The sequence below is a fragment of the Notechis scutatus genome, chromosome 5 (assembly GCF_049901735.1).
Source record: "Notechis scutatus isolate UNSWTSFEM ecotype Mainland chromosome 5, rNotScu1.2, whole genome shotgun sequence".
NCBI lineage: Eukaryota > Metazoa > Chordata > Lepidosauria > Squamata > Elapidae > Notechis > Notechis scutatus.
Genome location: NC_142013.1, coordinates 60,103,930 through 60,176,018, shown reverse-complemented (window position 1 = coordinate 60,176,018; position 72,089 = coordinate 60,103,930). Strand labels below are relative to the sequence as shown.

The following is a 72,089-nucleotide window of genomic DNA, read 5'->3' as shown; positions in this document are numbered from 1 at the left end:
GGTATGGGCCGTAGACTTTGGGTACAGCATTAATTTAGATCAATGGCAAACAATATGGGATAGAAATAAAAAGATCACCATGGCCACTGCATATAAGGAAAATCTGCTCAAAATGTTCTATTGATGGCATCTTCCACCAGCTAGACTGGCCAAGATGTACAAAAGCCAGTCCCCAATTGTTGGAAATGTTCAATAGAATGGGAAACAAGTAAAGGAGACTTGTATTACCATGCATGGTGCTGCTTCAAAAAAGCTCAGGGGTATTGGCTTAGGGCGGGGAAGTGGCTGGAGGAAATTTTGGGTTTTAAAGTAGATCACCTATCAGAATGTTTTCTATTTGGAATTTTGTCAAAAAAGATAAGAAAGATGAGTTTTATTTGACATACACATTTTACGGCAGTGTCAGCTGGTGCTCCATTCAAAATCCAAGAAAGAAATACTTAGACTCCATTAATTAGAGAAAAGATATCTTTTACTGGAAATCAAGTGGTAGCATCAAAGGAATTCTGAATCTGAGAAAATAAATCACAAATACAAAGTGATGGCAATGTTCCCACCCACAATCTGTCCATCCAATAAAAAGTTGTGTGCAACATCATGTGGGCATCTCCAGGTGGTGATGAGGCCTCTGTCTGTTGACCTTGACATATTTTAATAAAGAGCTGCACTTGCGCATAGCATAGGAAAGAAACATAAGCAAGAAACATAAGCAAGAAACTTCCCCTCCAACTTATACAGTTCTTTTTTGTAAAACCTCCAGCTTGCTTCCCATAATTATGTCCCCCTTCCTCCCCCCTATTACTTATAACAGCCAAAAGATGCAAAGCAAAGGAAGGAAATCTTGAAGGCTGACAAGCCGCAAGGATAGTATTTGCCCAGAACTGAAAAGAGACAGTTATACCAAGCGAAGAAGTAATAAACAAAATCTTGTTATGCGCCGAAATGGACAAGTTAACTCTAGAAATGAAAAACAAAGATGAATTGACATATTACACAATTTGGGATAAATTCTATCATTGGTGGGAGCAGAGAGGAAGGTCTTAAAGAGCTGTTGAAGGGGTAAATGATTGGATAAGATGAAAAGAAGACAAATGATATTAGAAATGTAATATATGAATGAACAAATGTATATATGTATATAGTTGAATAATGTTTATAGGAAAATATATATATATGTGCGATATTGACCCAAAATCACATCAAACCAACTTCACCATGTGCAATATTTTTAATCGTTTTGTTTAATAAAAAATTATATTAAAAAAAAGAAGAAGAAAAGGAAAACACTACCAAATACATTATTTGAGATGATACAAGAACTAAACCTGAAAGATACATGGAAAGACTTAAATCCAAAAAAGAACCAATACACCTTCTATTCAAGTCCACATAATACCTGATAGGACCTGATGGTAAAGACTGCAACGATGACACCATTAAAGCCAACATCTTTAACACATTCTTCGGCTCAGTATTTGTAAACAGCAATGGATCATGCCCAGTATTTCCTAGCCGTACCACAGATAACCACAATGATCTAATACATATCGATTTTACAGAAGACAATGTTGAAAAAGCACTACGCAATCTAAAACCATCTCTATCTATTGGACCGGATGGAATATGTGCCTACTTCTTAAAAAAGCTATCCACTGCCATAGCCAAACCTCTAAGCATAATCTTTGAAAAATCTTTCAGGACCAGTTCCTTGCCTAACCTATGGTCACAAGCCACAGTCATCCCCATCTTCAAAAAGGGAGACCCAAGCCTAGTTGAAAATTACAGACCAATCTCCTTATGCTGCGTCACCTGTAAAGTCATGGAATCAATTATTAACCAATCCATCATTCTCCACTTAGAGACAAACAACCTACTCTCCAATAAACAATTTGGTTTCAGAAAAAAACTATCCTGTAATCTGCAACTCTTACACTGCAAAAACATATGGACGACACAACTCGACCAGGGCAAAGCAATAGACGCAATCTACATAGAGTTCTGTAAAGCCTTTGATTCAGTGGTACACGACAAACTACTCCTAAAAATAAAATCCTATGGTATCTCTGGACAACTGCATAACTGGATAGAAGCATTCCTGTCAAACAGACAACAAATGGTCAAAATTGGGAGCGTCCTATCAAATTCTGTACCTGTCAATAGTGGTGTCCCCCAAGGCAGTGTTCTAGGACCAACTCTCTTCATACTCTACATAAATGACCTCTGTGATCATATTAAGAGCAATTGCATTCTTTTCGCTGATGATGTAAAGCTGTTCAATACCACAGACAATACTTCTACCCTACAAAAAGATCTTGACTATCTATCAGAATGGTCAAACAAATGGCAACTTCAAATCTCAACAAATAAATGCTCTGTCTTACATATTGGCAAAAAAAATCAGAAAATAAAATACAAGCTGAATAGTCAAGATCTCGTTGATGATCCAAGCTCTGTAAAGGACCTTGGAATACTCACCTCTAATGATCTAAGTGCTAGAGCCCACTGCAACTACATAGCCAAAAAGGCATTAAGAGTTGTTAACCTAATCCTACGTAGCTTTTTCTCTGGTAATATCACACTACTAACCAGAGCATACAAAACATTTGCTAGACCAATACTCGAATACAGTTCATCAGTCTGGAACCCACATTACGTATCTGATATTAGCACAATTGAGAAAGTCCAGAAATATTTCACAAGAAGAGTTCTCCACTCCTCTACTTGTTGTAGAATACCTTATGCCACCAGACTTGAAATTCTAGAACTAGAAAACCTTGAATTACGCCGTCTTCGGTCTGATTTAAGCATGGTATATAAAATCATACATTGCAATGTCCTACCTGTCAATGAATACTTTAGCTTCAACCATAACAACACAAGAGCACACAATAGATACAAACTCAAAGTTAACCGCACCAAACTTGATTGCAGGAAATACGACTTCAGCAATAGAGTGGTCAATGTCTGGAATACTCTACCCGACTCTGTAGTTTCTTCCCCAAACACTTTAACCTTAGACTGTCTACTATTGACCTCACCCCTTTCCTAAGAGGTCTGTAGGGGGTGTGCATAAGTGCACCAACGTGCCTACCGTCCCTGCCCTATTGTTTCTCTTATTCTTGTTTTATTTTTCTTATATGTACCCATTTCATGTATTCACAACTATGTATACACTTATACTTATTATCTTGTAAACAATTGGCAAATCAAATAAATAAATAAATAAAAATAAATAAATAAATAAATAATTCATAGTCGAGGATAGATATGATATGGATGAACCAGGAAATGGGAAGAGATAAAGAAGAGATAGAAATCATGACAAATACCTGGGCAGACCATAATCCTCTGAAAGTAAGATGGAAAGGACAGAAAAAAGAAGGAGATGGATGTTGCACCAAAAGATTTTGAAAGAAAAAGACTGTCCAAATGATGGGGAAAGAACTGGAATTATTCCTTAAAGAAAATAAGAAAGAACAAACATCGCTGCAAAATTTGTGGGATACCACCAAAGCATATGTGTGAGGATTAACAATAGCGCATGTAGCTTGAAGAAATAAAGAAAAGAGGAAACAACAAACTTCACTTCAGGAAGAATTTAAAAGATTGGAATTAAAACTACAAAAAGAACCTCAGAATGATAAAATCAAAGGAGAAAGAGCTTTAGTTAAACACAAAATAAATCTAATGACACAAGAAGAAAGGGCACAAAATCTTAAAATGGTGAAACAAAATTTGTTTGAACACGCAAATAAACCAGGGAGATGGCTGTCATATAAATTAGAGAAAGAGAAAAATTAATACAACAACTGTTAGATGAGAATGGAAATCTACATATCGGATGGAAGAGAAAAAGAATATCACACAAAAATTCTTCAAGGGCTATATAGTCAAGGAGATATATTGGAAGAGAGTATAAAATAGTATTTAAGGGAAAAGGACCTCCCTACAATATCAGAAGGTAAAAGGGAAATGTTGAATGATAAAATAACTCTGTTGGAATTAAAAGAGGCAGTCGGAAAACAAAAATAATAATAAAATACCGGGACCCGATAGACTCCCGGGGGAACTATACAAAACTATACAAGAACCACTTGAGATGCTAATGTTGGATTTATATAATGAAGCACTGGCAGATGCTAAATTACTGAAATCTTGGTTCAAGGCATATACTGTATTACACTAATATTAAAGGAGGGCACAGACCACCAACAGATTAAAAATTATAGGCCTATTTCATTTTTAAATGCCGACTATAAAATATTTGCTACCGTAATTGCAGAAAGAATTTAAAAAGTATTAAATGAAATTATATATTCAGAACAAAATGAATTCTTACCAGTGGTGGGATTCAATTTTTTTTATTACTGGTTCTGTGGGCATGTCCAGAAGTATTTCACGAGAAGAGTACTATACTCCTCTGCTTGCAATAGAATACCCTATATCACCAGGCTTGAGATTTTGGGCTTGGACAATCTTGAACTACGGTGCCTACAGTTAGACTTAAGTGTAGCACACAAAATTATCTGCTACAATGTCGTACCAGTCAATGACTACTTCAGCTTCAATACAAGAGCACACAACAATACAAGAGCACACAACAGATACAAACTCAATGTAAACCGCTTCAAACTTGATTGTAGAAAGTACAACTTCAGTAACAGAGTGGTCAATGCCTGGAATGCACTACCTGACTCTGTTGTTACAGCCTCTAACCCCCACTCCTTTAACCTCAAACTAACCACTATTGACCTCATCCCATTCCTAAGAGGTCTGTAAGGGGCATGCATAAGTGTACCATCATGCCTACCGTCCCTGTCCTATTGTCCCCATTTATTCGTACCCATTTCCTGTATTCTTACTCATGTTTATACTTATATTTATTATCTTGACAAATCAAATAAATAAATAAATAAATAAATAAATAAATAAATAAATGGTTAGAAAATAGAAGTAAAGTTTAAATATAAAGGTAAATTAAGAGGCATATTAAACTTAATGGCAATGTATTAAAGGAAGAAAAAGGAATGTAATTGATATGTATATATGACTATTACTGATGTTGGAGTGCTGCAATGATATAAAATGATATAAAAGTGATATAAAATGATAAAATATGTTTAATAAAAATATTTTTTTAGAAAAAGAAAATTTGAATTCCAAACCACGGTCACATAATTTGTATCTCATATACTCCTGGGTGAACCTGATTTGAGACTGCTTTGGAATTTGCACTTCTGTCAAATCCTCAGATTGCAGCCTTGCTAAATATACTGAAATTGTCTGTTGGTCTCTTGGTGCAGAACAGATTGTGTGCTCCCTCTCCTCCAAACTATCAGTCCCTTTTGGAAGTATGGTGTTTTCCCCCCTTTGTCATCATCATCATCATTTTAGCCATAGTCTGTCCACAGCAGGATGAAGGCCTCTTCCGCATGTTTCCAATCTATAAGGTCCTAAGATTTCTTTTGCCAATTGAGCCCACAATACTTACTGATGTCGTGGATCCATCTTGTTTTAGGTCTCTTTTATGTTTGCGTTTTATAAAGTAGGATCCATTCAATGACTCCTTGGTCCACCTGCCATCAGTTACTCTTGCTATGTGACCAAGCCTTTTCCATTTACATTATTTTATTCTTCTGATGATAGCATATACTTTCATTTATTCTCTAATCCATGTTTAGTCTTTTTATTTTGTCTTGTAATACTTATTTTATTTATTTATTTATTTATTTGATTTGTCAATTGTTTCCAAGATAATAAGTATAAGTGTATACATAGTTGTGAATACATGAAATGGGTATATATAAGAAAAAAATAAAAGAATAGAGAAACAATAGGACAGGGACGGTAGGCACGTTGGTGCGCTTATGCACGCCCCCTACAGACCTCTTAGGAAAGGGGTGAGGTCAATGGTAGACAGTCTAAGGTTAAAGTTTTTGGGGTTTGGGGAAGAGACTACAGAGTCGGGTAGAGTATTCCAGACATTGACCATTCTACAACGAGTAGAAGAGTGGAGAACTCTTCTTGTGAAATATTTCTGGACTTTCTCAATTGTGCTAATATCAGATACGTAATGAGGGTTCCAGACTGATGAACTGTATTCGAGTATTGGTCTAGCAAATGTTTTGTATGCTCTGGTTAGTAGTGTGATATTACCAGAGAAAAAGCTATGTAGGATTAGGTTAACAACTCTTAATGCCTTTTTGGCTATGTAGTTGCAGTGGGCTCTAGCACTCAGATCATTAGAGGTGAGTATTCCAAGGTCCTTTACAGAGCTTGGGTCATCAACAAGGTCTTGACTATTCAGCTTGTATTTTATTTTCTGATTTTTTTTGCCAATATGTAAGACAGAGCATTTATTTGTTGAGATTTGAAGTTGCCATTTGTTTGACCATTCGGATACATAGTCAAGATCTTTTTGTAGGGTAGCAGTATTGTCTGTGGTATTGAACAGCTTTACATCATCAGCAAAGAGAACGCAATTGCTCTTAATAAGATCACAGAGGTCGTTTATGTAGAGTATGAAGAGAGTTGGTCCTAGAACACTGCCCTGAGGGACACCACTATTGACAGGTACTGGATTTGATAGGACGCTCCCGATTTTGACCATTTGTTGTCTGTTTGACAGGAATGCTTCTATCCAGTTATTCAGTTGTCCAGATATACCATAGGATTTTATTTTTAGGAGTAGTTTGTCGTGTACCACTGAATCAAAGGCTTTACAGAAGTCTATGTAGATTGCGTCTATTGCTTTGCCCTGGTCGAGTTGTGTCATCCATATGTTTTTGCAGTGTAAGAGTTGCAGATTGCATGTCTTTTTCCATGGCTGCTTGTGCCACTTGTAGCTTATGTATCGATTGTCAGGTTTGCATCTATGTTTCACCAGAATATGTTAAAGCAGGTAAATTTTTCTCTTCAGGCATAGGGGAAAGTTGTTCTTGAAAATTATGTGTAGTTTGCCAAATGCCTGCCAATCACATTTAACACACTGTTCAATTTCTTTTCCCCCTCATATATGTTTTTTTTGAAAATCACTAATCATGTAGATATTTAGCTTTTCTAAGGAACAGATAAAAAGACGAGTCTGGCAAATTGGGAGTCAGAAAGACTTGGCATGAAGTGAATACCCAGAATCCTTTTATTTGATAGTTTGCTAAAGAGCTCATCTATGAATTCTACTTTTTTGAGTAATTATTGCTCAATTTTAAACCTGCTTTAATGCAGTACTTGAAGTTATAATAGTGATTTGGGCTGCAAGAAATATAATTATTTAACCAGATAACTATTTGGATCCTTTTCAGTCTAGTCTCAGACTAGATTCCTACCATTTACAAACCCAAATATACAGTATAAAAACCCAAATGTGTTATATTAGTGATAAGTGACTCAATTATACATGCAAATATATTGTCACATATAAGAAACGTGCATGATAGTTGCTACATTACCCAGTAGCATAATTGAAACTTCCTTTCTACTCGGGTGAATGGCTCCACTTTACAGAGAAATGCAAAAAATATTTAAATTTGGAGCTATTCATTTTAAATATAAATCATGAACTTCAAAAGGAAAGCTTCAAGTAATCCAAAAACAATGATATTGTTCAAGTGACAGATTGTGAAATTATTCAGATACGTAAGAGTGTGGTAACCAACAGACAGCTTAGTTTGGTACATTTAGATATATAGAAACAGTATTGAATGGACAGATTGATATGAATTGACAATAACCTTTATGCACAGTAATTTCAGAATAAATGAAATGTAAATGCAAGAATGCATGACTCATGTCACAAACCAGTTTACCAGGCTTAGTTAATAATAAATTCACTTTTAACCTATTAATATTTCTAGTCTTACTTCCTGAAAATCTAAAGAATTCTGTTCTGATCACAGTTGATGTGATTGTGAATAAACACTCTTCTGGTAACAATAGTACTAATAATAGTAGGCTTTGACTTGGACCCTTCCAGATAACCCACACCCACACCCACATGCACACATTTGCCATTTTGTGTTTGGCCTTATTATTGCTTCTTTTAAAACCATTGAAATGAATGAATGAATGCATGCATACCCGGGAATAAACCTGGAGTAGAAAACTAAGACTGAAGTAGAAAGAGAACATCAGTGTATATATAAATATGGCTTAGGAATGGATAGATTTTTATAGGGGTTCTGAGATGCTCCTAGGGGGTTGTGCAATGTAGTGTGCCTTGTGTCTTTTGCTATTTTAATGGCAGTGGGTTAAGTTTTGTCTGTAGGGGGCGTGCAGGTCTGTAGGGGGCGTGCATAAGCGCACCAACGTGCCTACCATCCCTGTCCTATTGTTTCTCTTATTCTTCTTTTATTTTTCTTATATGTACCCATTTCATGTATTCACAACTATGTATACACTTATACTTATTATCTTGTAAAAAATTGGCAAATCAAATAAATAAAATAAATAAAAATAAATAAACCTTTCCCAACCTTTCTGAATGGATACAAAATCTGCATTCCTAAAGACCAGTATCTCCTGCTTGAAGCTGTTTTACTATGCAAGAAGATTGGGGATGCTTTCTGCCTTTAAGAACATGTTTCTCCTTTGGAGAAATATTCTATCCAGCCTTTTTTAATATTAAGAATAAAAAATATTTAATCTGGGAGGAGCGGTGTTCCTACACTTATTAACTATTTTTCAGCTATTAGGAACCTTTGGATTAACGAGTCTGAAAATGCCATGTATGTTTTCTTCAATCTGGCTGGCTGGACTGGTTGGCTCTCCTTCTTGAATGCAATTTCTGGAGCTCTGGGGACCACATTTGAGAAGGAGAGCTGCCAATCTGCCCCTTGCCCTTCCTATATGGTGGCACTTGCTTAACTACAACCTGTGTAAATTAGGTTTAATAGAAAAGAAAGCAACCAACATATAGCAAAATATAGTACATGACTACAACCAAAAATCTAAAGCCTTTTCACTGCCAAAGAATAAGATCAGAGTTCTAGTCCCAAAAGAAAAGCAGTACTCTAGTAGCTGTCTAATAGTCTAGCAGAAAGGAGGCCATCTATGGTGGGGTTGGTAACCTTTTGGACCTCAGGGACCACCAAACTCATAATTTTAAATCCCGCAGACCAGAGACCCTGGGAAAATCCCCAAAAAAGTCTGCAGGAAAATTTTCCTATCGATCTATCATTCTTTATTTGGGATCACAGGATACTGTCTCCAGCTCTGTTCTCAGGGGGGAGAAAGAGAGAGACTTTTGGCTTCATGCAAGGAAAGCAGCAAAGGCAGCAGAAGTCTTTCCTTCTCTCCCCCAAACTCCACCAGAAATGAGTCTTTGCCAGAAATGAGTCTTTGCTGGCGCAGCCTCTTGGATCAGGGTGCCTTACAGGGTCCCAAAGATTCATTTCTAGTGGAGTTTGGAGGAGAGAAAGAAAGGCTTTTGATGCTTTCCTTGCGTGCAACCAAAAGAAGCAGAAAGAAGCAGAAAGAAGCAGCCCGGTGGCCAGGTCAGGTGCGTGGGGCAAGTTCCCCCCACCACCCTTTCCCCCTCCCCTCACTACCTCATGTTGTTCGCAATGCAAGCGATGCAAGCCTTGTGTTCCCAAGGGCCATGTGGGTGGCACAGCCTTGTGTTCCTGCGCAGCCTAAATTAATTGCTTTGGGGGGGGGTGCTTTGGTGGCTCTGTGGACCACCAAAATTTTCTCATGGACCACCAGTGGTCCCCGGCCCACTGGTTGACGACCACTGATCTATGGCACTTGTCAATAATTCCATTTAAATGTTTGAAGGCATAAAAGATCAGGGGTCTTCAAACTTGACAGCTTTAAGACTTGTGGACTTCAACTCCCAGAATTCCTCCTCCAGTCATGTTAGCTCAGGAATTCTGGGAGTTGAAGTCCACAAGTCTTAAACTTGCCAAGTTTGAAGACCCTTGAATAAATGGTGTACTGTCCCCAAATCACTTTTTGGAAATCAGCAGTCTATTGAGGAATCTTAATCTGGAGAGTTCCAAATTTCAGATCTCAGATGTTTTAATTTGTTTTTAATTTGCCAAAAGAGCACAGTTATGAGATTTGCCAAAAAAGCACAGTTATTCAATAGATCAGATGCCCCTTAGTATTAATACTATTTAGCAAGCCCTTACACCAATCCAGTACCCAGAGAAAGGTTTAAGACTTCCAACTTTTCACCCCATGGTCTCAGCTATGCAGTTATAGATGATACTCGCATTTCTGGATTCTGCTTACTCACCTATCCCTTCTTACTATTATATAGCAAGACAAAAATCAAGCATTTGTCTAATTGTCACTACTGTAACAGTATCCAATACAACTCATACTATTGTCATGACTAATGAACTGCAGTCAATCATATATTGAGCATTACAATTGCTGATTAGGATGACAATTGCTGGTGAGAACTTTTGTTTATATAATGGATAATATAATTTTATTGGCTGTGGTGATTGATGTCCCAACAGTGATTAGCTGGCATTATGAACCTCAATGCAAATTTTCTGTTAAAAATATGCACTTGTATAATCCTTCATTAGAACTGATTTTGTTTTCAATAATTGCAGCCAACTGTTCTCCATTGAAGCTTTTAAGTGATTCTTTCAGCAAGCAATATGAAGTCTTTTGAATAATTTTTGCATTATTAGAATGCTGTGAGAACACCACAAAAGAGCTTCAGTACTGGTGAATGATGTATTTGTGTAATTATATGAGGTGCTGCTGTATCCAGCTCTTAGGGGAAAAAAACCAGTAAAATGGTGTGACACTGAGAGATCAGCCTGAAATCGTCAAACAAGCACTGTTCTGATGCCACCCACCACCAGTCACGTGACTTTGCATCAGAGGTGGTATTCAGCAGGTTCTGACCAGTTCTGGAGAACCGGTAGCAGAAATTTTGAGTAGTTCAGAGAACTGGCAAATACCACCTCTGACTGGAGATTTTACAGTATCCTTCCCCTGCCACGCCACGCCACGCCCACCAAGCCACGCCCACAGAACCAGTAGTAAAAAAACTTGAATCCCACCACTGCTTATTGGTTGCCAAAACATGATAGCTTTTGCAGGGCAGTGGAGTTTTTAATTAGGGAGGGCAGGGAATGGGAAAAAAATACTAATTTAACATTGGTACAATTGAGGACAAATCATTGATGGATTGGGAAAGATGAAGACACCTTCAAGCAAAAAAGAGAGATGCTGCTGTGGCCATAATTGTAAAATTGTTAGGGGCAAGTATTGAAAGATACAGAGTGCTTACTGATCTTTGAGTTTTGGAAATTGAATTCCAGTGCAACAGGTTCAGATAAACAGATCACATTCCCTGTGTTGCGCTTCTGCAAGATTAAACTGATTGAGAAATGTGATATAACGTAATGTTTTCCTATGCCTGTGATGGCGAACCTATGGCACCTGTGCCACAGGTGGCATGCAGAGCCATTTGTGCAGGCATGCAAGCCTCAGCCAAACTTACCTGAACTGCTCATGTATGCACCTCCCAGCTGATTTTTGGCCTGTTTGAGGCCGTTTTTGCCCTTCCGGAGGCTCGAGGGAAGCCTCTGCAGCCTCAGGAGGCTGAAAAATGGACCTTCCAGAAATACCGGGAAGTGCTGAAGGACCTGTTTTCAGCCACCCGAGGCTCCAGAGGCTTCCCTTGAGCCTCTGGGAGGGTGAAAATGGCCTCCCCCAGGCTCCAGAGACCCTCTGGAGGCTGAAAATGGGCACTTCTGGTATTTCCGGAAGGCCCGCTTTTCAGCCTCCTGAGGCTGCAGAGGCTTCCCAGGAGGGCAAAAATGGCTTCAAACGGGCAGAAAATCAGCTGGGAGGCACACGCAGGGCATGTACAGGGGGTGGGGCGCATTGCATTGTGGATGCTGGCATGCAAACGCTTTCGGCACACCACAACAAAAAGTTTCACCATCACTGTCCTATGCCAATGTTGCTCAACATTGTCAGCTTTAAAATGCTGGCTGGGGAATTCTGAGAGTTGAAATCCACACATCTTAAAGATGCCAAGATTTAGAAACGCTGCTATGCTATGTTTGCCACTATTCCAATTTAATAGCTCTTTCTTTTATTGATGTGTACCAGTGATGATGGCCATGCTATTCCCAGAATCAAAGGTAGCATATTTCAAATACCCATTGCCAGAACTGACATGGTAAGTCTGAGATGGTCACATGATATTTTGCTTAGCACAGATTTGCAATCCCAATTGTGATAGTTAAGTGAGGAGTATCTTTAATAGTGAGGAAGGAAGCAAGCACACAGAGGATATCAGTAGGAGAACACTTACAACAGACTGATTTCTTTGTCCATGATCTCTCCTACCCCTCCTCCTTATTTCCGCAATGGGAAAAAAAAACCTGCAACCAACCATCCTGATAGACAAACTTGCACTCTCAAGCAAGCAGACTTCAGGAGTCTATTCTGAGCAGGAAAAGTGATGGAGGCAAAAAAAAAAAAAATATCCAGACAGTTTTTGATTTGGCATATGTTGATTCACTAATTTCCCAATCCCTCACATGTGACAACAGGAAATCAAAACATGTTGACAGCATATGGACTTTTGAAAAGATCCAACTGCCTTTTATGAACTTTCTGTCTGGATTTTTTGCTTCATTCCAGAGAATGTACATTATGAGCTGTTTCATATGAAAGATGTTAGTTTTTACTCCAACATCTCATAATAAAGGACACAGAGAAGAAAAAACAGAGTGACTAAAATCAGTGAGACACCACTGCAGGTCTGTTTTACACTCCATATTGTTTCTGTGTGGAAAGTTCAGGCATCAAGATGGGATGGGGATAGAGATCAGATCCTCCATATATAGTAGATTGCAAAGAAATTAACTGCAGTAATGAGCTGCAGTTTCTGCTATGCACTGTACATCCTAACACTGGGTCAAATGTAAATCCATTGCATAACCTATGTGCTCATAGTGATGTAGAAAGTTAGTAGTCACCCCCTCCTAGAAAAATGAAATATTCTTGGAAATATGAAAAAGGCAGAATATTATATTTTCCCTAAAGGAGAAACGTGTTTCCTAAAGACATAAACTCAGAGCTTCAACTCCCTGCCCCCCGCTGCAGATATTTTGGTGCCAACCTATCTACAAGACAAGACAAAAGGCTGGGCCAGCTTATTTACAAAACAAAAGACCTTCACCCTCAGGACATGATAGGATTAGCCTTCACTCAAGATCCAAACAGGACAAAGCCATTAAGCCATAATAGGAATTGCCCAATACCCTTTCAGAACACATCCCTCTTCATTACATCATCACCAGGGGTGGGATCCGACAGGGTTAACTATCGGTTCGGTGATTTACGATGTGCTTCCCTGCACACTGTGTGCATGTGTAAATCTTCATCAGCTTGCTGCCTGGACAGCTGAGCAGCGCTGCGTGCAGGGAAGCAGCATTTGAAAAAGTACTTTTTTCCTGCTTTTTCAACGGCGGCTGTGCCTCGCATGGCAGCTGAGGTTGAAAAAGCAGGAAATAAAGGTCAGGTAAGAACCAGGCGGGCCAAAACAGCAGCAGACATAGAACCGGTTCTATGTCTGCTGCTCTTCAGAGCTACTGGTTCTACAGAGCCGGACAGAACTGGTAGAATCCCACCCCTGATCATCACCCAGCAAGATTCAACCAATTCTGGAACTCAAGACAACTTACAAAGTTACCCCTGCATGGCCCCATGGGAGTCTGACAACCAATCAGAATACATGCCCTTCCCACAGGAACAGGAAGTGTTAAGTTTGGAGAATAAGGAGACCAGACATCTGACCAGTGACTTCAACTCTTTAATAATAACAGGAATCAGAATGGAACAGAGCAAAGCTATGGGCAGCAGTAGCCCTTTTATAGGGTTAGCTGCTACCTTATTAACCAATGAGCTTGCAATAGGTTCAAACTATTAACCAATAAGAAGTATTCCCAAAGTGGCCAATCAGGGTCTAGTTCTGGCCCAATCCCAAGTTGTTGTACAAGGACCAATCAAGTCTGCAGGTTTTCAACCCCTGATTTGCATTTAGAATATTAACTTTTATTGATTCACAACAGGAAGCAAGTTCAAAGTCCAAGAGAGGGTATAAATCTCTCTCTCTCACCCATGTGCTTGATTGCCTAGGATCTCAAACCATGTGGTCCTGTCCACCATTAAACCATCTTTACAAACAGCTTCCATGTTTCCAGTGTCTTTCTCCCCACTTGGAATTGAACCCAGACGGACATTTTTCCAACAATGATTTGTCTATTGAATCACTGAAATTCAGAGCAAAATAATATTTAGGAATTTTGTGTGTGCATTTAAATTTAAATACTACCTGGGGAGATAAGAATAGTGGTAGAAAAAGTTGTGGACTTCTGAAAGCTTTCCTACACTTTTTTTTCTTTTTTCTTTTACTACCTGACCCATCAGCATATGGCTCTTGATTGGGAAAGAAGGTTGTTCCTCTTCCTGCATTAAAACTACACAACAGTTTTTGCAAGCTTTATTTTACTGCAAGGAATTTCCTCCTTCGGTTGGTTGGTTTAGTAAGGAGCAGTCCATTGGCTCTCTTGCCTCTCCTTCATTGACATTCTTATTACTCTCTATATGCAGAAAAATGATTATTTTTATTTATCTATCATCTATCTATGTCAAATTTAGGTATTGCCATCTCACTCATAGAGTGCCACAGAGTGATTATATATGTCGAAGGGTGCCCTTAAATCATGGAGGCCTTTCCCATGATTTAGAAGTTGAAGAAACAGAATTCTAAATCACAATGTAGCCTTTAATGGTTGAAGACATTTTTCCACTACAGCAACATTTTACATGCTGATTAGAATTATAATTATAACATTGGGGATAAATTTAGTGTACTCTTCCTTGCTATTCCTCTTCTCTGCAAAACATGCATGCAGTTATAATGAGAAATCTGAGTTCTAGTTAAACATAACTGAAGAAATAAAATGGCAAAGCAGAATTTAGGTTTCATGGAGGAAACAGTACAGTCCATGTTCCAATACATATGCAAGGTGCATAGCAACTATTTACTATATATCAATGGGAGAGTTGTTATCATTGGTGGTATTTTAATCATTTTGTAAGCACTTAAGATATTAGGAATGTGGAATAAGCTCAACAAATCTGATTATTAATAATTTCCAAAGATATACTTAACAAAGTCTTCATTTTTTTTCCTTCTTACAATAGTTAGTATTCCTGTTAGAAGAATGTTGCTTCTTCATAACAAGAGGAAAATATTTCCATAGTGAAAGACTCACACAAAATAATTCCAATTGGCACTGTACTAGAGTGATTCACTTTAAAAATACAGAATCACTGAAAATAGATTTTAGCAGGTGGCAAAGAAGTTGTCTCTAACACTGCTTACACACCTTGTTCATACTCACTGTAAATCACTGTTAACTTAAATTAGAAAGGCAAAAAAATCTTGACAAACATATTAATTGCATAGAGGGAAGAAAAAAGTTTCTCTACTTCTCTCTCCCCCCGAGTCTCTGGAAAAAATCTCTATACTTTTACATTTCCATAATTCTATGGTTTCTACCATGTGACTCCTTAGAGTTCCAAAATAATTTCTACATAATTTTTCTATATACTTTTTTATAATAATTATCAAACTATTATTTTATAATTTCTATATTCTCTTGCTCCCCTTTTTATTAAAAACAAGTTTAACTTTTGCATGCTTGGTCAAATTACGAAAAAAGAGAATAGACTATTTTCCTTAGTCACATACTTTACAATCTACAAGCCCAGGGCTGAAATTGCAGAATGTATTTATCATAATCATCATTTTCCTTTGATGAATCCCAAGTACAGGTAATAAGTACAAGTAATGTAAGTTGCCCCAAGTTGAGGCAACTTACAACCACAACTGAGCCCAAAATGTCTATTCCTTAACCAATTGTTAAGTGCATTTTGCCTATTTTATGACCTTTATTGCCACAGTTGTTAAAAGCATCACAATTTTTAAGTTAACAAGGTGATTGTTAAATGAATCATGCTTCAAGTCACCCTAATCAGTTCACTGAATAATTAAGTCCAAACACATAATATGTAATTTTAGTGCAGGGTTGTACATGTTCATACTAGTTAAAGGCAAACCAAAGTTTATGGGACCATTCCCCATAGTAAAGATCATCAACCCAGTCACGGTGCAATTGAAGTTGCCCCAATTGCTAGGGAAAATACACCCAATATTCCATAATAGCCTCTTAAAACCCATGGTCAGATCGACCTTGAGGCCCCTACCTTGTAAGCCCCCAGACCACATGGTCATAGGAGACCAAACCCATTATCAGGTGCAGTGAATCCTTGATTCAAAGTGGCACAGGAGACAACTCCAATATTTAATCAGAGGCATCTTGGGTAAAGAGTAAGAACATCCAAGCTGATTGCCTTGTAGCAAGATTCCATGGAGAAAATCCATTCAAGCCTGAGGTGTTTTTCTTTGCAACCCTAAGTTCTATACCTGCACTCAATTTGTTTTTATTTTTGTGTTGTACAGGTCACTTTCAAGAGGAGAGCCAAATGTCAACTCATAAAACATTTCTATGCCTGCTTTTACAGGAATTTCTGCCGCGCAAATCTCTAATTGGAGAACGTGATTCTCCAATTAGCTCTTGGCTATGAACATGTTTCATTGGAGAATATGAATTATAATAACCCAGAGGGGTGGGGAAAAAACCAGGGTCAAGGGTGACAGTGAATTACATGTCTCAGAATTGGCTTCATACAGTTCATGCTGACATGTTCGCTCCTAATAAATCCTTTGAAGTTTTTGAAGCTTGACTCGAGGCTCATGATTTAATTAGGGCAACTGCCAGAATCCTGACAATTGGAAGGTCTCAACTGTACTTGCTTTGGTTGAGTTTGTCAGTTGGAACATTGACATTAAACCAGCTCTACAAAAGTTAAGAATACAAAAGATTCCTGGGCTCCCACAGCCTATTCAGTTACTGTACCTCTGAAAGAGCTGTGAAGACCCAGGGGAAGATGTCCAGGGTAGAACGTAAAAAGGAGTAGGCAGCCAAGTATGAGACGGGCTTCATGAAAGAGACCTCAGCATCTGCTACCCAGACTTTGAAAGGACAAATGGAGAAGATCAAGCAACCAGCAGCGTGGGAGGAGGCCATGGTGGCTGGGGGCCCCATCAAGGTGGGTGAGGAATTGTGGAAGGGGGAGATGCCAAAGGTGTCTGAAGCTGAGTTGGCTTTCTTCCTGAACCAGGTGTGAGTCCACCTGGATAGATATAGACTGGCTTATTTCAATGATGTGGCTTGCGTGAACACCATCAGGGCAGCCTGAAGGGAGAAGCACCGGAATGGGTGATGAAACTCCATGACAAAGGGACTCCTGAGTTGGGGGACTCCCACACCTTCTTGGGGGAGCTCAGAGCCCAGTTCGTAGATACCATGCAAATTCTGTTGAGTGGAATCTGAGATCCATGCCATCAAGCAAGGGAGCAGACCGGTGAATTCTGGAGACTGATGGGGTGGCTGAGACACTGGCCGGAGCAGCTCTTGGTCTATTACTTCCAAGATGGCCTGAACCAAGAGCTGTACTACATGTGCTTATCTTGCAAAATACCAAAGCAAATCCATGACTGGTACAACTGGTGATGAATGTGGAGCTGGACCTAGTGGAATACAAGTGGCACAGAGAAATCGAGATCCCGAGGCACAAACCCGGTTCATGCTTCTGATGTGGCAAAGAGGGCCACAAAACTGCAGTCTGCCCAGCAGTGGTGCCCATGTCAACTCTGACGACTCCAAGCCCTTCGAAGCCAAGGAAGCTGCCCAAGAAAGAGAGGGAGAAGTGGCATGCTAGGTGGTAGAGATCTCCCCCCAAGTCAGCGAAGGGGAGGGAACTCTGACCATGGAAGACCCTCCACCCCAATTGACCTTCTATGACAGTGACAACAAGAGGGAAATGACCTGATGGTAAGTGGAACCATAACCTCCCCTTTGGACCAAGTGGACATCATAGTATCACATTTGGGGGTGAAGGGCTCTAATAGACTCAGGGTGTACCTGATACTTAGTCAATCTGCAGACAGTATGGAAGCTGGGATTGTGAGTGAGGAAGCTGCAACAACCCATGAAATTCAAGCAGGTTGATGTTCCATAGTAAGGGGGCTACCCGCTGTGCACTTGAAATTAAGAGAGAAACCATGCAGTTTGTGATGACCCCAAAAATGGCAGAAACTATGATACTGGGGTTATCCTGGCTGACAAGTGGAGCTCCGTCGTGCACTGGGGGAAGGGCAAGAGGCATGTAGTGAAGGGGGGATCCACCCCCCCAGAGGAGGAAGCAGAGTGAGCAGTGGGATTCAATTTTTTTACTACTGGTTTTGTGGGCGTGGCTTGGTGGGCATGGCTTGGTGGAATTGGCTAGGTGGTCATGTGACTGGATGGGTGTGGCTAGGTGATCATGTGAGTGGGTGAGCATATGAGCAGGTGGGCACATTGTGGCCAACTCCACATTACTCACATCGAGGGACGCCTTGCCTCACCCCACTTGCCTGGCTTACCAAGCTCTTCTGGTCTTTGCCTATTAATTTGTCTATGACTACAGTGTCTAATGCCTGCCTGTCCTTCTAGATCTGGAACTTCCACAGATCCTTAGCTCTATTATTCTCCACGATCTTCTGTGGAAACTCCTTTTTTCTGGAATTATGCAGCTGCCTTTCTTCCCCAGAGAAGGCCATATTTTGTTTAAATAATTGCAGACAAATGCATCCCTGTCCACTATAACAAAGCACAGTTCTACCCTTATACTTTTCCTACTTTTTCAAGACAGGGGGAATAAAACACTGGCTGCAGATAGCTCTCTTTTTCACATTGCAGGAAAGTTCAGAAATGGCTCAGTGAGTTAACAACTAACTGGCTGGTTTTGGACCAGTCATTCCCTCTCTCAGCCCAGCCTACCTCACAGGACTGGGGAAAATAGGAAGAGGAGGAGGGATATTTGGAATGTTTGCTGTTTTGAGTTACTTATAAAAATAATGATGGAAATAAATAAAGAAATACATGATTTTTCTGGAGGATGGTGTTTTGTTTTGTGGCAAGTCAGCCATTTTTTAAAAAGTTTAAACATATTTTAAAGAATATATAAATACAGATGGAGTAGATAAATTGCCAAGCAACTAGTGCGGTATGTACAGGCATACATTGGCCCTCTGGGTGGTACAGATGAGGACTGCAGGCCTCAGATAATTGGTAGAGCATATAGATCAGTCATTAAATCACCATTCCCTGTCTTCTTTTTTAATACTACAAATCCACCCTTCTCAGAGGACCCTTTCTGCAAATTCAGAGAGCCTATCAAAATAGTCAACGTGAACAGTTTGTAGGAAAAGTTATCACATGAGCTTATTTAAATAATTGGAAAATACAGTAAAAAGTAACACTGTGGAAACAGGGTCCAATATTTTTATTTTCATAAAGCATTGTTACCAACTTGTTTTCAATTCTAAGGTACTTCTAACGTACTACCATTAAATACCTTTTGGTCTCAATCATCAAAAGTGAATACTTCCAAAAGTTTCCAAGAGCTTAATTCCAACACTTAAAATCTATAGTGTCACTAAGAGTTGACATATAATCCATTTCAACACCACAAATGTGCAGGGCTTTCAAACAGAGTTTGGATAAGCTAGACATTTAAACAACGTTTAAGACCAGCCTGTGTAATGAATACCCTCCGGGTCATCTTGAAACTTTAATCAGTGCCAGGGGTCATTGGATAGCACTTCCAGACAGGAGACAGGGGCAGTCAAGAGGGAGAAAATGTAAACAAATAAATGCATATTAGTCCCACCTCTTCTTTTCAAGGACTTTTTCTTTATCCCACTCTTTAAAATGGAAGGGGAAATCAGAATTATGAATTAGAAATATTAAAAAAGGCATCACTGCCTACAGGAAATAAAAGATATCCTGCAAAGTTTTCAAAAAGAAAGGTGTGGGAAAAGGAAAATCAAATCCATTGTCTGTTCCCTTCCCCAGGGTCTCTCTCCCCAATTTGCAACCTGAGACGAAAGTTGCCCTTCTGGCAGCACTCAGGATGGATATCAGATATCACTAAAGGAAGAAACCTTTCTTCCCACTTCAGCCACTCTCCTTTATGGGTGTGCCCTGTCTGTCAGTGCTCCCACAATCCACCCCCATTTGCATCATGAGTCTCTAGCTGCATCTCTCAGAGTTTAAAAAAACCCATTTATTAGGAGTGAACATGTCAGGGTTACCTGAGTGCAGATGACACTGCGACACATCATTCATCTCACCCTTGACCTTGGTCTTCCCCCACCCCCTGGATGTATATTCTCTAATGGAACACATCCATAGCCAAAAGTCTTCAATCATGCTCTCCAGTAATAATCTTGCATGCCAGAAGCTTCGGCTGCCTAGTAATTATCTAAGGTATGCATTACTCCCCCTACCCCCTTTCTGCTGGAAACTCTAAAAGACCAGATAAATATTTTTGAGTTGACATTCAGCTCCCCTCACTTCCTGAAGGTGACCTGTACAACACATAAAGAAACCAAATTTATTGCAGGTATAGAACTTAGGGTTGTGAACGCCCCCCCCCCCGCCACAGGCTTGGTTGGGTTTTCTACATGGAATCTCATCACAAGGCAATTGTCTTGGACGTTCCTACTCTTTACTCAAGATGCCTCTGATAAGGGGTAGCCCTTCCAGGGGAGACCAGGGGAGACATGATAGCAGTCTTCCAATAATTGAGGGGCTGCCACAGGGAGGAAGGGGTCAAGCTATTTTCTAAAGCACCTGTAGGCCAGACAAGGAATAATGGATGGAAACTGAACAAGGAGAGATTTAACCTGGAAATAAGGAGGAACTTTCTGACAGTGAGAACAATCAACCAATGGAACAGCTTGCCCTCGGAAGTTGTGGGAGAGCCATCACTTGAGACTTTCAAGAAGAGATTGGACTGCCATTTGTCAGAAATGGTGTAGGGTCTCCTGCTTGGGTGGGAGGTTGGACTAGATGACCTACAAGGTCCCTTCCAACTCTGATTATCTGTTATCTGTTATCTGTTGATTAAATATTGGAATTGTCTCCTGTGCCACCTCGAATCAAGGATTTGCTGCACCTCATAATGAGTATGCCCCCCTATAACTATGGGGTCTGGGGGTTCACAAGGTAGGGGCCTCAGGGTCAATCCCACCACAGGTTTTAAGAGGCTACTATGGAATACCGAATGTATTTTCCCTAACAGTCGGGGCAACTTCAGTTGCACTGTGTCTGGGTTGATGACCTTTACTATGGGGAATGGTCCCATGAACTTTGGCCCCAACTTCTTACTAGGGAGCCTTAACCTCAAGTATTTGGTGGAGAGGTAGACCTTCTCACCAATCTGGAATGGCCTTTGCAGGGCCTGGTGTTTGTCTGCCTGTTTCTTATAGTTCTGTGCCGCTTTTGCCAGCGCCATTTTTACATTCTCCTAAGTTGCTTTCAGCATTGATATCTAATCGGTCAGGCTGACTGAGTAGGGATGATTCCTTGGATACTCAGGAATTGGGACGAAGTCCATATCACTCACTACTTTGAAGGGGGTCAGTCCCGTGCTACTGTGCAAAAAGCAGGAGGTCCGTCTAACTGGATTGCTGATAATTCACATAGCACCTCAGGTACTGCTCTACCATGGAGTTCAATCTCTCTGCCTCCCCCCCCCACCATTGGTACTTGGATGAAAAGCAGAACTAAGGCTCTGGGAAGACCCAATAGTCTACAGGAACTCCCTCCAGAATTTGGCCATGAAGTGAACTCTGTCTGAGATAATTCTCTGTGGCACGCCATGCAAGGTGGTAGATGTGTTTCAAAAACAGCTTGGCTAACTGGTGGGCTGAAGGTAGGCCACTGCATGGTATGAAATGTGCCTATTTCAAAAATGTCTATCATAATCCAAATCACTATGTTTCCTCCACTTTTTGGCAACTCTATTATGAAATCTATTGCAATCTCCTCCCATGGCTTCATTTGTTCCACAACTGTCTGTAGCAATCTGGGGTGGTGGTGGTGTTCCTGATTGTTTTTTCATCGTGGTGCAAATGGGGCAACTCTTCACATAACTGTCCACATCTTTCTTTATGCCAGGCCACCAGAATTGCCTCTGAGATAAGTGCAAAGTCTTTAAGAACCCAAAGTGTCCTGCCAGTTTGGCATTGTGGCTCCTCTGAAGGACTAGAGTACGTAGGGATTCTGAGACATAGAGTTTTGTTCCTTTTCATGCTAGGTCATCTCTTTTCGTTAAGATGTGTTGATTGTCCCATAACCAATGGTCTGCTAGCTGCTTGATCTTTAATTTCATGGTTAAGTCATCTGCAGGTCAGTCTTGTTGGTCTGGGCTTTGTTGCCTGGTAGTTCCTTAGCAACTATTTGGGTAGGGGGGATGATGGTATTTACAGTCTCCTCCCCTTCACATTTATATTGGGTCATGTGAGAGAGGGCATCAGCCAGAAAGTTCTTTCCCCCTGGGATGTGCTTTAGCACGAAGTTGAATCAGTTGAAGTGATAGTTTTGAGTGATAGTTTTCGCAGGGTCCTAAGGCTTTCCAGATTTTTAAGATCAGTCCAAATTTTGAATGGCTTCTGCCCCCCTTCCAGCAGGTGACACCAGGTTTGCAGTGCCCACCTTATTGCAAAAACCTCTTTTTTTCATGCAGTCCATCACCTCTGTGTACATGAGCTTGCAGGAGGTGTAGGCATAGGGTTGTAGGTTTCCTTGGTCGTTTCTTTGGAGTAGCACTGCTCCCACTGCCACGTCGCTGGCATCTGCTTGAATGATGAAGGGTTGTTTGGGGTCATGGTGCTTCAGCACCGGTTCTTTTGCAAACAGTTCTTTCAGCGTTTCAAATGATTTTTGGCAGGTTAGGTCCCACTGTCGGGATTGTCCCGGGCGGGGTTTTGTTTCTGTACTCCCTGTCTTTAGTAGGTCCATCATGTGTTTGGCAATCCTCGTGAAGGAGGGAATGAATTGCTGGTAGAAGTTTGCAAACCCCAGGAAGCTTTGTAGCTGTCTGTGGGTGTAAGCAGCTTGCCAACTGAGGACGGCTTGTACTTTTGCTGGGTCCATCTCTATGCCTTCATTGGGGACTCAGTATCCCAGGTAATCCAACTGCGTCTGGTTAAATTCTCATTTTGACAGCTTGACATACAGATTTGCTGCTAGAAGTTTTTCCAGTATTTGACACACTAGGGTTACATCCATTGTCCATCATCTCAGTGTAGATGAGAATTTTGTTCAAATAGACAAGGACCCCCTTATAAAAATGTTCATGTAGCACCTTGTTTATTAATTGCATAAACACTGCTGGGGCTCCCTGTAGTACAAAAGACATGACTTTGAATTGGAAGCTCCCTAGGGGACAGTTGAATTCCGTTTTCCATTTGTCCCTCTCCCTGATGCACACTCAATAGTATGCTTCTCTGAGGTCTAGTTTGGTGAAGACCTTCCCTTTGGCCAGGTGGGATAGCATGTCCCTCATGAACGGGAGGGGCTATAGACTGTGTATGCACAGTCCGTTTTATCGCTCTAAAGTAAACACATAATCTCAAAGTCCCATCTTTTTTTCTTTGAACAGGACTAGGGCTGTGATACGTGGCTTGGCTGGCTCGATGAAACCCCTTGCTAGGTTTTTGTCTATATATTCTTGCATTTCCTGGGGCTACATGATGTACATTTTGGGCTTTGGTAATTTTGCTCTGGAAATGATTTCTGTGGTGCAGTCTGTTTCTCAGTGGGGAGGTAAGACATCACATTCAGTCTTGCTAAATACCTCCAAGAGGTCCCAATATTCTCTCGGGATCTGTCTGGCCCCTGGGGTTTTGTCAGAGGTGTGTGTCAGTTGCTCTGGTGAACTCTCTGAGAGGCTTCCTTGCAGGGGCACTGCTTCTATTCGCTGGTGAGGTAGGGGCTGTGGTCCCTTTGCTATCCTCAATCTGCGGCTGCCCCCCTGCCACCAGATGGTCGAGCCCCACTTGTCTAGCCAGGTCTGTTGTGTTTCTTGCCATGGTGTACAGGGAAACAAATGTTTGTGTGGGGCTAAAAAAATTCATTTAATTCAATTCTTTAGCTTTCTCCTCTTCCATCTTATATTCCAACAAATAATTATATAATTTTTAATCAATTTCTCCTCTGGACCTTGTAGAATCTTATCTAATTGTGATAGTTCTCTAAATATCCCATTCTTTCTGTATCTTTCTTGATTCTTGCTTATATTTGCATATACATCCACTACTCTACTCGATTCCTTGCTCTTTTAACTCTTGTTTCATTTTAAATATCTCTTGCTCATTTAAGATGTCCTTATACCTTACTATCTTATCAAGATTTAACACATTTGGGTATATTGATGCTTCCATGGTTGATAATCAGATCGGAATTTTATCATAATGATTTATTTTTACCTTTTCCCAAATTAATAGCAATGCATTTCTTATTTGGTGTCTTTGGAAGTAACTATGCATCTTGTTTTTCCCATCCCATAAAAATGTGTGCCACCCTAATTGGAATTCATGTCCTTCAATAGTCAATATTCTTTTAGTTTTCAACATTACAACAACATTCAATCTTTGATCCATGTAAGGGCTGATGCTGTATTTCCCAATCTAGGGAAGTAGTTCCCAATCTGGCAGAGCAAACCCCCCTCTCTTTCTGCTGTCCTGCAATAATTTTAACTTTATTCACGTTTTTTCCCCCCAGGCAAATAAACTTTGATATTAATTTGTTTAAATCTTCAAAAAAAATCTTTCCTAACTTTATCAGTGTCACTTAGAACAGAAACAGAATTTTTGGCAATATATTCATTTTTATTGTGGCAATTCATTCTATAAGCAAGAGTTGAAATTTCTTCCAATTATCCAAATCTGCCTTAATTTGTGTTATCAATTTGGTATAATTATCTTCTTTAATAGATATATTTTAAATATATATCTAGATATATATCTAATATATATCTAGATATATATTTTGTTTAAAAAGTTAACTATCCTACATATTTAACTTTTTTAACAATTTGCATTTCCAATTTTTCTTCTAGTTCTTTGTTTTGTTTCTTAGTAAGAGTTTTTGTTATAATCTTTGTCTTATTTTTATTTATTTTAAGCCCTGCCACTTTTCCAAATTTTTCTATTTTCTGAATTAATTTGTGTCCTGATTCTAACAGTTCCTCAAGCACAAATACCAAATCGTCCGCAAAAGCTTAGACTTTATATTCCTCTTTTTTATTTTGAGACCTTTTATTTCTTGTTCCCCTCTAATCTGTCCAAGTAACACTTCTAAAGTCAGGACAAACAACAATGGTGATAGCAGACATCCTTGCCTTATTCCCTTCGATATTTGAAATTGTTCGGTTAACTCTCCATTTATTATTACTTTTGCCATTTGTGTGGAATATATTGCTAGTACCATTCTTACCAATTGCTCTCCAAAATTCATAATTTCTAATTGTTTTGTAATAAACTGCCAATTCAAATTATCAAAAGCCTTTTGTGCATCTAGAAACATCAATGCTAATTGTCTTCCAGAATGTACTTCATAATATTCCAGTATATTTATAATTGTTCTCAAATTATTTTTCATCTGTGTTTTGGGTAGAAATCCATTTTGATCTGGATGTATCAACTCATTTAACACCTTTTTTAGCCTTCCCGCCATTATGGATGCAAATATTTTATAATCAGTATTCAGTAATGAAATAGGCCTATAATTCTTTATTTGTTGATGATTTGTCTCTTCTTTTGGGATTAATGCTATGTACGCTTCCGACCAAGTTTTGGCTAATTTTGCTTCTGCCAGTGTTTTCTTATATACCTCTATCATAGTTGTCTCTATGGCTTTTGCATATTTTTATAAAGTTCTGGGCCCAGGGTTTTATTGTTTTTTTTTTTTGTTATTTTTTTACCACCTCTGCCATTTCCGTCATTGTTATTTTTTCATTTAACATCATTCTTTTTATCTCTTCAATTTTGCTTATTTTTTTCTGATCCATATAGTCTTTAACATTTTTTTCTGTTATATTTTCCTGACTGTATACATTTTCACAGTCTCTTGTCAGCTATCCTTTACTGTCAGACACTCCCCCTCCTTCTCACCGCATCTCCTGGAGCAGATTTCTTGCCCTGCTTCTGGCGTCTCACTCTCTTGCTCTTCTACTTTAAAAAAAAATCCACTCTCTTGCCGTCAGCTATTTCTGGTTCTAAGGGAGGCATACTATTGAGTAAGAATTAAAGAAGGTGACAAATGGAAGACCACCTTTAGGATGTTACAAATTTAGGATGATGCCTTTCCCCATAGGGGAAACCCTGCTGCGGGGAAACCCTGCTGTGTTCATGCAACTAATAAATGAAGTGTTGCATGACCACCTATACAACAGGTTTCTGGTATATCTTAATGACATTCTCATCTATTCTGAAGTAATGGAAGAACATGTGAAACTAGTATGTAAAGTACTGAGAAAACTTCTGAACACCAAGCTGTATGTCAAGCTGTCAAAATGCAAGTTCCATAAGACCAGTCTAGACAATTTAGGCTATTGTGTGTCTTGTGAAGGGGTAGAGATGGACCCCCAGAAGGAGTTTGTGTCACTCCAGAGCTCCATTTTCACCAGGAAAGGCCTTTCCTCAATGCCTCTGCAGAAGAGAATGGAGCAATGTGTGCTCCAGCAGCTTCATTCTTTTCAGCAGAGGCCTTTCCTCAAGGCATTTCCTGGCAAAAACAGAGCTCCAGAGCAATGGGCACTCCCGCTGGGAGCTCCATTCTCTTTAGCAGAGGCCTCCTCAAACCCTAGGGAGTTTTTTGAAGTGGTGCCCCATAGGCACATAAATTCTTTTTGGCCAGAGGCTAAAAGAGATCATGATCTTTTGTGACTTCAGGCACCCATCCACTTTTTCAGGGAATTCCTGAAGCCTCATGAGGTTCTTGAAGTCTCATGAGATTAGGATATCCAGAAACTTCCAGTATGTGCAAGAAAAGTGCAATGGGAGGCTTGGCCTTCTGGTTTCGTGCGGCTTCGGTGGCAGCAGGAATTCACGACTGTCCGCGATTCCTGCTGCGCTTGCCGCCAAGGTGGCCCCGATCCAAACGGGTCAGGGGGATATGGCTGCCCTGTAGAGGCAGCCGAAGAGAGAGGGGAGCCGGACAGGGTGTTGGGGGTGTCGCAGACCCCCTCCTCGTCTGGAAAAACCCCTTTTTCCCGAGGTGGTGGAGCGGCAGTCAGTAATGAAGAAGCCTGCAGCCGGGTAAGATTGTGCTGGAGGAAGCAGGAAAAGTGAAAGTGCTGTCTGAGCCGGGTCAATCAACAACTTTTAAACACCCTGGGAACTGAATCGTTTGAATTGCTGGAAGATACATTGTATCCCTAAGAAGATCGGAAAGCGGAGGAGAAAGCTGTCAAGGGGAAAAAAACTTTTTTTTTCTTCACTCTCCCACCCCATAGAAACAGCAGATGAAGATTTGGAAAATTTATTTGGGCACTGAAGATAAATTATTTTGAAAGTTAAAGCCAAGGGACAAAGGATTCCTGGACATTGGATTTAATAATTTAAGAAATCGGAAAACCCTTATTGGAGTAACCCCAGAAAGAGAAAGAGAAGAAAGAACTTTGGTAACTTTGGAATTTTTTGCAATTATTCTTGATTAAAAATACTTGGGTGGTTGTTTTGGAAAAAGTTTTTCTCTTCACGATGGCATCGCTTGTGGATGATCTAAAAATTGAATATCAAAAATATAAAAAAGAAGATACTTTGGGCACTTTATTTCAATTTCTAGAAATGGCGGTATGCACTTATGAAAAGTTGACTACGCAGCAGGACGACTGGGACAAAGAAGAAGAAGAAGCCATCTTTGATGAACAATGGGTTCTTTGTGGGGAGGAGGAGAAAGAGGAAAAGAAAAAGGGGATTTTAAGGTTTGAAAAAACAACCAAAAAAGAGAAAAATGAGATGAAAGGTGGATACAAGGTTAGAAAACAACAGAAAGGGAGTAAGAAAAGGGAGGAGGAGAGACAAAGGGGTAAAAAGGGCAAGGAGAAGAATAAGCAAGAGAGAAAGGAGGGGATGAGAAGCCTTAATGGTGGGAAGCAAGATTTAAAGAAACAAAGCTTATTTAGAGACAATGGGTAAATCTAATTGAAAAAAGGGATTCTGGAAGGTACATAAGATTGTGTTTTTATATGTGTATTTAGAGTAAAATGCTTAAGATATAAATGAGTATCAATGTATATGATTAGATTTTTAATGATATGGATAGTGGTTATATATGATTTTATTTAGTTATTGTTAGGTGTTTACCCTTTTCATAAAATTTATTGTGTAACTTTAGAATGTACTAAACAGAATCCCAATATAAATTAAGTGTTATATTAAGTAATTTTAAGCTAGGGGAATGAGTCAAAGGCGTCACTCCAATCAGTGTACAGGAGAAGTATATTAAAAGAGAAAAGATGAATGGATAAATGGAAATAGAACAGACAAAGAATGATAAGTATTATGAATTGAATTGAGATAAGATAAATAAAACAAAATTAAGAAAGATAAAAGAGGGAAGAAGCTATATAGAAAATTGAAAATGGTAATAAGATATGGAATGATATATAAAGTGAATATGATTTTTGAACTTGTGTTTGTGTGAAGAGTTTTAACCCGGGATCAAACAGCCTTCAGAAAAGATGTTTTATGTTGTTTTTTTTAATGTTTTATGTTTTGTATGTTTATGTATTGTTTATGAAAGGCAATAAAACTTTAATTAGCAAGAAATATAATTCGGATAATAGAATGAAAAGGAGAAGTTGGGATAAGATACGAAGTTGAACAGATAACGTAAATATCTATATTACAATTTGGAACTATTTTGTACGTTCTATTGGTTTTCTTAGAAAATATTTTTTATGTTATTATGCCTTGATTGTTTGTGTATTGTTTTTGTAAAATTAATAAAATTTGTTGGAAAAAAAAAGTGCAATGGGAGGCTTGAAGCCTTTGGAGGAGAGTCATTGAGGGTGCCTGCTGATCCAGAAGTGGCAGGCAGCCTTGGTGAATCAGAGAAGTGAAGCAGGGTGTGCTCATCATGCTCTCCCACTGTTCTCGCCACTCACAAGGAAACAAACAGAGAGGCTGGAGAGGAGACAGATCTTCATAAAGTAAGTGACCTGGCACAGCAGGATAGTGGGGGAGCAATTGTGTGGATTTCAAGGGAGAAAGAATCAGGTATCTCAATGGGTCGGGGAAGGCCTTGGGTGGTCTGAAGCAGATAGCCTGTTCCATTGCTAGTCCTTCCCATGGCCTTCCCCACCCTGAGATACCTCATATGCACTTAATAAGCTGCACATTTGATTACCGACCTGTGACATTTGGGGATGGGGTTATTTCCTAGTTTAATTATACTTGTGGGAAAGATTTAGATTTGGCTTTCCATTGAAGTTGTGCCTATCTGATGTACTCATTAAAGAAGGAGAAGGAGTCGAGTCTCAGCGTTCTGATTTGCTTGAGTTCATTAGTTGACACTAACTTTCTTCAGCATGCTGCTCTCCAGGTTGTAGCTCAGCCTATTTCCTAACATATTGAAGGGTATTAGATTGTGAAGTTTTTGCACTCCTTATATTTTCCAACTATATAAACTGATTTCTTATATTGGGAGAAAATGAACATTTGTCTCAATTCCTTTATGTGCTTGCCTTTGTTGTTGGTTTTCATTCTATCTGTTTGAAAAAATAGTATTTCAGTAATTCAGGTAGGAAATAATCCATCTTTTTTATTGGATTCCAGAGAAATTTTCTGTTTGCTCTTTCTTTCGTTAATCATCAAAGTGAGGACAAGCAGATTTTAGGGTTCATTTCTGGTCAGTTTTGCAATAAGAAAGACAATCTTCTTAGATATATGCTATAAGTTCATGGACCAATCTGATTAATTAATATATATAGCCTGATGATGGCAGATGAGATTCTGCTGAAACGTTGCTACAACTTTAAAAGAACAACTACAATGACGTAGGAAAATACCCGAACAAAGCCGAAGGCCATACATGTAAGTACCATAAAAACTTAAGAAAACAAATATATATATATATATATATATATATATATATATATATATATATATATATATATATATATATATATATATATATATATATATACACACACACACACACACACACACACATATACATATACATATATATTCTATGTAGAAGTTGATACAGAATTCAGAAATCCTATGACCCTTGAATGATAAAATAATATCAAAGTACTTAACTTTGTTTGCACTGAGTGATAGCAAAGTAATAAAACAACGTGGTTCTGTTTTAGTGTTGGTAGATTAGGTTATATGTGATGCATTTCAGAGGGGCTGGATTTCAGCTTCCATTATTTTGAGATGGGTGAGAATAGGATGCCTGAGAAGTGTAGTAAATGTGCCTGGATGTGTAGATGTATATGTAAGGTGCTTGTGAGAGAAAATATGTGATTGGCACTTTAGACTATGGCCCAGTACCCCCTCCCCCAACCACACACACCACCAAAGCATTTCCAGCCCTGATGCACTTGCCCAGAACAAATAAGTGCCTCACTTTTGATGGTTTGAAGCCAATTTAGTTAAAGAACTGCCTCCATCCTGAAGATCCTGCCTGTAGAGCATGTGAGAATCTGCCTAATATGCTGGCCAGAGAAATTAATGGTGGGTACAATAGAGAGGGGCTTTTCAAGACTGTGTCCATTTGATGTAGTTCTTTACTAACTAAACTAAGAATGGCTTCTCCACATATATTTTCAAAACCTGTCTACAGGTTATATGTATTTTTTTTCCTTGTGGTTTTATAATGCCCACATTGAAGTTGTTTAAATTTTCAGCTGTCTGTGAATTCTTGTTTAAAATTTTAGTTAAAATTTGTCCAATATATTCTATATATTATGAACCACATTGCAGTGCTTTTATATTGAACATCAATCTAAAGAATATTTTAAAAATATGCATTATGTAGTTTTGTGGCCTCCTCTAGAAATGAAAAGTTATTTTCCAATCAAGTCAATTATTTCTTTAGAAAAAAAAATGGTGTATTTGTTGACTCTCCTCACATAAAAATAGGCTTTCATGGGCCTCTTTTTCTCAGTAAATTGTATCCTGGCTGAACTTTTTTTTTTCCTGAAGCTCTCCTAAGACTTTGGGACACATCTCTTTCACCAGGGGTTGTTTTTTTTAAAGATGATTATTATTATTGGATTTAGGAGGAGCTTCACTGGATTTTATCCTGTTAATGATCAGTTTATGATCACTCATGTAATAATTCTTATTTTATGATCTCCCAACTTTCAACCATTCGGATGAATATCTTGTGGCCAGACCTGGTCAGAACCCTCTGCTCTTTCTCTTGAAGGCCAATTCAGGGACTAATATTAAAGTTGAGTTTGATACTCATGACATCATTTTTTGAAATTCACAATCATTGTATAACAAATCAATAATTACTAGCATAATACCAAAAATACACTAAGCACTTTCATAAGGTAAATGTGGGTTGATCAGGCTATGAGAATCCATCATATAATAACTTTATCTCAATGTACAAATTCATTCCTCCTATATAAGCAACATGGCAGCTTGAATATATGAATTTGCTCTTTAGCTTGTCAGAATGATTTCTGGTATAAGTAAATTTATATTATAGTCCATACTCATATTAAATCCATTCTAAAATTATGTTCAATATTTCTTATGAGGATGTTACAGTGTCCTGCTTTTGATGATAGGATAATGGTGAGTGGGCAGTGTTAGAAATCAAAGTACAAAAAGAAGGAGAAAATGTGTGTGGGCAAGTACCAACTGAATTGGGTAACAGCAAATGCTAGGAAATCCACAATTACCACAGGCAGTTGCCTAATATTTAATTTACTTCAGTTCTGATAGGAAGTAAATAGAATTATATAAATAATCCAATCAATTGTAGTTCTTTAAATGAGTTCACTGGGTTACATTCCCATGTGTTGACAGATTTGTGAGGTATCAAATATATATGAATAATCTTTGTACACATAGATTTCTTCCTGTTGAAGAGAGAAAACAATCTAGATTTAACAAGCCAGGTAGTACGAATTAGATAAAAATTAAGCAAGGGAAGCAAAAAGATTAATTAACATATGGTAGAAAGGGGTGGGGGGATGACAAAACAGCTTTGTCTGCACATGAAGATAGTTACAGGTTTGTTGTTATAATTGTAACAAACAGACTTATTCATACATTACACTAAGCCGTGCTATATGTAGGAATCTGTTATGCCAGGATGATGTGAAAAAGTTTATTTATTTAAAAGATTTGTATGGCCATCCATCTTAGAACACAACTCTAGACAGTAATCCATTCAATATATATAGTCCTCAAGTAGAGAGTCTATCAGATATTTAATTGATTAGAACAGATACTAGCTTGCCTGTATGGGGTTTTGAGTTTGTTTGTTTTTGTTTGCTTAGCACAATTGACAAACTTATATACTTTCCTTCATGAACCATGTATTCTGTTTCAGGAATGGATTAGCATATATGTTAAACTGAATGCTAGCAAATAACATGATAGTTTACAGTGTGTGTTTGTGTAAGTCATCCTTTATATCAGGGGTCCCCAACCACCGGTCCGCGGACCGGTACCGGTCCGCGGGTCATTTGGGACCGGGCCGCCTACTTTGCTTCGGCGCCATCTTGTTCCGACGTGTTGGAAACTCGATCGAGCGCTGGTTTTGACGCCGTCAATCAGCCTCGCTCGACCAAAAATCGCGTGGCTAGAGAAAGCTGCTCTCCCTAAGAAGGAGGCTCCTGATTCGACAGGCTTACGGCGGGAGTTTTGCGAGGATCTGGTAGGCTACGCTGCTATCGATCCCAGCCTGCACGAACTCCCTCGCCCTCTTTGGAAGCGGCCGGCAACCTGGTCAAGGCTCACGAGAAGCTCTTCTTCAATCGCCTCACCGACACGCGGCTACAGGCTACTCAGGTAAGCCCCTTGCGAAGCGCGTTTTCCACCCCAGCCCAGCAGGGAAGCAGCGGGCGCTCCCCGGACGGTGGCCTCGGCAAAACCTCCCAGCGCGCTTGGTCCTCTGCTCGCAGGCTTCCCCTGGCGCGCTTGGTCCTCTGCTCGCAGGCTTCCCCTGCCCCCTGCGAAGCGCGTTTTCCACCCCAGCCCAGCAGGGAAGCAGCGGGCGCTTCCCGGACGGTGGCCTCGGCAAAACCTCCCGGCGCGCTTGGTCCTCTGCTCGCAGGCTTCCCCTGGCGCGCTTGGTCCTCTGCTCGCAGGCTTCCCCTGGCGCGCTTGGTCCTCTGCTCGCAGGCTTCCCCTGGCGCTTGGTTCTCTGCTCGCAGGCTTCCCCTGGTGCGCTTGGTCCTCTGCTCGCAGGCTTCCCCTGCCCCCTGCGAAGCGCGTTTTCCACCCCAGCCCAGCAGGGAAGCAGCGGGCGGCGCTCCCGGATGGCGGCCTCGGCAAAACCTCCGGGCGTGCTTGGTCCTCTGCTCCCAGGCTTCCCCTGGCGCGCTTGGTCCTCTGCTCCCAGGCTTCCCCTGGCGCGCTTGGTCCTCTGCTCCCAGGCTTCCCTGGCGCGCTTGGTCCTCTGCTCGCAGGCTTCCCCTGCCCCTGCGAGCGCGTTTTCCACCCCAGCCCAGCAGGGAAGCAGCGGGCGCTCCCCGGACAGCGGCCTCGGCAAAACCTCCCAGCGCGCTTGGTCCTCTGCTCGCAGGCTTCCCCTGGCGCGCTTGGTCCTCTGCTCGCAGGCTTCCCCTGCCCCTTGCGAGCGCGTTTCCACCCCAGCCCAGCAGGAAGCAGCGGCGCTCCCGGACGGCGGCCTCGGCAAAACCTCCGGGCGTGCTTGGTCCTCTGCTCGCAGGCTTCCCCTGGCGCGCTTGGTTCTCTGCTCGCAGGCTTCCCCTGGTGCGCTTGGTCCTCTGCTCGCAGGCTTCCCCTGCCCCCTGCGAAGCGCGTTTTCCACCCCAGCCCAGCAGGGAAGCAGCGGGCGCTCCCCTGATGGCGGCCTCGGCAAAACCTCCGGGCGTGCTTGGTCCTCTGCTCGCAGGCTTCCCCTGGCGCGCTTGGTTCTCTGCTCACAGGCTTCCCCTGGCGCGCTTGGTCCTCTGCTCGCAGGCTTCCCCTGATGCGCTTGGTCCTCTGCTCGCAGGCTTCCCCTGCCCCTGCGGCGCGTTTTCCACCCCAGCCCAGCAGGGAAGCAGCGGGCGCTCCCGGACGGCGGCCTCGGCAAAACCTCCCAGCGCGCTTGGTCCTCTGCTCGCAGGCTTCCCCTGGCGCGTTTGGTCCTCTGCTCGCAGGCTTCCCCTGGCGCGCTTGGTTCTCTGCTCGCAGGCTTCCCTGCCCCCTGCGAAGCGCGTTTTCCACCCCAGCCCAGCAGGGAAGCAGCGGGCGCTTCCGGACGGCGGCCTCGGCAAAACCTCCCGGCGCGCTTGGTCCTCTGCTCGCAGGCTTCCCTGGCGCGCTTGGTTCTCTGCTCGCAGGCTTCCCTGGTGCGCTTGGTCCTCTGCTCGCAGGCTTCCCCTGCCCCCTGCGAAGCGCGTTTTCCACCCCAGCCCAGCAGGGAAGCAGCGGGCGCTCCCCGGACGGCGGCCTCGGCAAAACCTCCCGGCGCGCTTGGTCCTCTGCTCGCAGGCTTCCCCTGCCCCTTGCGAAGCGCGTTTTCCATCCCAGCCTCGGCCTGCCACCAGGGAAGCAGCTGCCCAGCTCCGGAGCTGATCCGGAGCTGATCCACACCTGACCAGCTGGAAAGGAATGGTGTGTAGCGTTGGTTTTGTGTGCGCAATTTCTTGGCGTGCAGCGCGGGGTCTCTTTTGGCGGGTCCCGATTTTTTTTCAAGAGGGGAATATCATGCCTGCATTAACCATGATTATTAAATCCAATCTAACTTTGATTATTAAATTAAGTCATAACTAGCTTTTCAATGAGTGGAATATTGTCTCCATATCATGATCAAATGAACCAAGAAGAAAGCATCCATTTTGTGGCATCCAGATCCCACTAGAATGGGTGAAGACAAAATATTTGGGCTGTTGATATTTTGGAAGAAGGGGAATGTGTGGGGATGAGTGGGAAAGTGTAGCTATCTGTTTAACCTTTTTAAAGTGAAGAGCAGTGTTTCTCAATTTTAAGAAGTCCGTGTCTGGGTAATTTTGGGAGTTGAAGTCCACATAATCTTACAATTGCTGGAGTTAAATAATAATTATTAGGGTTAGGGTTAAGTCTATGTTATTGCCACTGGAAGATTCATTTTCCCCATTGGTTTGCCATAGGATAAGAACATTCCTGCAATTACAACTCTACACCTCTCGCTCTCATCTGGCTAATCTCATCTAGCAAGCTAGCCCTCGCAAAATGAGCCAGAAACAGAGTTCACTGGAGAGTTTTTTTGGAAAGGGTAAACGAGACAACGATGAGACAGCAGAAGGGTCACAGACTGCCTACAAAAAGAAAGCGGCATTTAAAAGAAAATACCAAGATTCCTACCTGAGTTACGGGTTCATCGCAACAGGTGATTCACAAGCCCCCCACCCACTCTGTGTAATATGCGGTGAAAGACTTGCTAATGAAGGCATGAAACCATCAAAACTGCGCCGCCACCTGGAGACAAAGCACCCAGCATTGAAAGAAAAGCCCTTAGAATATTTTGAAAGAAAAAAACAGGAAAATGAAGGACAGAAACAATTATTCAAGGCCACTACTTCAACAAATGTGTCTGCGCTAAAAGCATCATTCCTGGTCGCGGACCGCATTGCTAAAGCTAAGAAGCCCTTTACTATTGGGGAAGAATTGATTTTGCCTGCTACAAAGGACATTTGCGGTGAACTTTTCGGAGAGGCTGCAGTGAAAAAGGTTGAAAGCATCCCCCTTTCGGCGTCCACCGTAACAAGAAGAATTAATGAAATAGCAGAGGACATCGAGGCACAGTTACTTGAGAGGATTAATGAGTCACCATGGTACGCAATTCAGGTGGATGAATCTACAGATGTTGACAACAAAGCAGTATTGCTCGTTTTTGTGAGATACATTTTTCAGGAGGATGTACATGAGGATTTGCTATGTGCACTGTTTCTGCCAACTAACACCACAGCTGCAGAGTTATTCATGTCCTTGAACGAGTACATATCTGGGAGGCTTAATTGGTCACACTGTGTCGGTGTATGCACGGACGGAGCAGCTGCGATGACTGGGCGGCTTTCAGGTCTGACAACGCGGATCAAGGAGGTTGCCTCTGAATGTGAGTCTACACACTGTGTCATCCATAGGGAAGTGCTGGCAACCCGAAAAATGCCACCTGAGCTTAACAGCGTTTTGCAAGCTGTGGAAAAAATTATTAACCACATAAAAGTACATGCCCTGAATTCACGTCTGTTCGAACAGCTCTGTGAAGAGATGGATGCAGAACATAGACGCCTTCTCTTGTACACAGAAGTGAGATGGCTTTCAAGAGGTAAATCGCTGGCAAGAGTTTTTGAGTTAAGAGAGTCACTGCAGAGATTTTTCTTGGAAAAACAGTCACCACTGGCAGCATACTTCAGTGACTCTGATTGGATCTTGAAACTTGCTTACCTGTGTGACATTTTTAACCTGCTCAATGAACTCAATCTCTCACTTCAGGGGAAAATGACAACCGTTTTCAAGTTGGCAGATAAGGTTGCAGCATTCAAAGGCAAACTGCAGATATGGAGACATAGAGTGAACGCAGGGGTATTTGACATGTTTCACATAGTAGCAGGGATTATGGAAGAAACTGAGTTTGGACCTTCATTCACCCAGTTAATGCATGATCACCTGTTGCAGCTTTCAAAAGAGTTTGAGCATTACTTCCCCATCGCAAAAGACCCCAGGCTGGGGAAGGAATGGATCCGGAACCCATTTGTGAACAAGCCAGGGGAATCAACTTTAACCCTACAAGAAGAGGAACAGCTAGTTGAAGTTGCAAATGATGGTGGCCTTAAATCCATGTTTCAAACAACCTCAAATCTATTTGCATTCTGGAGTAAAGTCAAAGCAGAACATCCTGACATTGCCACAAAAGCACTGAAAGTCCTGCTTCCATTTTCAACCCCTTATCTTTGTGAGGCGGGGTTTTCTGCATTGACAGCAACAAAAACAAGACTACGGAGTAGACTGGATATAAGGAGCACAATTCGAGTGTCACTGTCTCCCATCACCCCCAGATGGGACTGTCTAGTTGCAGGAAAACAAGCCCAGAGCTCCCACTGATTCTACATTTTGGTGAGTTGATATTATAGTGTAATAGTAAGTAAGTAAGTAAGTAAGTAAGTAAGTAAATAAATAAATAAATAAATAAATAAATAAATAAATAAATAAATAAATAAATAAATAAATAAATAAATAAATAAATAAATAAATAAATAAAATTTTTTAAAAAAAATAAATAAAAAAAAACCCCCTAACCGGTCCTTGGAAAAATGTTTCTGCGTGAAACCGGTCCCCGGCACAAAAAAGGTTGGGGACCACTGCTTTATATGACCCACTTCTTAATAATTCAAAAAGTTCCTCTGATTAGCTGCCTCCTGACTATGAATGCCATGATGAGTGTCAGCTTTGAAATTCAGCTGCCACATTAGCCAATGGGTGTGGCTAGTGCTGTCAGAGACTTTACTGGCTGGCACTTAAAAAAAAATTTCATTCATAATAGGTCAGCAGTGAAGCTGTTCTTGCTCTTAGCCAAGTCGCTGATTAGTGTTTCCTGGCTGCCCAACTCTTTTCCTTTGGTTATCATCATGTCATATCACTAAAAAAAGAATTAAGCTTCTTCTGTGTTAGAAAGTTTTCTTGTCTAATCATCCAAAGTATAAAGTATGACATATATCAGTTTACTGATAATTTTTAAAAATTGAGGTTTAGTAATATTTATTAAAGATTAAATGTAGCCTAGGTATATATACTTCTTTGTACTAAAGCTGTGGTGGCGCATTGGTTAGAATGCAGTATTGCAAGCTAACTCTGCTCACATTGCCAGGAGTTCTATTCCTTCAATCCTGACTGGCTCAAGATTGACTCAGCCTTCCATCCTTCCAAGGTTGGTAAAATGAAGACCCAGATTGTTGGAGCAATATGCTGACTCTGTAAACCATTGTGAAGTGGTATATAAGTCTAAGTGCTACTGTTATTGCTACTACTTCCATTGAATTTCATATTTATATAAATAATAGCTGATAACCCGGCATTGCCTGGGTATTTATTTATCCCAATCCTGTATTAGACAGGAATGAATTGTATCTATGATGTCAAATCAAAGTAATTTTATTTACAGGATTTTAAAAGTATAAGTAGAGTATACAAATTATAAAGGAAGCTCTAGATGTAACAGCTCTGTCTCGCCTATAGTGTAGTGAAGTCTCACAGTGTTGTACTGTCTCTGAATGTCTAGATGTAGCAGCTCTATCTCTCTTATCCTGTAGTCGGGACTCACGTTATTGTACTATGTCTGAAGCTCTAGCTGTAGTAGCTCTATTTCTCTTATCCTTTAGTTGGGCCTCATGCTGTTGTACTGTCTCTGAAGTTGTAGATGTAGTAGCTCTCTCTCGCAGCATCACAAGTCTTCTATTTCTCTCCTCAGGAGTTTCTTGTCTATGCTGGTGTTTCATTTTTGTAGCGTTTGATTGCACTTGGCCTGACATTTCCTTGGAGGGCTGAGGGCCCCTAACCAGAGGGAGCCCCCTTGTGGAGTACTGTGAAGCCATGACCTGTGAAACTGTTACCATGGCAACTATACAGTAGAAGCCATTTTAAGGTGCACACACATCCTGAAGGGTGTTAGGGGTTCATTTTTTCCCAGAGGGTAAATCATCTATGTACCACATTTGGTTAAAATTACTTGAGGCATTCCAGAGTTATGCTGGAACATACATACACACACAGCCATTTAAATAGATAGATAGATAGATAGATAGATAGATAGATAGATAGATAGATAGATAGATAGATAGATAGATAGATAGAAAGCTATAATCTTCCATTTGTTGCTTCTTCTGGAAAAAAACATAATTTCAAATGAATACAAATCCTTTTGTGTTTTAAAACCTTTCATATTATTTAATATCCAAACTCAGTATTTTAAAATTATTGTTGTTTAATATCAAATACTTTAGAAAAAAAGCTACTTGCAGGCAAAGTATTCTTCAACTCTAGTCTTTTCTTCATCCCATAAAAGGCTGCTGTTGCTGGTATAAATTGTGTGCATTGGTGAAAAAAAAAAAGGCATCTGCCCCCAGTGACTACAAGATGTGATGTATTTACATATTTGCTAGTTGCCATGAATGTATCGTGCTTTATTAATGCCCTTCTGGACAAGACAACAGTCTGTGAGAATAGCATTTTCTATTAAGTCTCCCATATAATTTTAGAGAGATCTGTATTTAAATTCTGTGACAGAAACAGCTTTAAGAGACATAAGGAGCAATAATTACAGAATCAAGGGAAATGTTTTCTCAGCAGTGCTGAACTTGCCATAGTGCATATTTAGCTTATTTTCATGTTTAACAGTATTTAGAATCATTTTTCAAATTATTATGCTTAGGACCAGTTGGAGCAACTCAGCTGAAAAGTACTGGCAAACCAAATTTGGTAGGCCTGCTAGAAGCAACTCCAATAGTTGCTTCCACCTCAAGACTACCAAAATATATTTATATCAAAATAAAATTCAAATACTGTATTATTAATGCTGAAGATTAAAAGCTGGAAAAATTAACTAATACTAGCCTGGCTTGATCTGTTTCTGAATTAGGAGCATTGTGGGTCATAGATACTTTATACATACCCATAATGCCATTCCCTTTTAGAATAAGCAGTACAAAGCTTACAAAGAAGAATAAACTCCCATGAGATAAAGGGGGGGTGGGAGGGAAATATATCTAACTGCACTATTCACTAAATTTGTCCATACACTACTGTGCTTGCAAATCATCCCGAAATGGGCCCACAAATGACATCTCACCTTTTATTGTGTTTGTTGTCCACTAAGACTTTCACTTAAGCTTTTTTGTAAGATAGAGGAGGAAGAGACAAAGCTACTCTTGCCAATGTGCTAATACAAAGGGCACTGGCAGTCCGTGTGGCCTCAAGCATAGCCAAAGTTCACTTTCTCCTATCCTTGCTTGTGCAATAATATTTATCTTGTTGTCTGTATCCACAAAAGATATCACATTTTATAAAATTCTAACTCGAGTATACACAGCTCTGACCAGCATTTATGGGGAGGTAAAAAACATGAAAATGTCACTCATGACCGTGCATTCCATAGTTGCCATCTTGACTTTTTTTTGTAAATGTCCTTTCCTGGCCTCCACCAAACACCCTGGCTTTAATAACTGTATTGTTGAGTATGGTATGTGAAATATAAGAAAAGAAAGTTATTTACTCTTTCTTCAATTTATATAGCTGGTTTGTTGTGACCCATCAGCTTCCAGCAGAGCTAGCAGCAGAGTCAGATGAAGGGGAGAAGGGAGAGTCTGGGCTGGCTTCAGAGCCTTTGGAAGGCTCTGATGAGGAAGCAGAATCAGAGGCAAATGCAGAGCTAGGGCCTTCTGTCCAACCTCAGGTGGAATGGCATAGTGGTGGGATTCAATTTTTTTTTACTATCAGTTTTGTGGGCATGGTTTGGTGGGCATGGCAGGGGAAGGATACTGTGAAATTTCCAGTCAGAGGTGGTATTTGCCCATTCTCCGAACCAGTCAGTATTTCCGCTACCGGTTCTTCAGAACTGGTCAGAACCTGCTGAATACCACTTCTGGAGTGGCAGCTGTCTTCGGGGCCTAAGCTGAGTGTGAGGAGGAACAGATGGGGCCCATCCTAGATGCACGTATGCATAGAAAGGAGAGGAGAGGAGAGCAATAGAAAACAATAAGTTGGCTCTCGGGGAAAAGAAGTTATAGACTCTAGCCAGCCCCTCCCTGGCTGGGAAAAAAATAGTAGGGGTTTGGGAGTGGCCTGTTGTCACAGATAACCATTCATTTTCTAGCATACATCAATCAAGTTGGATTCCTTTGCCAGAACCAGGTTTGTTGGGACTAATTGCTCTGTATTTGAGGTGCCCACTGAGTCTCCCTGCTGGGAAACAATAGGTAGTGAATTTGCCTCAGCAGGGTGAACGGGGACTGTTTCTGCTTGGCTTAATTATTGAAGGACTTTTTTATCCTGAGTTCTCATATGAACAGAGACTGTTCGTGCCCTGTTTCAGAAGGGGAAAAGATTCTAATTTGTGACTAATTATTTTTGGTTTTGTCTATCCAAAGACTGTTCCTGTCCTGTTTTTAAAAGTTTACCTGTTTACTCATGAGTAAGTGATTTCTCATTGCTTGCGAAGGCTGGGTCAGAACATGCCCATCTCAGAATGGCAATTCTGAATGCCTCACAAAGTGTAAACAATTTGATAACATAATATGAAACACGAATAAGAAAATGGTGATCTGTATCTTGACTTGATGAATAACGATTGCAGGATCTGGTATGGCTACTCTAGAGAAAAGAAGGACTGGGGTAACATGGTAGAAGTATTCCAGTATTTGAGGGGCCACCACAAAGAAGAGGAGGTCAAGTGGTTTTCCAAAGCACCAGAAGGCAAGACAAGAAACAATGGTTGGACACTAATCAAGGAGAGAAACAACTTGGAATTAAGTAGAAACTTGGTAACCATGAGACAGCTGTTGTAATGATGAGGCAGTCGAGTTGTTTGATCATGAACAACTGAATCATGATGATCTTTATTGGAGTCTAGTCTTGCATTTATACACATTTTTAGTTATCCTCCATCACTGGTTAAGTTTGGTTACTGCTTAACTTTCGTTACTGTTTAGCACAGTAATCCATACAATTAATTATCTCTAGTTAAAGTCTAACATATGTTTACTTCCTCTCTCTAATCCTCCTTTAGATTAGTGACTTTGTTTACCTGAGTTGTATTTGCTTGGAAACATTCTTTATCTGAGGTTTGCCATCCGAGATTGGAACATTCCTGCAATTACAACTCTACAGACAGCCACTTGTCTGAAATGGTGTAGGATCTGCTGCTTGAGCAGGGGGTTGGACTAGATAGAAGATCTACAAGATCCCTTGATTGATTAATTGGTTCCTGACATTGGGAACATATTGTATCTATGTTGTACTCAACTGGTTACCAGTTCAGTTCCAAATACAATTTAAAGTGCTGGTGTTAGTGCATAAAGGCCTTCATGGTTTGCCACTTGGGTATTTATGAGATCACCTCTTCCAACTCAATTTCACTTGGCCTGTTAGACAATGGGAGAGGAAATTTGCTGCTTCTTGCTGTCTCATATTTCACAAATGTTAGGGGAACTGAAGCTAGAAGGCGCTGCTTCTCCATAGCAGTGTTGACACAACGCAGAGGGCTCTCACTAAAACCAGACTGGCTCCTTTCCTGGTAGGGTTTAGAAAGTCCTTTAAAAACAATTTTATCAAATACCTTTTCAGTAGCATTACCTGTGCCTCTTATTATTATTTTTTGTCTCCTATTTTGTTTTTGTTTTTGTGATTTGGACTATATGTTGTCTTAATTCTGGGGTGTGTATGTTTCATTGTGATTTTATAACTACTGACCCTAACCCTAACCTTTGAGGTAAAATCTGAATGAATGAATGAGTGAGTGAGTGAGTGACAGAGTAAATTATAAGACAGCTTGTACAGATCTTCCCAGAGCTGCTGTTAGACTAATTAACACACAAACATATGATGGAATTGCCTACAATCTTTATTATTACCCAGGATCATTTTCACATTTGGGGAAACTACTCATGAATCTTTTCAGAAACTAAACAGAAATATCTCTCATTTTTGTGTTATGGAGATATAGAAAGCAGCACAACCCAGAAAATAGGCTGGGTCCATTCTCTGTACAGAAATGCTTTTATGAAGAAATGCTCAAAATACATTCCAAAATGGCTGAAGCTCTTACTTTCTTGCTTGCTGAGAATCAACCCGGATTCTGAGAATAACAAAAGGAGGAATTACTTTTCTATACACACTTCCTGCTGCATTCTCATTCATTTATGAGTGATGTTCAACTTTCACTATCATTTAAATGCATTATGAATTTGACTAGAAGAGCTTCCTTTAGTTTTTAATTTGACATTTAACCTTTTGGGGCTGGAATCGCTCTCATTTGCCAATCAACTGGGGAGCATCATAGCAGGCAGCTGTCTCATTATTCTGGCTACTTTCCTGACATTCTTATGGAGTTGTGGTTTCAAGATTGACAAGTGGAACATTGCACTTTGATACAAAATTAAGTGAGGAAACCAGCTCAGGTTTAATGGGCAAGATTGACAGGCTGTTCAGAAAGGAAGTGGCAGGAACACTCCCCTTATCTGGATGAAGCAGGCACACAGCCTTGTTTGTCAAATTGTGGAAGCTGCCTCACACATTGCGTGCAAACAAGCAATCTCAACAGTAGGATTTAGTTTGCTATTATGTAGGTTTCATAATAATCTCTTACATGCAAGGACTTTTAGTCCAAATGTCTTAGCACTTTTTACTGCACTGCAAACAGGCTGAAATCTTCATCTACTGTATCAGATATCACAGACTAGCAGGTGTTCTTCCCCCTGTTTTGAACCTAAAACCATTTTTTGCATGCCTTCAATAATTATCAGTTCAGAAAATGTACTGGCAATGTGGGAGGTCAATTAATTCATTTTGAATAAGATCCCCCTCCCATATACAATCTCTTTATAATGACTAACAGGATGCTTGCATCTTGCCAGATATGTCAACAAAGTAGGTGATATAAACAAATGGTTTCATTTTCAATTCCTTTGAATTCTAACCCACTAAATACAATGTTCCTATTTCTCTTTGCACTGATAATGGCTTGATAAGGGAAAAAAGAAATGAATAGTCCTCCTCTGGTCTGAAGCCTTTCCTGGACAGATCAGACCTTGTTTTTATTTTTAAGTCATTATCCATCTAAACCGGGCCTTCCTTTTTATACTGTAACTCCCTTAACTACAGTTGCCAAAGATCAACAGCACAACAGCCTGTTAGTCTGAAATGGGAAACTGTACTATAACCTTAAGGTTTACCATAATTTAAAAACCAAAACTGAGGGAAAATCTTGTGGGCACTGATTTATTGTCTCATTCTTAAACATTGGTTAATCATAATCTAGTTCATTCTATGCATGGTGTACAATGATGAAAAATACATACACAGGCATACAGACATGTATATATACAAAATTGTTGACCAGGAAGAAAAGGAAGAGGTATAATAAAAGAAAATACAGTGATACCTAGGTACTTATTGTTAATTGGTTCTGGGAGGCATAATGAGTTCCAAAAATGATGAGTAGCAAACACATGTTTCCCATAAGGAACAATGTAGTGACAAGGCAGCCGACATTGACAAGTCTAGCTTGTGAGTTGAGTACCAAACAAATGATGAATACAGGACAATTCTTTTATGTCACAATGCATTGAGCACCAAATCCAGTACCAAGTTTCAAAGCAATTGAGTACTAAGGTATCATTGTAGCAGTTAACAACATCAATATAGGCAGCCTTGAATTGATGAGCTGTAAACACATGTGGAGCAGTCAGAAACCTTAATCTGTGTTTAATCTATGAAGTCTAATTGCATCTTCTAATGACCTTTAACTCAGCTGCTTTGCAATGAAATTGATTTGTTGCAATTCTTTCATTGAAGGAATGTTGCCATACAGGAGTAAAGAAATGTTTAGTGTGGGAAGACATAAGTAGGAGGGAACAGAATGACCACCCATCTCCAGAGGCTAAACATCAGAGTAAGTTTAGGCAAGGAAACCAGGGACTTAACCTCTGATAGTTTGATTTACAAAGTATATGTATTTATCAATAGCTGGTATGAATATAGAAAGATGATATTTTTCTTTTATTGGGTGAGGAGACAGGGATCACAGTGACAGATAAATGAGTATCTGCTTGTTTGGTAAAAATGATGGTTTTTGCTTGGTGCAATGAGTGCCTGGCTATCAGATATGAAGTTACCCTTGAAATCAAGGTGAATGAACTGAAGATGCTCACAGCCAATAAGGTACCATTTTTTTCCTCCACTTTTTTTGTCCCCCCCAAAGTGGGTGGAAATGTCTGTGCAACTTATGGAGTGAATATTGCGTCACAGACTGGGCCGCGGCACCAAGTGGGGAGTGGGTTGGTGTGATGGTGGCAACAGGCAGCAGTGATGAATGGCCTGTTGCTGCCACCACCTATCGGTGGTTGGATTAGCTTCCTGGAATACCTCTGATCAGGTGGCGGGGATTGCCATCACTGTTCGCCACTGCCACCATTTGCTGATCAGAGGTATTCCGGAGGCTGATCCAACTGCCAATAGGCGGTGGTGAACAATGGCGGCAGCAACAGAATAGACCTGGATTCCAAGAGAAAAAAATCCATTTTGGGGACAGCTTTACCTATGGGAAATTTCTTCTGTATCTTCAAGAGCTTTTGGCTGAAACAAGCAGAGGAATGGAGCCCTGACAAGCCATGTGCTGGAGCTGGGAGGCAGAAGCAGATTTTTTGTTATCTTGTTTTTCTCCACAAAAACTAGGTGCGCCTTGTGGTTTGGAGTGTCTCATGCAGCAAAAAATATGGTGTAGACAAAGTTTTCAGGATGTATTAGCACAAAGCTGGGAGTTCTTGATTGTGAATGATTTGATCATTTGAAACAAAGATAGATGGCTTTTTAATAAGAGTACAGATTTAACAGATTTAACAGATAATCAGAGTTGGAAGGGACCTTGTAGGTCATCTAGTCCAACCCCCCACCCAAGCGGGAGACCCTACACCATTTCTGACAAATGGCAGTCCAATCTCTTCTTGAAAGTCTCAAGTGATGGCGCTCCCACAACTTCCGAGGGCAAGCTGTTCCATTGGTTGATTGTTCTCACTGTCAGAAAGTTCCTCCTTATTTCCAGGTTAAATCTCTCCTTGTTCAGTTTCCATCCATTGTTCCTTGTCTGGCCTACAGGCGCTTTAGAAAATAGCTTGACCCCTTCCTCTCTGTGACAGCCCCTCAAATATTGGAAGACCGCTATCATGTCTCCCCTGGTCCTTCTCTTTACTCGACTAGCCAAGCCCAGTTCCTGCAACCGTTTGTTGTATGGTTTTGGCCTCCAGTCCCCAAATCATCCTGGTGGCTCTTCTCTGTACTTTTTTCCAGAGTCTCAACATCTTTTTTATAATGTGGTGAACAAAACTGGATGCAGTACTCTAGGTGTGGTCTTACTAAGGCTTTATAGAGTGGTATTAGTACTTCCCTTGATCTTGATTGTTTCCCTCAGTTAATACAATTTAGGATTGTATCAGCTTTTTTGGCTGCTGCTGCACACTGCTGGCTCATATTTAGCTGGTTGTCCACTAAGACTCCAAGATCCCTCTCACAGTTATAGCTATTGAGCCTGGTTTCACCCAGTCTATATGTGTACTTTTGGTTTTTCTTGCCTAAGTGTAGGACTTTACTTTTCTCTACATTTAATTTCATTTTGTTAGATAGGGCCCAGTGTTCTAGTCTGTCAAGATCCATCTGGGTGTTAGCTATTCCTGCCAGCTTAATATCATCTGCAAATTTGGTAAGTTCCCCTTCTATTCCCTCATCTAAGTCGTTAATGAAGATATTGAAGAGTACTGGGCCTAAGACGGAACCTTGTGGCACCCCACTGCTTACTTCCCTCCATGTAGACTTAGACCCATTAAGTACAGTTTGCCAGCCAGTTGCGAGTCCATCTAGTGGTGGTGCTATCTATTCCACTTTTTTCTAGCTTACTAAGAAGTAGGTTGTGGTCTACTTTGTCAAATGCCTTGCTGAAATCTAAATTTATTATGTCCACAGTATTTTGCTGGTCTACTAATTTAGTCACTGTGTTGAAGAATGAAATAAGATTGGTTTGGCATGATCTGTTTTTAACAAACCTGTGCTGACTACTAGTTATTACTTTACTTGTTTCTAGATGTTGGCAGATCTGTTTTTTTTATTATCTTTTCCAGTATCTTCCCGGGTATTAATGTTAGGCTGATTTCCTGGGTCTGTTTTTTTTTTTTTCTTTTTTGAAGATGGGAACCACATCAGCTCTTTTCCCCAGTTGCTCCAGGATTTTTGAAAGATATGGTGCAGTGGTTCTGAGATGACCTCTGCCAGCTCCTTTAAAACTCTGGGATGTAATCCATCAGGCCCCGGTGATTTGTTTTCATCAAGATCAGACAGGTGTTCTCTTACTATTTCTTTGCTTATTTTAACTTTTATTTCTGGTCTGTCTTTTACAGTTATGTTTTTGTGGGTTGAGCTATAGTTTATTTTTGCATGAAGATGGATGCAAAGAATGAGTTAAGCAGTTCTGCTTTCTCTCTGTTGCCTGTTACTTCCTTGCCATCTTCTCTCTTTAGTGGACCGACTGTTTCCTTGATTTTTTTCTTGTTATTTATATGTTGGAAGAAACTTTTAAAATTATCTTTGACTTTTGTTGCAAGTCTTCGTTTGTTCTGAGCCTTTGCTATCCTGACTTCGTCTTTGCAGATTCTGGATATCTGCTGATATTCTGCCTTAGTTGTATGTCCTTCTTTCCATTTTTTGTACTTGTCCTTTTTTTCTTTCAATTTGCCAGAGAGATCTTTGTGTAGCCATGCTGGTTTCTTCTTGGATTTCTTGTTTTTTCTTTCTCAGTGGTATTGTGCTTGTCTGGGCTTCTATGATCATACTTTTTAGAGTTTCCCAAGATTCTTGAGTTGTTTTCCCCTTTAGGATTTTCATCCATGGAATCTTTCCCAAGTTCTCTCTGAGTTTATTGAAATCAGCTCTTTTAAAATCCAAGCCTCTGGTGTTATTATGTTCTGTTGCTTGTGTTTGTGTTATGTTGAATTCTGGTATGACATGGTCACTCTCACCCAAGGTTCCTGCAGTTTCAACTCCCTCTAATCACTTCTTCTCTGTTTGTAAGAATTAAGTCCAGTATGGCTGTCCCTCTACCTTTTGGACAACAAAGTTGTCAGCTAGGTTGTTAGGAACTTATTTGATTTCTCACGGTGCAGAATTAGTTTTCCAATTGATATCAGGATAATTGAAGTCTCCCATCACTATTGTTGTGTATTTCCTGCATATGTTTGTTTGTTGGCTGTCAAAAAGGATACCTATATTTTCTGCTTGATTGGGTGGCCTATAATATACACCTATGGCCATGTCATTCTTTTTTTCTTTTATATTGACCCATATGCATTCTAGGAGGTTTTCATTTTTGGTTTCATGCATTTCTGTAGCAATATAATGGTCCTTTACATACACTGCAACTCCACCTCCTCTTTTATGGGGTCTGGGTTTTTTTAATAGTTTGTATCCTTCTACCAGTATGATCAAATGGAAACTTGCCTGTGTGTTGCAAAGAATATGGAGGTCCCATACCATATAGATAAGCTGATAAATATTGCTATAAATGTTAAATGGGCGCATAAAGGAAGAAGCAGGACCAGAGGGTTGCAGAAAAACTCTTTATTTTAAAGCGCAGGAAAAAAGGAACAAGCCGTGGTCAGAGCCAGCTTTTATAGCCGGTGCTGTCCAACATTTCAGCCACTGACAGGGCTTTGTTATTCCCGCTAGTGGCTGGACCAATGAGTGCAGTCTGACATCAGATTCCACTTTACATATAGTGTACCTGAATATTTATGAGACATCAATGAATATTTAACACCCCTTCCCTATTAGCTTAGGCCAACCAATCACCAACTACTTGGCAGACGTAGTCATGCAGGTAGGCAGGGCTTTATTCGGTGCGACTGGGCCTGCGTGATTCAGTTGTTCCTGAGGCAGCAGCCTGAGTGGATGGAGAGTCTGCTGCTTCAGACTCTGCCCTTGGAAACGCCTTGAAGTTTCACGGAGGCATGGCGGACTCTGTTGAGCTGGAGGCCCCAGAAGTACTACACTGGACTTCTCCACCCCCAGCTAAATTTCCCGCTACCCTGCTTGGGTTTAAGTTGACGAATAGTGGCCTTAGAGGTGTTTCTGGTTCCCTGGGTTTAATTGCTGCCGCAGGTGTTTTCTGTTGTTCGGCTTTGTGTGGGGGTTGTGTTTTGTGGCCCCACAGCTGATCTATGTGCTGGTTCCATATTTTCTCCCCTTCCACCTCTAGTATGTATGATCTGGGCCGGGTGCTTTCTATTATTTTTTCCGGGACCCAGTTTGCCCCTCCCGTGTAGTTGTGTGCATACACTTGGTCTCCTGGTGTGAATGTTCTACACTTCCCCATGGGGTGGGGTGGGGTGTCATTAGTGTAGTTGGGGTGGACCCTGGACTTTAATTTTATGCCCATGAGCATTTCTGCTGGGCTTCTGTTTGTTGCTGCGCTTGGTGTTATATGTTGTATGAGCAGCATTTTGTCAAATCTTTCTTGCCAATCTCCGGGGCCCATTTTTTTTTTAGTATCTCTTTGGTCTTTCTACCATTCTCTCAGCTTGCCTGTTCACTGCCAGATGTGCTGGCACCGATAGGGCATGGTGGATCCCCAATTTAGCAAGGAAACTTTCGAATTGATGTGCTGTGAATTGTAGGCCATTATCTGAAACCAGCACATCAGGTAGGCCATGGGAGGTGAATAGTTTCCTTAATGCTTTGATCATTGCCTCAGTTGTTGTGGATTTCATGATGACCACCTTCAACCATTTAGAATAGGCATTGACCACCAGTAGGAAGGTTTGCCCCTGGCAGGGTGCTACAAAATTCACGTGTATGTGAGCCCACGGTGCCAAGGGCTTTTCCCACTAAAGGGGGTGTGCTGTGGGGGGGGGCGGCAGGGTGGGATTCTTGGCAGGGCGGACATGCAGCGACCCAGGTTTCAATGTCCTTGTCTATCCCCAGCCACCAGATGTAGCTTCTTGCTAGTGTCTTCATCCTTACTATCCCTAGGTGCCCTTCATGTAACAATTCCAACCCCCTTTTCCTTAATGGTTGAAGTACAATCACCCTCTCCCCCTACAACAAACAACCCATCAGTGTTGACAGTTCTAATTGTCTGTTTTTAAACTGCGTGAATTCATCCCCTTCAGTTTTGTCCGGTCATCCCCTCCACACCCAGTTCAAAACTTGCGCTAATGTTCTGTCTTTAGCGGTGAGTCTCACGATATCCGCTGCTGTCAGTAGGCTGGGTTCAAGACTTTCAGCAAGGAATATGGAAGTAGCTGGAGCCAGGTCTTCCACTAAATCTGGCAGGGGGCATCTGCAGAGGGCGTGAGCATGTAAAATTTCTTTTCCTGGTTTGTGGAGTAGCTTGTAATTGTAAGCTACCAGGAAGACTGTCCTTCGTAACATCGTCAGTGACAGGATCTTGCGTGTGGGTCTGTTCCCTTAAAGAATGCCCAGCAGTGGCTTGTGATTGGTGATTAGCTCGAAGGGTCTGCCATTTGTGAAGGTGTTTCACTCCAGCTATGGCGGCAAGGGCTTCTTTGTCAATTTGACCATAGTTTATCTCAGCTTTTGACAGAGGCTTCCTTCCCATTGGGCAGCCTGTGGCTCAGCACTGCTCCAATGCCATATGGCAATGCGTCACAGGTTAGCAGCATCAGCAGAGTTTCACTATACTGTATGAGCACAGTGCCAGATGTTAAGATGCCCTTTATTTTGCCGAATGCTGCATCCTCACGGGGGCCCCAAGTCCAAAGGGAGCAGTCTGTGAGTGGCTCTGCTATTGTTGCTTTCTGCAGCAGAAATATATTATAAAAATTAAGTAAGCCCAAGATTGCTTGCAGTTCTGCCTTGTGGGGGCTTCCTTAATGGCTTTCAGATTGCTGCTGATGGGCCAGATGCCTGACCCATGGATTAGGAAACCCAAGAATTCCACTTGCAGTACAGCAATGTGGCATTTGTCCTTTTTCAGTTTAAGCCCTGCCTCCTGAAAACATTCCAACACAGTCCTGACTCTTTGCATTAATTGGGGCTGGTCTTCAGCAGAGATTATCACGTTGTCAAAGTAAGGGACGACTCCAGGAATATTGTGCAATAGCCTTTCCATGATGCTTTGGAATAGACTGGGGGCTACACTGACCCCAAATTGGAGTTGGTTGTATTTAAACGCACCCTGATGTGTCACAATAGTCTGTGCTTCCATGGTTTCCATATCCACAGGTAAGCCTATGCTAGGTCCAATTTAGTAAAAATTTTCCCGTGGCCCAGGGAATGTAAAAGGTGCTGAACCACTGGCACCAGGTATGTGCTTTGCTGCAACACGATGTTCAATGTGCTCTTATAGTTAGCACAGATCCTGACTGACCCATCTGGCTTCATGGGGGTCACTATAGGGGTCTCCCACCTGGCGTGGTTGACTGTTTCGAGGACCCCTTGAGCAACTAGCTGGTCTAGCTGCTCTTCGACCTTGGGCCGCAGAACAAAAGGGACTCTCTGGGACTTCAGTCAGATAGGGGTCTAGCTTATGGGGGTCCCCTTGTACTTGCCCAGTTCACTGCTGAAAACATCACGGATTTCCCTCTCTAGGGCATCCAGGTCACTTCCGCTGCTTGTTCGGGCCATTGCTGTTGCGTGGATGCTGGTGAGGCTGATCTGCAATGATGTAACAGGCTGGGAAGGTCTTGGTCCACAATGGCCCGAGGTAGCCAACCCTTGAAGTCCTCATATTCCACGCTGCAGGTTTTCCTCCCCAGCACTGGTATCCTGCAGCCCTGGTAGTCCTTTAGGATGATTTGTTGTGGCTGGAGCTGGTTCTGGGATGATGCAGGGTTGATCTTTCACAGGGCAGCCCAGGAGATCATGGATACGTAGGACCCAGAATCGACCTCCATCTGGCATAGGGTCCCATCGATCCTCACCTTGGTGAGGATCTTGTTGGTCTTGAAGGCATCAGTGTGCCTGACTCATATATGTACATAACCCATAATGGTATAGTGGGTTTCTTTCTCCTGGGTGCCATCTTGTTTTTTTGAATTTCACACCAGGAAGTTTCTTGCTCTTGTATTGGTTTTGGTGCCTGGTGGGGGAATATGCCCTTCAGCTCTGCTTGTCCGTTGGCTGGCTGGCTCTGAGACTTCCATGATGTGGGCTTTCCTCTCGCATTGCCTGCAGATGGTCTCTTTGAAACAGCAGGTAGACCGGATATAGTTCCTCCCCGCAGCCTCCGCATGACTTGGCTCCCTTGGTGGTCCTGGATTTGCTAAATCTCACCTGGTGCACATCTTCCTCATCATCTTCACTGCTTTTGGGGCTGGACAGACCTTGAGGCGACTTCCTCTCAGCTTGGGTGGTGTGCACATTGTTGTTTCCCTTGATCTGGGCCAAAGGTTTCCGTGGGTCTGGATTCTTCCAAGGCTTCCTTGGAGGAGTCTTCCTCTCTCATGAGCAGCCTCAGTTAAGCAGCCTCAGTTAAGTCTCTGAAGCCTAGGACCAGCCAGTCCCTGATCATGTTTTCTGTGTTCCTGAACTTGCAGTTCTTTAAAAGTCTCCTTAGGTCAGCCACGAATTCATTGACGCTCTTCCCTTCTCGTTGACTCTGGATGTAGAAAGCATGGCGGTTCGCCAGATACAATGGAGTTGGGTCAAAATGTCCCTTCAACATTCTCGAGCTTGTCCATGATGAGGGCTTCTGCCAGTTCATACATCTTCGAGTCACAGTAGGTTAGGAAGAAAGCCTTTTTCTTTGCATCGGATGCTGTCTGCAGTCCATTCACCTTCAGGTTTTGAATCTTCCCATATACATAGACCATTTCTCCTTTGTTGGTTCGAATGGGATGGATAGTGATCAGTGGGCCATTGCGATTTGCTGATCAGGCTGGAACTGTTGGGTCCACTGGTCAGGTGAAGATGGCCATGGTGCCACAAGGTCCTTTGTCTTTATTAGGATCCCACCTTCGTTGCCAGTGTTAAATGGGTAAAAAGGAAGGAACAGGACCAGAGGGTTGTAGAAAAACTCTTTATTTTAATGCGCAGAAAAAAAGCGACAAGCCGTGGCCAGAGCCAGCTTTTATAGCCAGCGCTGTCCAACATTTCAGCCACTGACGGGGCTTCGTTATTCCCGCCAGTGGCTGGACAAGTGAATGGAGTCTGACGTCAGACTCCACTTTACATACAGCATACCTGAATATTTATGAGGCATCATTGAATATTTAACAATAAAAACAGCAGTTGTGGGTCATTTTGGTGTAATGACATTAAGGAAATATAGCTAGCTAATTGAAAATTAAATTGAGGTTGCTACATAGCAGATTGAAGTCCAGGAATGGCAAGGGAACATTCATAGAAATACTTAGAACCATGGTGGTGCAGTGATTAGAATGCAGTTCTACAGGCTACTTCTGCTGACTTCCAACTGCCAACAGTTCCGCAGTTTGATTCTCACAGAATCAAGGTTGATTCAGCCTGCAATTCTTCCAACATTAGTAAAAGGAGGATCCAGATTGTTGGGAGCAATATGCTGACTCTGTAAAAGGCTTAGAGAGGGCTGTAAAGCACTGTGAAATGGAATATAGGTTTCAATGCTATTGCTACTTAGTGGGATATTAATGTGAATGTCTACCTGTATTATCTGTATTAGTTTTATACTTTTGATATGGTCAGATGTCTAAATCAATAAAGTTTCTATTCTATTTTTGTACAAATTTGAATGGAGAGACAAACATTTGAAAAATAACTTAACGCACAATGCCAATCCCTAGAAACCTTTTGAGTCATAACAGGGGAATTGAAGTATTTCATTAAGACAATAGCTATAGTAGATATAATAGATAGCTGGTGGATTTGGAAGGAATAAGTGGGTTATTTATTTATTTATTTATAATATTTATATCATGTCCAAATAAAAAAATCTAGGCAACCTCCAACAAAGTCACACAAAGGATATATTATATAAATTGTTAAAAATAAGTAAATAGTAGGCAAAATCTCATAGATGGTTGATCACTTAAAATGCTCTAGGGACTAATCACTCACTGCAACAACATTTCTCTGACTGATTTACAAATGCCAATAGGATAGGTACTATATAGGGTATGCCAAACTCTAGATGCCACTTCTGTTACTGCTTTGTACCTCATTCTTGGATATAAACATTGTGAAATTATAGGGAAGGACACAACTGAAAAGGACAAAAACACTGGAAGACCAAATTCCTCCAAGAAAAATGATAGATGGCAATATCTAACCAGTGTAAACTACCCCTTGAAATATATAATAACTACCTGATTAAAAAAATAGACAATGAATTGTGACATTGAAATAAATCATACAATCATGCCAGGAACAGGTACCTGTAATAACAGGGAATTTCAGTTATCTTTATATAGATATTCATGATCAAGCCATCACAAAATGACTAATTTTTAGGTGCCACAAATCTACAATAGAATAGCTGGTATTGTACAAACTATGTGCAAAAGAATTAATGGTCATGACTTAAAGCAAGAACAATCAGAGCATTTCAGCTTCTCAGGACACTATTACAGATGTCAAAATGTTTAGCCATTTTGGGGAAAAATACTTTAATTGCACAATTAAGCAAGAGATTGCTGAGCAATATGTCAAAAAGTTTCAGGTTACTTCAGAGGTCTCAGTAATCACAATGCTTTTTTTTTTACACATAACAACTATTAATTGATAGAAGACTGTACTCATATGTCTTACATTTAACCTGCATTTGTTGTATAATCTGCCAGTCTACCCCTTCTTTTCCCTCCACCCCACCTCATCCCAATTTAAATCCCAATTGGTTTAGCACTCCACACCTCTGATGAAACTTATAGTTTTTAATAAAATTAGTTGGTTTGAAAAGGTGCTGTCAGATTTCTCTTGAGTTCTGATGAAAGATGTACCTGCTACAGAATCAATAAGAAATCATGACCATTACACTTAGCATACACAAAGCTTATTTAAAGAGATTGCAACTGCCATGATTTCCAAAGTACAGTGTAAGTAAAGGCCAACCAAGTGCAGGATGACTCTCTGATGTTATCCTGGAAGCTATAATACTTTAAGAAAAAAAAAAAACTTCCTTTAGCAATCTTAAAGCCTGTCATAATGAGGGGGGAAGGGCGGAAGAAGAATAAACATCTCAATCAGAGGTGAGATTCAAATTTCATAACAACTGGTTCTGTGGGCGTGGCCTAATTTGTGGGTGTGGCTTGGTGATCATGTGACTGGGTGGCATGGCTTGGTGGTCATGTGACCGGCCGGGCATGGCTTGGTGGTCACGGGACCGGCAAGGCGTGGCTTGGTGATCACATGACCAGCTGGGCATGGCCAACTCAACATCACTTCTTTGCCCTAATGACTAAGTATAAAAAAAAAGATATACCAAAACGAAAGGTAGTTTATTATGTCATGTCTTTAATGTTTAAATAATAAAAAGGTGCACAAAACTATATTGTTACAACATTTTAAAATATTAATCAAAAACTATTACACAACAAAACTTTACAAAAAGCAATAAAACTTATTTAAAGTACTGCCAAATTGCTTTTTTATTAGCATCCTCAGTTACAATTTTCTTTTGTTTTAACACGAGCATCATCAGCTGTGTGATGATGATGACCATTTCTTTACTATAGGAACAGGGTCCCATTCTTGCAGAGGTAAGCCAATTAAATTGATCGTCAGGAGGTTTGTTATATTGGAAACTATTAGGCGAGTTCTGCTCTCTGAACATATTATGTTCATCTGCGAGAAGCCCCTTTCTGCCTCTGCTGAACTGACTGCAATAGTTCTAATAATATCTCTAGCCTTTTTAATGCTGCAAGGAATTGTATATTTTTCCGAATCTTTTAATACATTTTCTATGAAATCACAAGAATCATTAATATTGATTTCATAATTGAAAATTTCACCAAATGCAACCAATTGTTCTTCAGCTGTTCTCCATGGAACCATCACTTCTTCAATGTTCCAATAATCTGGCTCCAAATAATTTAGAAATTTAAATTTATCAGTGTCTTTAAATTGGGAGCCTGTTTTTAAATGTTCGCAATCCATCAATCTTTTCTTCAAATTAGTTACAATGCTTTCTACAAGTCTTTCATGAGGAAGTCCCACAAATCGATGACTTTGTACAAAATTTATATTTTTAAAGATTTCTGAAGTAATTAATCCATCAACCTTTTTTTCATATGCACCCTTTTCCTTTATAAGCATTTCAAATGATTTAATTGATCTTACCACAAGTTTTTCAGCTTTTATAATATCTATGTTTCTTGCTTGCAATGCATTAGAAAGAAGAGATATTTCAGTTAGGACATCAATCATCAAGGCCAAATCAGTGAGAAAATATGTGCTTTCAAGATGGGAAGCCATACTGGAGTATTTTTTTTATTTGAACAGAAAAATTGATGTAGCACTGGATAAGCACGCCACACAGCTAGGGTTGATCTTAAACTATAGGCAGCCCATCTTGGTCCAAAAACTCTACCAATCTTTATAATTTCAATCTCAAGTTGTTCGGAAATTTTGTTAAGTTCAATTAGGTTCTTATTCCATTGATGGAAAATAGAATATATTTTATCCATAAAGATTTGAAAATGATTTACTTGCTTAATATTCCTAATAGAATAATCTAAAACAAGTTGCAGATGATGGTTTAAGCAGTGCCATATTATAATGTTTGGAAAGTCTTTGGTTATCCTAGTGCTTACCCCAGATTTTCTCCCAAGCATAACATTGGCACCCTCAGAGCAAAATCCAATTAAATGTTTCTCTAGATAGTTCTTATTAAACCCAACTTTGTTCAAACTTTCCATAACTGAACAACATATTGTCTCTGCATCTTGTCTTTCCAATTCTACTAGTTCAAGGAAAATTGTTGGTGAGAAAACTGGATCCTCAACTTTTAAGAACAGTATAAGAACTGGTTTGGAAGATAGTGTTGAGGCTTTGTCAATTATCAAACAGATTTTGTGAGTTTTTTCAATGATTTTGCTAAATAAATGTTTCCTAATGTCTTTTGCAATGAAATCTACTATTGCAACTGCATTTTTACATGAATGCAATCCTTTCCCCAAATCCAAACCATGTTTAATTTGCAATTCAAACAGATCTTCTATATATGAAAATGGTCTGCACGTTTGAGCCAGACTGTACATTCTACATGTACTTTAAAATTATTTTAAATAATTTTAATAATATTTTTAGTATAGGTTTTGTTTTTATTAATCATAAAAACAAAACAGATGCTAAAAACATGAATAAATACATAAATGAAATTTTTTTGTTACACTACTGTTATTGTTACATATTGACACTAACAAACAGAAGTATCAACATGTAACAATAATAGTAAAATAATTTTAATTTATGTATTTATTCTTTTTTAGTATCTGTTTTGTTTTTATGATTAATAAAAACCAAAACAGATACTAATATATATAGAGAGAGAAATAAAATAAGCAAATTACCAAAAATTAGGCAGGCAACTTGGCTAGCCAGCTATGCCGGAGTCCTCCTCAGTTTTCTTGGAGCTTGCTGTGGCAGGAGTTGGCACTCGACCAGGGCTAGTGGTGGTGGCAGCAGGAGAAGGTAGATGACCGACATTTGCCTCCTCACTCACCAATCGGTGGTGGAAGGCCAGGCAGCAACAACAGTGCGGTGGACTGCGGGTGGGAGAAGTTGGCTCCGGCCGAGTAAAGATGGCATCCAGCCAAAGATGGCAGCTGCCAGCTGGGGGAGGCAGGTAGCAAGGGCAACTGGATGGCCCAGGAGTTGGCACTCAACTGGGGCTGGTGGCAGTGGCGGCAGGGGGAGGTATGTGACCAGTGGGGTTTGCTACCTTTGCCTCCTAACTCACCAATCGGTGGTGGAAGGCAAGGCAGCAACAATGGAGGGCCGCAGGTGGGAAAAGATGGTGGTGGGTGAGGCAGGCAGCATTGGTGAGGGCGGCTTGGCAGTCTGGGAGTTGCTGTCAGGACTCAACCGGGCCTGGCAGTAGCAGCAGGTAGGCAACCAGGTTTTGCTTGGAGGCCTCACTTACTGATCTGTGTCTTCAGTAACAGCGGCCAGGAGAGGCAGTCTGGGTGAAGCAGGCAGTCCGGGCAAGGCAGGCAGGTAGGCCTGGGAGGCTGGGCAGGTGAGGCAGTTAGCGGTGGTGACAACTGGGACTTGCCCTCATTCACCCAGATCAGGCAGGGTGGCAGAAAGCAGGCAGCAATGGCCGGCTGGCTGGCTGGTTGGTGCTGCTGCTGCTACTGTTGCTGGAAGTGATGGCAGTGGGCGGGAAAATGTGGGAAGCATAGTGCACATGCGCTATAAATAGTGACTGGGAGGGGGAGGGAGGGGGAGAATGCCATCAGTGATTGTCATGCATGCGCAATAATGACTGGGCCGGGAACAGAGGAGCAGGCAGAGGGGTTGAGGACAGCCAGGGGCCCGTCTTACCAGTTCTCCAAACTACTGGGAACCATAACAACTGGTTCTACCAAACTGGTGCAAACCAGTAGAATCCCACCCCTGATCTCAATTATTTAATTCCAATACTGGTCTTGATTTTAATTATTTTCGAGATAAGTGGTAAGGCAAGGATGAACAGAGATGCAGAAGCCAGTCCGTGGTTTCAATTAATCTCTTTTTGTGGTTGGTGCGATTCTTTGAGGGTGCACGAGTCCCGGAGAGATTCGTGCCAGCGTGGGGGAGACTCGGGTTGCACTGTGAGGAAGGCAACCTCCCTGCAGCGAAGATGAGCCCTCCAGAGCCCAACAAGCAAGAAACAGCCGCCTATCAATGGCAGCTCTGAAGTCCGGACTGCCACCGATGTAAAGAAGCGAGTGAGTGACAGTTTGTGGGATCATTGGTGAAGAGTGTGGCAGAGAAAATTAGCAGCGGAGAGGGTGATTGGAATGCTATAGACTTTTATAAGGCTGTTACAAGTGTTTGTCCGGAGCCCTAAAAGGAAGTGGCCAAAAAGCGGATGTGAGGCAAGTGAAAGTGAAGGAGCTTGGCAGACGGAAGAAAGATAGAGGTCAATAACGAGTAAAAAGGGAAGTTTACGAGGTCGGGAGATATACCACACCAATAATAATAGAAGGGAATCTAGCGGCTGGAAGGTGACTGGAAGGTGTGGAGGATTTGGACTATTTCATTCAATTTTTATGCTGAAAGACTTTATTAAATTGGAGATGGGAAGAAGATCGGAGCTGATGGAATAGAGACAGTGTGGCGCCACAGGCGATACTTAGAAACCCTGAAGTTATCGTAACAATATAACTGATATAAACCACTTAACTGCCCTTCAGGGTGCATACTGATCTAACTGAGGAGGTGGTTCCATCTGAAGAAAATCAGGAAAATTGAACTTAGGAAAGCTAAGACGAAAAGTAAAAGTGGAAGCTTCCGAATATGTGGAGATACCATGTAATTACAGTCACTACTCAGCATTTTTTACCCCCCCCCCCCCACTTCTGGTGCGTTTGGAGTGAAAGTTCTTAAACTTAGAGACAGAAAGTTAAAATCTTACTTCAAAATTCCTTTTTCCCCTTCTTTACTCCCTTTTTCCTGTATACATTTGCTCATTTTTTCTTTATTCCCCCACCATCCGGCGCTATGATGAACTATCTCTCCTTCTTCAATCTCTCTTTATAATGATTATAAATATGTATACTGGGGAAAGGAAAATTGATTGTTGTAATTGATTGTTAAATAATTGAATTAACCGATTTAATTGATTTATTAATAATAGTGACAGTTATACTTTGATTATATATATAGGGAAAATAGTAAGAACATTAAGTATTATTTAATTAATAACTATAGGATTTTATATATTAATATTATAATTCATTGTGCGATCACAATTAATCCACTTGGGACGAATGTAATACTGTTTGTGTTTAAGAATATTTAAAATAAGGTTAGATAATACATATATTTATTTATAATATTTAAATATAGTTGGATTTGGATATAATATTTATATTTATATTTATATATATTATTACATGAAGTTATGTATAGAGACTGAGCATTGAGACCTTACAAAATTATATATGTGAATTTGGATTTAAAATAATACAGTGGTAATATTTTTATCTATAAGAACTTATACTCCAGTAACCAGCTAAGAGCACAGCTATCCAGCAGATAGATAGATTAAATAATTAGATACCGGTCAATCCTAATATAGAGATTATATTACTGAATGTTAATTTAATTTAATTTAATTTAATTTAATTAAAAAATGGCATTAAAAAATAAAGACACTTCAATATACTACAACAGCTGGAACTGCTGGTACAAATGGATAGACCAAAGATAGATTTCACACTAAAAGGCAAAAGAGGATAGGATAGAACCGTAGTAGTGATATGCAGATATATGTAAGGATTAAGTGTGTGTATATGGCATAAAATAAGGATAAAAAGGAGGTCTCACAAACTGTTGAAGATGAAAATGTTTTTAATTGTTTTCTATCTTTTTCTTTCTATTTTCTTCTTCCTTTCTTCTTTTCTTTTTCTCTCTTACTTTTATGTATGTGTTGTTGGTCTGTTTTAATTGTAAAATCAATAAAATTTATTTAAAAAATATTTTCTTTGTACAGGCCACTTTGAATTGTAGAAAAAAGAGATTGGCAGAGCATAAATTAAAATAATACAATAAAATTAAGTATCTCAAAGATCTGTTTGGGACTGGTGCTTCTGAACTTGATTGTAAGTGATCCTAGATTAACAATAAGGAACCATCATTTGTGGATTATATTAAAATATGCATAGTGGTACAAACTAAAAACATTTATGAAGGATATTTCAGGAGGATCTTTTTTAAACAAGAGGAATGATCAGTTAATTGAAAATGCAATTCAATTTATATAAGTGTAAAATCATGATCATTTAGGCAAAATCCCTATAACTTCACACACATATATCTGTAATTAACTAGGAAACTTCAGTAACTAATCCAGGTAAGTGCCAGGAGTCAAGACTGACTCAAAGCTCAAAAAATCCAAAAAGCCTTATTAGGGTCTCAAACATGCTTACTATAAGAAAAGGCTGATATGTTTGAGATTATTTAGCTTGGGAAAAAGGGTGACTGAATATGAACATAATTACGTTGTGTAAAATCATGCATGACATAAAGAAATAGGATAATGAGTGTCCCCCCTTCTCCCTTCTCTATTAAATTGTAGGATGAGGAGTTAACCAGTGAAGCTGATCTGAAAGAGATTTAAAACAAAAAGGAAGCATTTCATAACACAATATGATTAATTTATGGCAGGGATGTCAAATTCAATTTCATTGAGGGCCACATCAGGGTTGTGTTTGACCTCAGGGGCCAGGATGGGCATGGTCAGGCTAGGCATGGCCAGCATGACATCACTTATGTTGGGGGGGGGGCGCTCTGTGGTGGCCCAAGCACTCTGACAGCGAAAACAGGCTCCTGCGCTCTGTTTTTGGCTGAGATGGCCTCCTGCAACTCTTTGCCAGCAAAAACGGAGCTGGGGGGACACGTGCAACCCTTGCAAGCTGTTTTTGGTGGCGGAGGCACTGTGGGCCGGTCCTTTGCTATTTCCAGGATGGCCCTGCAGGCGAGATCTAAGCACCCCATGGGCTGGATCTGGCCCACGGGCCTTGAGTTTGACACCCCTGATCTATGGAATTCAGAGGCATTTGACATAGTCTTCAACCATTAAAGAAAATTTCATACAAAAAGCCAAGATCTAGAATTCAGATAATGGAATAATGGTTTCAATTCAAAAAACATATTCTGATTAATGTTATTAAAAACTGCCTAATAATGCTGGTAATCTGTTGTATTTTTAGAGGAGGATAAGGGGATTTGTGGTGATGCAAGCAGCATTGCAATGTCATTAAAGAAACTCTGCTCCTTTTCTATGTGGATTAGGACATTCCACACACCCAAGAGAAGGAGCTTGTGAAACAATGCTGCAATTTTGCTTTTTTCATTCTGATGAAAGTAGTGAGAACCTGGGGACTCTGCTGCTGTAATTATTGTATTTCATATGCATTTGAAGATTGCATTGGTGCATTTTACATCAAGACAATATCCATGTCTCAGCCTCGGTTCAGTACAAAGGCTAAATGTTGAATTTTCACTACTTAAACAGTATTGAAGCATATGCAGCAGTAAAGAAGATTTGAAGAATTAGCCAGTGTAGATCCCATAGAAGGATTGCATTACATAATCCTGCTGTCCTGTCTCATTTCCTTCATCTAGATTTGCTTTAATGTGCCTTCTCTTTCTGGCTGTAAGCTCTTTAAGAAAACAGGGCAGTTTTCTTTAAAGGGCTTTACTTAATACAGGGGTGTTAAACTGGCAGCCAATGGGCCAGATGCGTCGTACACAGGCCATGCCCATTCCAGCTCCGCATAAGGGGGAAAAGTCATGATAAGTCAAGTGATGCCAATGTGACACCACGGGTTTGACACCTGTGACTTAATAGAATGCTAGCTTCTCTTATTATTTATTTAACAATCTTCAATAAACAAATTGTGTAGGCATAATAACCTGACGGCCAATATCTGATGATCTAAAGTAGAAGCCTTTTCCTACAAATGTCCTTTCTATCCCATGGTATCCTTAGGTTCATTTTTCTTCCACCTCTTTTTCTCCCTTCACCAGCTCTTGAACACTAGAATTATATATTTGTATGATGATATTGAAAGGTAAAGCAATCTTGTACTAAACATAAATGTACTGCATTCAGCTGCCAACAGCATAGTGTTATCCAGATGTATTGGACTACAGTCATATGAATATGGTCATATGGCATGGCCTATGACCAAGAGCGAGAGGAGTTGGTAAGAAACTCAGAACAGAGTTTGATCTGGAAGAATCTATCCAATTCTTTATGTAATACATGTCAGTCCTATAATTGAGCATACACGATTTAAATTTAACATGCCAAAACAATGACAACACTGTCACCTCCACAAGTTTTCAAACTTTATCCTTCAGAAATCCTTGTCCTATTACTTCAATGATGTAGGTACTTTACCACATTGCCTGTGGTAGTACAACACTACCCACGCAAAGTATAGCCTCGGATGCTGAAAGGTTATTTACTATTCTTTAGATGGCCTATATAGATATATGAGCTGCTCTAAGCTTAGCTTAGGGCAAATGCAATAGTACTTTTTTCAAATGTAAAAATGATTCACACAGAAAGACACGCAAATTGTAGTTTAGTAGGTTGTTAATTAAGCTTAGCTAAATTTTCAGTAGCTGAGCCAAATTACCATTCTAATCCTTGTTAATATACACATCAAACAACAGTATAGATCAGTAACAAGAGTTTGCAGGGCTAAGAAACAAATACTAATAAAATAAATCTGATTATATACTCTTTATTGTATATTTTAAAAATGTCAACAAAGAAAAAAAGCCAATTAGATGTAGTCCTTGACTTACGACCATAATGGACCCCAAAATTTCTGTCATTAAGTGAGACATTTGTTGAGAGTTTTGCTCCATTTTACAACCTTTCTTGCCACAGTTGTTCAGGAAATCATTTCACTGAAAAGTTAGTAACCCGGTTGTTAAGTGAATCTGGTTTCTCCATTGAACTTGCTTGTCCAAAGGTTACAGAAGTTGATAACTGAATCTTGGGGCACAGCAACGATCATAAATATGAACCAGTTGCCAAGCATCTGAATTTTGATCATATGATTATGGGGATGCTGCACTAATCATAACTGTGAAAAACGATCATAAGTCACTTTTTCAGTGCTGTTGTAACTTTAAACAGTCACTAAATGAACTGTTGTAAGTATACCTGTATATACCCTTGAGTGATGATAGCAGCTGCAGTGGATATTCTCTTAGTGAATCTGTTCCAATGGATCCGTTGCACTCTCAGAAATGGCCTTAATGATCCTCCCCAAAAGTTAATATATTGTTAATAGACTAAAAACTGGGGAGATTTGTGTGCAACTCTTTGAGAATTATCTTACATGGTGCTATTTTGTATTCCATATTAATACGGCTATGTAACTACCAAGAAAACTCCTTTGCAATTTGGAACTAGTTGTCATCAGTATGCTGATGATATTCAACTATATTTCTTCTCTGTGAATTTGGGAGTGGATGTCTCCAAAGCCCAGGCTATTAAGCACTGGATGTGGAAGAACCAGCTGAAAATAAGCATGGATAAGGCAAAACAGTTACTGATTTGAGTGATTGAAAGATCCAAGAGATAAGTCTGTCCTGCATAGGACTGCATTTTCCCTTAAGAATCCGGTTTATAGATGTGGGAGGGGAGGGATGTCATCTAGCATAGCGTCAGAAAGCTAATAATCCAAGTTAGTTTATCAGGAAAACAATAATTACAATGACTCATTTGCTGGAAACTACAAAGTCATATTATTAATTAACTTTTTAAAAAATCTATATACTAACCCTTTCCATCATGAGAATTGTAATGGTTTCTTGATGGGACATCCCCTGAAGACATTTCAGAAATTGCAGTTAGCCCAAATGTAGCTGGTGACTTCTAGAGAGTCTGGCATTACCCCTTTGTTGAAAATTCTCACTGGTTGCCTATTGCCTTCTAAACTCCATCACAAAGAGATTTGTGATGCTATATAAAGCATTAGCTTTTGGCGGTCAACCATCTCATATTGTTCATCCATGCTCTCATGTCACCAGTGGGTCAGATGTGTTTGACATCAATGGTGAATTCTGGTTTTTTTTTTTACTAAATAGGCCTATATCATGCAAATTGCTCCTTGTTACTCTTTAATGATTTAAAGGTATGCACATCTGCTTTAGTTTTAGTGCTTTCTATATTTTAAAAAGGCTGTTTTATTAACTTACTTTTCTTAGACTGCTGAGAGCAAGTAAGAGAGTGGATGGCAGATATTTTTTCAAAATAAATGGCTATTATGCATATCATGTGGGCCAGTTCAAAATGCTGTTCTTGATCTTCTTCACTGTACATGCTTTTCTACAGGTAATCCTTGACTTACAAGTTTGTTTAGTGACTGTTCAAAGTTATAACAACACTGAAAAAGTGACTTATGACCATTCTTCACAATTATGACCATTGCGGCATCCCCATGGTTATGTGATTTACATTTGGATGCTTAACAACTGGTTCATATTTATGACAGTTGCAGCATCCTGGGATCATGTGATCCTCTTTTGCAACCTTATGAGAAGCAAAGTCAACAGGGAAGCCATATTCACTTAATAACTATGTTACTAACTTAACTACGGTGATTTATTTAACAAATGTACCAAGAAAAGTCATAAAATGGGGGGAAATTCACTTATTAAATTTCTCACTTAGAAACAGAAATATTGGGCTCAATTCAATTCGTAATTCAAGGACTATCTGTATTCTGTTTGAAAATGAAAATGAAAGTTGTTGAACGCCACTTTCCCTTCTATAAATTAAATGAGGGGTTTAAAACTCTGAGTTGTGGTAGGGCTTCACAAGAAATATTGGCAATGTTGGGATCTGTGCCAAAACCTGACAACCTTTTTCAACATGGGAGGAGGGAAGAAACATTATTGTCTACCAAGTGAGCCCTGCTATATGACCAGCCCTGAGCTGGTTCCTTCTTTTCTCCAGTTGTCTCAATGGCTCTTGCTGATGGCCTCTGATTCTGCTGATGGCCTCTGCTTCCAACACGTTTCTCTGCTTTCTTATTCAAGGCATGCATCAAAATAAAATATTGTTATGTAGCAAGCAGCTAGCTTACTCTTCCCAAATGAGTATACTTGTGTTCTCTGGGGATTCTGTTAACAAGTAATTCCAAGCATCCAACCACCACTCTCTTCCCCTTCTCCATCCTCCTTCCTTCCCAAAACAAGAGCATAATGAAATAAAAAAACTGAAGTGCTGAAGTTCACAGGAGCCTTTGGCACTGTCAGTGCTAATTCAATCACAATGCCTTCTCCTGCAGCAGGAAGCAGCAGGAAGCCAGCTTGCTGAATCATGCTTTTAATCTTCCCTTTTCTGCTTTCAGAGCTTGCTGGGCTGAGATCAGGGAGGGGAAAGCTGTGAAAGAAAATGCTAATCAGACAGGCAGTACAAAGATCCAGCTGCCTCTCAGGTTTTGCCTGCTTTGTGGCATGTTTGTCGATACACAGGAAGTCATGAAAGCTGAAGTTGCCTGCCTGTGATAAGCAGTGCATATTGTACAGCTTCCCAGATCTGTTGCAGGGTGGATCAGTGGCAAGAGTTTGCTCATTTCAATGTTTTGCATTAGAAATTGCTATTGAGTTGGGAAGAGAAAATAGTGTTTTTCCCTCCCAAAGCCTCAAATATATGAATTACAAAATGAATTTCACACTTTTTGTTGTCTTTTTTTTTTTTTATCTGGTTTTGCTTTGTGCCCTTTCTCCAGAAGGAATTGCATTCTGACTGTGCTGATATTACAGAAGCAATCTATACATACATGTTTCTGCAACAAAGCCAGGTTCATGTCTATGGAGATTCTCAATCACCCAGGTCATGGCTGTCCAAAGTGCTGTTTCCAAAAATCAATTTGCCATTTGAAAAAAGCACTTTGGGACAAAGCCAGCCTCAGTTACCAAAACGCAAATACCTTCAGATATTGCCAGAAATATTTGTGAACATGTTTCCTGACTGCTTATATATATGATGACAGTGAATGATAGATTTATAAACCTGAGACTGAGATACATCTTGAGTGAGAAGTACAGCTGAAATTCAAAAAATTAGAATATCGTGCAAAAGTTCATTTATTTCAGTAATGCAACTTAAAAGGTGAAACTAATATATGAGATAGACATATTACATGCAAAGCAAGATAGTTCAAGCCATGATTTGTCATAATTGAGATGATTATGGCTTACAGCTCATGAAAACCCCAAATCCACAATCTCAGAAAATTAGAATATTACATGCAATCAATAAAACAAGGATTGTACATAGAACAATATCAGACCTCTGAAAAGTATAAGCATGCATATGTACTCAGTACTTGGTTTGGGTCCCTTTTGCAGCAAGTACTGCCTCGATGCGGTGTGGCATGGGACCTATCAGCCTGTGGCACTGCTGAGGTGTTATGGAAGACCAGGATGCTTCAATAGTGGCCTTCAGCTCTTCTGCATTGTTCGGTCTCATGTCTCTCATCTTTCTCTTGGCAATGCCCCATAGAGTCTCTATGGGGTTCAGGTCAGGCGAGTTTGCTGGCCAATCAAGCACAGTAATCCCATGGTCATTGAACCAGGTTTTGGTGCTTTTGGCAGTGTGAGCAGGTGCCAAGTCCTGCAGGAAAATGAAGTCAGCATCCCCATAAAGCTCGTCTGTGGAAGGAAGCATGAAGTGCTCCAAAATCTCCTGGTAGACAGCTGCGTTGATCCTGGGCTTAATAAAGCACAGTGGACCAACACCAGCAGATGACATGGCTCCCCAAATCAACAGACTGTGGAAACTTCACACTGGACTTCAAGCATCTTGCAGTGTGCGCCTCTCCATTCTTCCTCCAGACTCTGGGTCCTTGGTTTCCAAATGAGATGCAAAAGTTGCTCTCATTAGAAAAGAGGACTTTGGACCACTGAGCAACAGACCAGTTCTGTTTTTCTTTAGCCCAGATAAGACGTTTCTGATATTGTTTGTTTTTCAGGAGCAGCTTGACAAGAGGAATACGATATTTGAAGTTCATGTCCAGGATCCGTCTGTGTGTGGTGGCTCTTGATGCACTGACTCCAGCCTCAGTCCACTCCCTGTAAAAGTCCCCAACACAAATTTTGAATGGCCTTTTCCTGACAATCCTCTCCAGGCTGCGGTCATCTCTGCTGCTAGTGCACCTTTTTTCCCCCACACTTTTCCCTTCCACATAACTTTCTATTAATGTGCTTTGATACAGCACTTTGGGAACATCCAACTTCTTCTGCAATTACCTTTTGAGGCTTTCCCTCATTATGGAGGGTGTCAATGATGGTTTTTGCACAACTGTCAGGTCAGCAGTCTTTCCCATGAATGTGATTCCTACTGAATCAGACTGAGAGACCATTTAAAGGCTCAGGAACCCTTTGCAGGTGTTATGGCTTAATTAGCTGATTAGAGTGGGACACTTTGAGCCTAGAATATTGAACCTTTTCGCAATATTCTAATTTTCTGAGATTGTGGATTTGGGGTTTTCATGAGCTGTAAGCCATAATCATCTCAATTATGACACATCACAGCTTGAACTATCTTGCTTTGCATGTAATGAGTCTATCTCATATATTAGTTTCACCTTTTAAGTTGCATTACTGAAATAAATGAACTTTTGCACAATATTCTAATTTTTTGAGTTTCACCTGTATAAAATATTGAGCATGCAGCAGAACCTGGTAATGGCTGTATCAGTATTTCTCAACCTTGGCAAGGTTGATAAATGCTGGGCTATTGCTGTGAGAAAATCTGAGGACAGATCTGCATTACCCTCTTAAGCTATTCTGCTCAGTACTTATGTTGGTTTAATCTAAAGCAGTTTAAGAACATCTTAACCAGACAGACCACTCTAACCAGGTATTCAGTTCATGCAACAGGATACCATATTCCCCCATTAGACATTTTTCCTGCTCTTGGGCCTTTATACCCTTTTGTTCCAGGACAACAAGGACTAGGCATTTTCCTTCATGTGAACTGTAGATATTGACTTGTCTCTAATCAAAGACGTTAATTTAGCTATCTCTGCAAGTTCTATCATCTTCATCATGCATTTGTCCCTTTCTACTTTCCTGCATATAATAGTCTCACAGCAGTTGTTATATACAAAAACAAAATTACATTACTTTTTCAAGTCTTCCCATTAATCCTTAAAAAAGCTTGTGGCTTTAATTGTACTTTGGTTTTTAAAATCTTCTGAATTTATGTATTTGTATTCAAAATTTGTTAGCTTTTTTATTTATCCATCAAACACAATAACATGTCCTTTTATTTTGTTCACCTTTCCAGCAAAGATTCATAGTACCTTTATACATTCTACAGAATTTCTCTGGTGAAAAATACCAACCATATATCATTTTACAAAAATTCTCTTTAAGATTGGAACACGATGTAAATTTCATCCCTTTCAACCACAGTTTTCACACTGATCCTCGTGTATATAATAAACAAAAACTTTTTGCCCATTTTATCATACATTCTTTCACTTGTTCTTTTTCTGTTTCATATTTCAGCAAAAGTTTATACATTTTAGCAATAACACGTTCCTCATTAATACATAGTTCTGTTTCAAATGCAGTCATACATTGTTCAAAACTATAAAATCTGTTATAATCTTTCTGATAATTGTATATAAGAAAATCATTGAGAAGTAGATCCTATTGTCAAATCTTAATATTATTTTACAATCCCCTGAGGGATTACTACATCATAATGTTAATCATTTATTTATGTTTACATATAATTTATTGTTTATAAAATACTTCTTGCACTGAAAGCTCCAAAGGATTTTTTGGGCACAACCTAGATTTATATTTATTATATACTCTAAGAATGCCCTACCTAATATAATGGCTTTTGAAATCTATATTAACTTTAGTTTTGTTATGCCATAGATCAATGCCACCCAAATCTCAAATCATGACCTTTTAATTCCACTAGCCATTTCTGTTCTGTTTCAAGTGGCAGACTGCTTGACACAGACAGATAAACTCCACGGAAAGGGTATCATTCAGATTACTTTTATTTGTCAGGCATTCTCAAATCAATAACTCACAGTCACTGAAGAGATTTTTTTGAGGTGCACATAATCTTTTCCCATTCATGTAGGTGAAACGAGATAGTTTGTCCCCATGTTGAGGGAACAAGCAGATGCCGATAGGGCTGGAATTTTAAAAAAAACCCACTATGATGAATGATATTCATCATGGTCCAGAATAGATATGATATGGATGTCAACAGAATTGTTAGCCAATATGCAAGAAATAAATATTGAAACAAGTATTTGGGCAGATCATAATCCAATGACAATTAAATGGAAAGGACAAAGAAGAAGATCTAGATGGACGTTAAACAATACTATATTAAAAGAAAATGACTTCATGCAGAGGATGGAGAAAGAACTGGCTTTTTTCTTTAAAGAAAATAAAAAAGAAGACACATCAACGCAGAATGTATGGCATACAATGAAGGCATATGCCAGAGGCTTGATAATAGACTATACAAGGAAAAGAAATATCATGAAAAGACTAGCCTCTAAGGCATTAGATGATGAGTATAAAGAACTTGAAAAAGAGTTACAGAAAATGCCACAGAAAAAGGACATTAAGTTAAAAATAGATATGATTAAACATAAAATGGGATTAATGGAAAAAGAAGAATTAGCACAGAAAATCAGAGGCATGAAACAGAACTACTTTGAAGATGCAAATAAACCAGGTACATGGTTAGCATACAAACTGAGAAAGGAGAAAGAATCAAGGAAAATATTGCAATTAATAGATGATCAAGGCCAAGTTTGCTATGGAAGTAAAGAGAAGAAGGAAATTATACGAGACTGTTACGGGAAACTATATACACAAGAAAATATTGATGATGAATGAGTTAAACAGTACTTACAGAATGCTAACCTACCCCAGATACCTAAAGAGATTGAAATAAGGTTAGAAAGTAATATAATGATGATGGAGTTAACTGAAGCACTTCAGAAGCAAAACAATGGAAAGGCACCAGGCCCATATGGACTTCCAGTGGAATTTTATAAAACACTACAAGAATCATTGAATCTTCCATTGCTAGATGTTATGAATGAAGTTATGTCAAAGAAGAAGATACCTAAATCATGGTCAGAAGCTTATATTACACTTATCCCAAAAGAGGAGGCCAACCCATTACAAATCAAGAACTATAGAGCTATTTCCCTACTAAATGCAGATTATAAAATTTTCGCTTCAATATTGGCAGAAAGACTTAAAAAATACCTAAATAATTTTATTCACTCTGACCAAAATGGATTTCTTCTGAAGAGACAAATTATAGACAATATGAGAGTAATTTTGGACACTTTGGAATACTACGAGGCACACCCTGAAAAACAAATGGCTTTAGTATTCTTAGATGCACAGAAGGCATTTGATAATGTGAATTAGTGATTCATGTTAATTACAGCTGGAACAGATGGGTTTTGGTAAAAAATTCATCCAAGCAATAGAAGCTATATATCATAAACAAACAGCAAAGGTAATGATAGAGGCAGAATTAAAGGAATCTATTGATATAAGAAAAGGAACAAGACAAGGGTGCCCACTGTCACCTTTGTTGTTTGTGTTAACCTTGTAAGTGCTAAACAGAATTATTAGAGAAGAAAAGGACATAAAAGGGATGAAAATTAAAAAAGAAGAATTTAAATTGCAAGCATTTGCAGATGATCTGGTTTTCATCTTAGAAGACCCACTAGAAACAGCATTAAAATTGATAGAAAAGATAGAGGTGGCTGGTTTGAAAATAAACAAAGACAAAACAAAGATTTTGACAAAGAATATGTTCTCAAGACAAAAGGAAGAACTGGCGGATGTATTAAAAATCCAGGTCACGAATAAGATCAAGTACTTGGGGGTACATTTGACAGCAAGATGTAGTACACTAAAAGGTAATAACTATATTAATCTTGAGCAGCAGATAGTGCTAGATGGCCGCCACAAACATTTCAATTACTTCCTCACTCGAATCCGATCCCATATAGAACAATTTGGAGATCAATGTGCCACAGAGCACAATTTGGTTATGGCCATAACAAATGGGAGGAATGAAGGGGATGCTTCAGACTGGGTGGCCCAACTACACAATGAACAAGCCTCCGAATTGCATGATGTAAACGGATTTATTCAATTATTAAGACTCAGATTTGAAAATCCAGACAGGGTAGCAGAGAATGAAGAGAAATTAATGGAAATGAGGCAAGGCAAGCGACCATTGTCAGAATTCATTTGGGACTTTAGAAGGGTCGCAAGCGGGGGGGCGGAGCTGGCATCGCGACGATACGGCATGCGATCTTGGAGGTCTGAGATTGCTGCCAATATCTTTGCTCCTGGACGGTCCTATCAGATCTAAACCATCCCGAAGAGATGGTGAAAGTGAAGAGCGCATCCTGTCGATCCCAGGGATACCGCAGAGTCCCTGGTAGATCCAGGAGAAGCTCTTCTTGCCAGTGGCAAAGAGGCAGCCATTAAAGCTGCTGAA

The 72,089-nt window shown here is 40.1% G+C and overlaps 2 pseudogenes; one reads left to right on the top strand and one right to left on the bottom strand.

Moving 5' to 3' along the window:
- Nucleotides 1–35,590: 35,590 nt before the first annotated feature.
- LOC148130499 (SCAN domain-containing protein 3 pseudogene) lies at nucleotides 35,591–37,243 on the top strand (annotated as a pseudogene).
- Nucleotides 37,244–55,485: 18,242 nt separating this feature from the next.
- LOC148130498 (E3 SUMO-protein ligase KIAA1586 pseudogene) lies at nucleotides 55,486–56,781 on the bottom strand (annotated as a pseudogene).
- Nucleotides 56,782–72,089: the final 15,308 nt, after the last annotated feature.